The sequence below is a fragment of the Rhinopithecus roxellana genome, chromosome 12, assembly GCF_007565055.1.
Source record: "Rhinopithecus roxellana isolate Shanxi Qingling chromosome 12, ASM756505v1, whole genome shotgun sequence".
Classification (NCBI taxonomy): domain Eukaryota; kingdom Metazoa; phylum Chordata; class Mammalia; order Primates; family Cercopithecidae; genus Rhinopithecus; species Rhinopithecus roxellana.
Genome location: NC_044560.1, coordinates 33,059,621 through 33,131,709, shown reverse-complemented (window position 1 = coordinate 33,131,709; position 72,089 = coordinate 33,059,621). Strand labels below are relative to the sequence as shown.

The following is a 72,089-nucleotide window of genomic DNA, read 5'->3' as shown; positions in this document are numbered from 1 at the left end:
AAAATAAGTTTTAGTCTTATACCTGGATTGTTTACTCAAAGTGCAGCAAGAGTGTCGATTCAAGGCCTCTATGAATGCATATATGTTGTGTATATATATATGTATACATATAAGAATATATACATATTCTATCATGTAGAATGGCACTAAAGTATATTAATGGCAGCAAATCTGTACAAGTCTGCAGCAGCCTCAATTCTTGTTTCTTCAGAAGAAAGAATTCAACTAAGGGTCATAAGGCAGAAGAAGAGACTGGGGCCAGTTTTACAACAAGAGGGAAAGTTTATTTAAAAGCTTTAGAGCAGAAATTAAAGAAAGTAAAGTACACTTAAAACAGGACCAAACAGGTGATGAGATTTCAGGTGTGTGGTTTGACCTGGGACTTAGCTTTTTGCATGATGGAATAATTCTGGGGTCTGCATCTCTTCTCCCCCGATTCTTCCCTTCAAGTGGGCTGTCTGCATGTGCAGTGGCCCACCAGCACTTAAGAAGGGAGCCTGTGTAGTGTGTTTCCTGGAATACAGTTGGAAAACAGAGACCGAAATAAAAGCTATGTATGTCAATAAAATTGGTCTCCTAATAAAATCCTGTTACAAATTTTTTATCTCCTTGAACACACCCAAACTCCTTCTCTCTCTTTCTCTCTGCTTTGAGATGTAAATTGACTACCTTCTTTCTCTAAAACTCAGCAAGGTCTTCCTCAGATATATTTTAACTTTTTCTATTTAGAAAACCACAATTTAAATGCAACTGTTTTTTTTTAAAGTGAGTTTTATGGGTTTCATGCATAAAGTTTTAAACTCAAAAATCTAAAGTATTTCTGTCATCCCTCTATCTTTATGTGCACATGTATATGTTCTATGTTGTATCACATATATGTATATGTCCATACCTGTGTTTATATATTGTTTATACATGGTATCAAATAAATATAAAAATAAATGCATACTAATCAATTAAGTAAATAATCCCAAATGCTTTTCAACCCATGTGATTTTAGTAATCTTCAATAACAGAAGAACACCTCAAATGAGCATGCATACCTATCAGCAGCCTCCTTATAAAAGTTATCAGCCATGAATTTTATATCCAGCAAAACTAAAGTTCATAAATAAAGGAAAGATAACAGACTTTTTCAGACAAACAAATGCTGCGACAATTTGCCACTACCAAGCCAGTACTGCAAGAATGGCTCAATGAGCCCCAAATCTTGAAACAAATCCTGGAAACACATCAACACAGAACCTCTGTAAGAATGAATCTCACAGAACCTATAAAACAAAATACAATAAATAAATGAATAAAACCAAGGTATCCAGGCAAAAAATAGCAGGATGAAAGGAACAGTACCTCACATCTCAATAATTGAATGTAAGTGGTCAAAATGCTCCACTTAAAAGATACAGAATTGCAGAATTGATAATAATGCACCAAGAAAGTGTCTGCTGCCCTAAAGAGACTCCTCTAACCATAAAGGGTCATATAAACTTAAGGTAAAAGGATAGAAGAAGATACCGCATGGAAATGGCCACAAAAGTGAGCAGGAGTAACTATTCTTATATCAGAAAAAACTAACTTTAAAGCAACAGCAGTTAAAAAAGACAAAGAAGGACATCATATAATAATAACAGAACTTGTCCAACAGGAAAATATCACAATCCTAAATATATATGTACCTAACACTGGAATTCCCAAATTTATATAACTATTACTACTAGACCTAAGAAATGAGATAGACAGTAACACAATAATAGTGAAGCACTTCAGTACTCCACTGACAGCACTAGACAGGTCATCAAGACAGAAAGTCAAGAAACAAACAATGGATTTAAACTATGCCCTAGAGCGAAGAGATTTAAGACATATTTACAGAATATTCGACCCAACATCCCAGAATATACATTCTATTTATCAGCACATGGAACTTTCTTCAAGATAGGCCATATGATAGGCCACAAAACAAGTCTCAATAAATTTAAGAAAACTGAAATTCTATGAAGTACTCTCTCAGACAACAGTAGAATAAAACTGGAAATCAACTCCAAAAGGAACCTTCAAAACCATGCAAACACATGGAAATTAAATAACTTGCTCCTAAATGATCGTTGGGCCAAATATGAAACCAATATGGAAATTTGGAAATTCTTTGAACTGAACAATAGTGACGCATCCTATCAAAACATCTGGAAATCTGCAGAGTGTGCTAAAAGTTCATAGCTTTAAATGCCTATATCAAAAAGACTGAAAGAGCACAAATAGACAATCTAAGGTTACATTTCTAGAAATTCAAGAAACAAGAACACACCAAACCCAAACCCAGCAGAAGAAAGAAAATAACCAGGATCAGAGCAGAACTAAATGAAGTTGAAACAAAATAATACAAAATATAAATAAAATGAAAGCTAGTTTTTTGGAAGAATATATAAAATTGATAGATCATTGGCAAGATTAACCAAGAAAATAAGAGAGAAGAGTCAAATAAGCTCATTTAGAAATGAAATGGGAGCTATTACCACCAACGCCACAGAAACACAAAAGATCATTCAAAGGTACTATGAACACATTCATGTGCATAAACTAGAAAACCTAGAGGGGATGAATAAATTCCTGGAAATGTAAAACCCTCCTAGATTAAATCAGAAAGAATTCAAAACCCTGAACAGACCAACCAAAAGCAGCAAGATTGAAAAGATAATTTAAAAATTAACAACAAAACAAATTCCAGAACCAGACAGTTTCACAGTTGAATTCTACTAGATATTCAAAGAAGAGTTGGTACCAATTCATTTGACACTATTCCACATGCTAGAAAAAGATGGACTTCTTCCTAAATCATTCTATGAAGCCAGTATCACCCTAATATCAAAACCAGAAAAAAACATAACAAATAAAACTACAGACCAGTATCCCTGATGCACACAGATGCAGAAATTCTTAACAAAATACTAGCTAACTGAATCCAACAGCATATCAAAAACATAATCCACCGTGATCAAGTAGGTTTCATAATAGGGATGCAGGAATGGTTCTACATACACAAGACAATAATGTGGTACAGCACATAAACAGAATTTAAAAATCACATGATCCTCTCAATAGACACTGAAAAGGTACTTGACAACATCCAGCATCGTTTTATGATTAAAACGCTCAGCAAAATTGGCACACAAACCCACAGCCAACATAATACTGAATGAGAAAAACTTGAAAGCATTCACTCTCAGCAGGGGAACAAGACAAGAATGGCCGCTCACTCTCACCACTTTTATTCAACAGAGTACTGAAAGTCCTAGCTAAATCAATCAAAAAAGGGAGATAATAAAGGGCATCCAAATTGATAAAGAGGAAGTAAAACTGATGCTGTTTGCTGATGATATAATTGTATACCTAGACGACCCTAAAGATTCCTCCAGAAAGCAGCTAAAACTGATAAATGAATTCAGCAAAGCTTCAGTATACAAAATTAATGTGCACAAATCAATAGCTCTGCTACACAACAACAGTGACCAAGCAGAGAGTCAAATCAAGAACTGAACCCCTTTTACGACAGCAGTTGTAAAGAAATCATAACTAGGAATATATCTAAACAAGGAGGTGAAAGACCTCAAGAAAAACTACAAAACACTGCTGAAAGAAATCATAGATGATGCAAAAAATGAAAATGGACCCCATCCTCATGGATGAATAGAATCATTATTGTGAAAATGACCACACTGACAAAAGCAATCTACAGATTCAATGCAATTCCCATTAAAATGCCACCATCATTCTTCACAGAACTAGAAAGAACAATTCTAAACTTCATATGGAACCAAACAAGAGCCAACATACTCAAAGCAAGACTAAGCAAAAAGAACAAATCTGGTCGTGTCGCATCACCTGACTTCCAACAATACTCTAAGTCCAAAGTCACCAAAACAGCTTGGTGCTGGTATAAAAATAGGCACATAGACCAATGGAACAGAATACAGATCCCAGAAATAAACCTAAATACTTATAGCCAACTTATCTTTGACAAAGAAAACCAAAACATAAAATAGGTAAAGGACACCTTATTCAACAAATGGTGCTGAAAGAATTGGCAAGCCAAAGTAGGAGAATAAAACTGGATCTTCATCTCTCACCTTATACAAAAATCAACTCAAGATGAATCAAGGACTTAAAACTAAGACCTGAAACTATTAACATTCTAGAAGATGACATTGGAAAAATCCTTCTGGACATTGGCTTAGGCGAAAAATTAATGACCAAGAACCCAAAAGCAAATGCAACAAAAGCAAAAATAAATAGGTGAGAATTAAACTAAAGAGCTTCTGCACAGCAAAGCAACAGTCAGCGGACTAAACATATAACCCACAGAGTGAAAGAAAGTCTTCACAATCTATACATCTGAAAGATAACTAATATCCAGAATCTACAAGAAACTCAAATTAGCAAACAAACAACCCCATGAAAAAGTGGGCTAAGTATGTGAATAAAGAATTCTCAAAAGAAGATACACAAATGGTTATCAAACATATGAAAAAATGCTCAGTTTCACTAATGATCAGGGAAATGCAAATGAAAACCACAATGTGATACCACCTTACTCCTGCGAGAATGTTCATAATCAAACAATGAAAAAATAACAGTTGCTGGCCAGGCACAATGGCTGACACCTGTAATCCCAACACTTTGGGAGTCCAAGATGGGCAGATCACTTAAGGTCAGGGGTTTCACACCAGTATGCACAGCATGGTGAAACCCTGTCTCTACTGAAAATACAAGAAAATTACCCAGGTGAGGTGGTGCATGCCTGTAATCCCAGCTACTCCAGAGGCTGAGGCAGAAGAATGGCTTGAACCTGGGAGGCAGAAGTTACAGTGAGCCAAGATCATGCCACTGCACTCCAACCCGGGTGAAAGAGCAAGACTCCATCCATCTCAAAAATAAATAAATAAAAGTAATAGATGTCGATGTGGAAGCGGTGAAAAGGGAACACGTCTACACTGCTGGTGGGAACGTAAACTATAAATGAGTGGGCAAAGAAATTGTCGTATATACATGATTGAATACTACTCAGCCATAAAAGGAATGAATTAATGGCATTCGCAGCAACCTGGAAGAAACTGGAGACTATTATTCTAAGTGAAGTAACTCAGGAATGGAAAACCAAACACTGTATGTTCTCACTCATAAGTGGGTGCTAAGCTATGAGGATGCAAAGGCATAAGAATTATACCATAGACTCAGGGAAAAGGGTGGGAAGGGGGTGAATGATAAAAGACTACAAACTGAGTTGAGTGTATACTGCTCTGGTGATGGGTGCACCAAAATCTCACAAATCACCACTAGAGAACTTATGTAATTAAATACCAAATCCTGAAAAACCTGTGGAAAAATAGATTTAAAAATAAAATAAAATGACAAAAAATTTAAAAACAGGGTTCCTGAAAAATTCTAAAATTAAAAAAAAAAGAAAAAGAAAAAGAAGAAGAAGAAAAAAAAAGGCCCTGAAGGTCACATACCAGAAAACTCTATAATGTTGCCTCTTAGTGCATATGTTTGAGCCCACTGGCTGAACTTCTGAGAACTTATCGGGAAGCTGCTGATCACCTGTTTCCACTCTTTTCTATCTATTGTGAGACTGTATCTCCCTGGCACTACCTGCAGCCAATTATTACTTTAGAGAGACAGTTAACAAGCAACTGACTTGACCATCACCTGGTGATGATCACTTGCCATTTCTAGTATGGGGGTGGTGGAAGGATCTCTCCTGCCCTGCTCATGTCTGACCAGCTACCTACTGTAACACTTTCAGATGTTTTTTTTGTTTGTTTAAGAGAGTCTCACTCTGTCACCTAGGCTGGAGTGCAGTGGCACGATCTCAGCTCACTGCAACCTCGGTCTCCCAGGTTCACACCATTCTCCTGCCTCAGCTTCCTGAGTAGCTGGGAGTACAGGCGCATGCCACCATGCCTGGCTAATTTTTTGTATTTTTAGTAGAGTCGGGGTTTCACTGTGTTAGCTAGGATGGTCTCGATCTCCTGACCTCGTGATCCGCCCGCCTCAGCCTCCCAAAGTGCTGGGATTACAGGCGTGAGCCACAGCATCCGGTCAACTGTGTATTCTTTATGACACAGGCATATAAACTTAAACATGCTGGCTCTCTTGGGGCTGCCAGTAATATATCATCCATAAAATCAATAATCTTGCTATTACAAAATTCTTTTCCACTGGGGAGCAAGGCTGATCTACATGTTACTGATACATGGTAGGACTATTCAGCATTCCCTGAGGAAGCACTTTCCAATAAAATCGGCAAGCTGACCTTTCATTATTAATAGCTGATAATGTAAATGCAAAATTTTCTCTGTTCTATTCTGTGAAAGAAGTAGTATAAAAACAATCTTTTAAGTCAATCACAATTATAGGCCAATCTTGACGAATTGCCACACGGGAAGGGGTCCCGTAGGCTATAGATTAGCATTAATAGCACATAAGTCATGCAAAAGTTTCCATTTGCCAGACTTTTGGGAATGAGGAAATGGGTGAATTCCAAGGGTTGTTAGATGGTTCTGTATGACCGGCTTTTAATTCTTCCACAACTAATTCATGGGCTCTTTGTAATTTCTCTCCCTTCAGAGGTCCCTGTTCTACCCAATTAAAATTTTGAGAGAGCCACATCAGGGGTAGTAGAGGAAAAACAGTGGCCATAATTATAATTTACATTTAACTTAAATTTTAACAGAGAATTATAATTTGAGCTGTTCCTTGTATACAAGGAACACATGAAATTTTGCCGTGGGCCGCCCTTGGAGCTGGAGGGCAGCGAAACAGGTCCTGTACAGTGGTCGCACTGCGCTTGCATAGGCGCCACTTTCTGTCTGTGCTGCTTTTTGTCTGCCCCGCTCCCTCCTGCCACGGCTGGGCGGAGGTTGCCATCCTGGGCGGACCCTGTCAGCCTGGACACTACAAGCTTTTTTCTCCCTGAGCCTTTCCTTACACCTGCTGCCTGCTGGGCTAGACTGATTCCACTTCTAATGCCTTTTCTTACCTCTTTATAAACATACACCTGATTGCCTTATTGATTTTGCATCATCGGGCAGGCTAAAAGCTACCCTTCTAATGCTGCTTGCTTAAGACAGGGTCCCATAGCTGTAGTGTATGCCTTCTTTTCTCTTATTTATTGGAGCAGGGGACTCAGGCAAAACCTCCCTTTCCTCTTTGTTATTTTGGCCCCGTGATAGTGGGGTAGAGGGACTCAGAGGTGGTAAAGTAGGTGATGGTTCTTTCTCCTTCCCTTTTTTAGGCTCTTCTGTGTATAATGGGACCAGAGTCGCCCTCATTAAAGCCCATAGCATTAAAGATTATACAGAGACCCGCTGCTCTTGCTCATGAGGTCAGGAGATCGAGACCATCCTGGCTAACATGGTGAAACCCCGTCTCTACCAAAAATACAAAAAAATTGGCCAGATGTGGTGGCGGTGGCCTGTAGTCCCAGCTACGCAGGAGGCTGAGGCAGGAGAACGGCGTGAACCGAGCAGACAGAGCTTGCAGTGAGCCAAGATTGTGCCACTGCACTCCAGCCTGGGTGATAGAGCAAGACTCTGTCTCACAAAAAAAAGAAAGAAAAAAGAAAAGAAAAGGAAAAACAACCACCACAACAAAAAGATTTCTTCCCACTTGCTCCCAAAGCTCTATGTCTCTCTTACCTTCTTCCAGGAACCATGGGTTAAGTGATACAATTTGCATTAGGTCCCTTAATTGAGCCTACAAAACCGAGGCTCCAGTGGCTTTAAGCAGCTGTTTGAAAACTTTTAGATACTGCTTCTGTTGTACTGATAACTGTTGTCCCGTGATAAAACCCTACCCTGAACAATTCCCTCAAACTTTGAAATCCCAAGCAGACACCGATGACCTACTGACTTACTGACTTATCGACTTACTGACTTACCAACCGCACAGTCTTCACCTTTGTTTTTGAGGGTTCTGTCGCAATTACTGCAGCTATACCTCAGACCTGCGAACCAACATGCAAGGTCCTCATACCGGGCACCAACTGTCTGGCTCCGACCGGCAGACCCTGACCCAGCAATGGAGGAACAAATACACTCAGACACAAATATCCAGTGAAAGAGTAGGCTAGGTGGCCAAGTCACTCACCAATACCAAGAAGGGTCTGGTAAAGAGTTAATAGCCTTGGCCCTGATCAGCCAGGGAAGTTCACATTTATTTAGTACAGATTAAATGACAAAGATCTTGAGTAAACAACACTAGAAAGTAATTGACATTGCCGACCTAAGATTAAATGTTGGTTTTAGGACCGCCTGAGTAAACAAGCTATTTAGATAAACTCCTCTACACTCCTGTGTACCCAAGCCCTAAGCTTTTAAGATTCTTATACACCAGTAACAGACAAGCAGAGAGCCAAATCAGGAATGAACTTCCATTCACAATTGCTTCAAAGAGAATAAAATACCTAGGAATCCAGCTTACAAGGGATGTAAATGACCTCTTGAAGGAGAACTACAAACCACTGCTCAGTGAAATAAAAGAGGACACAAACAAATGGAAGAACATACCATCCTCATGGATAGGAAGAATCAATATCGTGAAAATGGCCATACTGCCCAAGGTTATTTATAGATTCAATGCCATCCCCATCAAGCTACCAATGAGTTTCTTCACAGAATTGGAAAAAACTGCTTTAAAGTTCATATGGAACCAAAAAAGAGCCCGCATTGCCAAGACAATCCTAAGTCAAAAGGACAAAGCTGGAGGCATCATGCTACCTGACTTCAAACTATACTGCAAGGCTACAGTAACCAAAACAGCATGGTACTGCTACCAAAACAGAGCTATAGACCAATGGAACAGAACAGAGTCCTCAGAAATAATACCGCACATCTACAGCCATCTGATCTTTGACAAACCTGAGAGAAACAAGAAATGGGGAAAGGATTCCCTATTTAATAAATGGTGCTGGGAAAATTGGCTAGCCATAAGTAGAAAGCTGAAACTGGATCCTTTCCTTACCCCTTATACGAAGATTAATTCAAGATGGATTAGAGACTTTAATGTTACACCTAATACCATAAAAACCCTAGAAGAAAATCTAGGTGGTACCATTCAGGACATAGGCATGGGCAAGGACTTCATGTCTATAACACCAAAAGCAATGGCAGCAAAAGCCAAAATTGACAAATGGGATCTAATTAAACTAAAGAGCTTTTGCACAGCAAAAGAAACTACCATCAGAGTGAACAGGCAACCTACAGAATGGGAGAAAATTTTTGCAACCTACTCATCTGACAAACGGCTAATATCCAGAATCTACAAAGAACTCAAACAAATATACAAGAAAAAAACAAACAACCCCATCAAAAAGTGGGCAAAGGATATGAACAGACATTTCTCAAAAGAAGACATTCATACAGCCAACAGACACATGAAAAAATGCTCATCATCACTCGCCATCAGAGAAATGCAAATCAAAACCACAATGAGATACCATCTCACACCAGTTAGAATGGCAATCATTAAGAAGTCAGGAAACAACAGGTGTTGGAGAGGATGTGGAGAAATAGGAACACTTTTACACTGTTGGTGGGATTGTAAACTAGTTCAACCATTATGGAAAACAGTATGGCAATTCCTCAAGGATCTAGAACTAGATGTACCATATGACCCAGCCATCCCACTACTGGGTATATACCCAAAGGATTATAAATTATTCTACTACAAAGACACATGCACACGTATGTTTATTGCGGCACTATTCACAATAGCAAAGACTTGGAATCAACTCAAATGTCCATCTGTGACAGACTGGATTAAGAAAATGTGGCACATATACACCATGGAATACTATGCAGCCATAAAAAAGGATGAGTTTGCGTCCTTTTTAGGGACATGGATGCAGCTGGAAACTATCATTCTTAGCAAACTATCACAAGAAGAGAAAACCAAACACCGCATGTTCTCACTCATAGGTGGGAACTGAACAATGAGATCACTTGGACTCGGGAAGGGCGACATCACACACTGGGGCCTATCATGGGGAGGGGGGAGGAGGGAGGGATTGCCTTGGGGAGTTATACATGATATAAATGATGAATTGATGGGTGCTGACGAGTTGATGGGTGCAGCACACCAACATGGCATAAGTATACATATGTAACAAACCTGCACGTTATGCACATGTACCCTAGAACTTAAAGTATAAAAAAAAAAAAAAAAAAAAAGATAATTCAGCTGCCTTCAGCCAAACCTTTTACTGAAGCTATGAAAACCCCCTGACTTCCTAGAAGGTTTGTGACTATTTCCTATAACTATCTTTACAATTTTTCTTCTAAAATATTTCCCACCACCTTGACTGAAGTCCCACAGTTGAGAAGACAAGGAAGGGCATTATAAAAGCAAGAAAGAACTAAAACAAGTTTGGCCATAAGAAAGTAAAATGTTGGTCAGGTCTTTCAACACAGATCAAAAAAAAAAAAAAAGGAGATTGGGGCCATGTTATGAGGACACAGAACGGCAGCCTACATAATGGGAACTTCATCCTACAGATAAGAGAAGTCACTGGAAAGCTTTGAGAAGGTCACAAACATGACAAACAGCATTTCCAGGAAGATTACTCTGACCAGCCTTAGGCAAGAGAAGTTGGGAAATGATCTTCAACTTTGGAAACTTAATAGAAATATCTAAAAGATCTATATTTCTTTTCCTTTCTTCTCATGTTTAATTTTGAAATAATTTCAGACTTTCTAAAATGTTCCAAAGATAGGCAAAGTCCTCATATGCTTTTCATTCAACTTCCCCAAATATTAACATTATACATATGCACCTAACAATCAAAATCAATAAATGATTATTAACACTGTAAAATGAATGCCTGTACAGACCTTATCCAAATCCCCTCGATGTTCTGACTAATGTCCTTTTTCTGGACCAGGATCCAATCTAGTATTACACATTGCTCTTCATTGTACTGTTCTCTCAGTCTTCTTTAATCTGGGAAAGTTAGGATTTACCTTTAAGAGCTTCACATTTTTGAAGCATATTCGTTACTTATTTTGTAGCATGACCCTCAGTTTGGACATTTCTAATATTTTCTCATGACTAAACTCAGGTTATACACTTTGTACAAGAATACCACAGGGATGATTCTGCACCTTCTCCATCAATTATATTAGAATGCCCTAAGATGTCGTTATCTCTGATTACTGGGGATGTTAACTTTGATAACTGGGTTAAAGTTCCTCCACTGCAAAATGACCCCTTTCCTTGAAAGCATTTTTAAGCAACCAATCCCTGGGCTACACCACACATCAGACAAATCAGATAGGCTTGAGGGATGGTACAGGGATTGGTAGGCTTTAAATGACCTACAAGTGACTCTAATCAGTATCTGGAGTTGAAAACCTATGCCTTAGACAGTGAAGATTAGAATCCTGAAAATCAGCTAGGAGACCATTCCTAAGGTTTCTCTTTAAAAAAAAAAAAATCTAATTCTAAACAAAAGCAAATACATCTGGATTTTGGCATGGACATATGGTAGAGAAATAGAGGAAAAATAGAAATCACCTGATGGGGAAAGAGATGAGTGAGTAGACTGCAGTCCAATTTCAAAAAAAAAGGCAGAATCAGGTGTGGTGACACTTGCTTGTAATTCCAGCATTTTGGGAGTGAAAGTGGGCAGATAACTTGAGCCCAGATGTTTGAGACCAGCCTGCAGTTTCAGCAGCCTGGGTGAAACCCCATCTCTACAGCAACAAACACAAAAAATTAGCTAGGCATGGTGGCACGTGCCTGTGATTCCAGCTACTCAGGAGGCTGAGACAGGAGGATCGCTTGAGCTCACAAGGTTGAGGCTGCAGTCAATTATGATCTCACCACTGCACTTCGAGCTCCGTATGAGAGTGAGACACTCTCTCTTTAAATTAAAAAAAAGAAAAACAGTAAAAATAATGTACTAAGATCAGATCTACTACAAAAACTGCATCTTATTCTGTGATGTTTAAATGTTATAATTAAAATAGAACAACGAGGTGTTTCCATATGAATAGCTGAAAGATTCTGTACTCTTTATGCAACTGCATCATATTTGATTGTGTAGATATAAGGTAACCTGTTGAATTAGCATTGTGCTGGTGAAAGTCTAGGTTGTTCCCAACATTTTGCTGTTAAACAAACAATACAGTGAATAACCCTGATTGGGTGTCATTTTTTTTTTTTTTTTTTTTTTTTTTTTTTTTTTTATTATACTTTAAGTTCTAGGGTACATGTGCATAACGTGCAGGTTTGTTACATATGTAAACTTATGCCATGTTGGTGTGCTGCACCCATCAACTCGTCAGCACCCATCAATTCATCATTTATATCATGTATAACTCCCCAATGCAATCCCTCCCTCCTCCCCCCTCCCCCCTCCCCATGATAGACCCCAGTGTGTGATGTTCCCCTTCCCGAGTCCAAGTGATCTCATTGTTCAGTTCCCACCTATGAGTGAGAACATGCGGTGTTTGGTTTTCTCTTCTTGTGATAGTTTGCTAAGAATGATGGTTTCCAGCTGCATCCATGTCCCTACAAAGGACGCAAACTCATCCTTTTTTATGGCTGCATAGTATTCCATGGTGTATATGTGCCACATTTTCTTAATCCAGTCTGTCACAGATGGACATTTGGGTTGATTCCAAGTCTTTGCTATTGTGAATAGTGCCGCAATAAACATACGTGTACATGTGTCTTTGTAGTAGACTAATTTATAATCCTTTGGGTATATACCCAGTAGTGGGATGGCTGGGTCATATGGTACATCTAGTTCTAGATCCTTGAGGAATTGCCATACTGTTTTCCATAATGGTTGAACTAGTTTACAATCCCACCAACAGTGTAAAAGTGTTCCTATTTCTCCACATCCTCTCCAACACCTGTTGTTTCCTGACTTCTTAATGATTGCCATTCTAACTGGTGTGAGATGGTATCTCATTGTGGTTTTGATTTGCATTTCTCTGATGGCCAGTGATGATGAGCATTTTTTCATGTGTCTGTTGGCTGTATGAATATCTTCTTTTGAGAAATGTCTGTTCATATCCTTTCCCCACTTTTTGATGGGGTTGTTTGTTTTTTTCTCATATATTTGTTTGAGTTCTTTGTAGATTCTGGATATTAGCCCTTTGTCAGATGAGTAGGTTGCAAAAATTTTCTCCCATTCTGTAGGTTGCCTGTTCACTCTGATGGTAGTTTCTTTTGCTGTGCAAAAGCTCTTTAGTTTAATTAGATCCCATTTGTCAATTTTGGCTTTTGCTGCCGTTGCTTTTGGTGTTTTAGACATGAAGTCCTTGCCCATGCCTATGTCCTGAATGGTACTACCTAGATTTTCTTCTAGGGTTTTTATGGTATTAGGTCTAACATTTAAGTCTCTAATCCATCTTGAATTAATCTTCGTATAAGGGGTAAGGAAAGGATCCAGTTTCAGCTTTCTACTTATGGCTAGCCAATTTTCCCAGCACCATTTATTAAATAGGGAATCCTTTCCCCATTTCTTGTTTCTCTCAGGTTTGTCAAAGATCAGATGGCTGTAGATGTGCGGTATTATTTCTGAGGACTCTGTTCTGTTCCATTGGTCTATATCTCTGTTTTGGTACCAGTACCATGCTGTTTTGGTTACTGTAGCCTTGTAGTATAGTTTGAAGTCAGGTAGCGTGACGCCTCCAGCTTTGTCCTTTTGACTTAGGATTGTCTTGGCAATGCGGGCTCTTTTTTGGTTCCATATGAACTTTAAAGCAGTTTTTTCCAATTCTGTGAAGAAAGTCATTGGTAGCTTGATGGGGATGGCATTGAATCTATAAATAACCTTGGGCAGTATGGCCATTTTCACGATATTGATTCTTCCTATCCATGAGCATGGTATGTTCTTCCATTTGTTTGTGTCCTCTTTGATTTCACTGAGCAGTGGTTTGTAGTTCTCCTTGAAGAGGTCCTTTACATCCCTTGTAAGCTGGATTCCTAGGTATTTTATTCTCTTTGAAGCAATTGTGAATGGAAGTTCATTCCTGATTTGGCTCTCTGCTTGTCTGTTGCTGGTGTATAAGAATGCTTGTGATTTTTGCACATTAATTTTGTATCCTGAGACTTTGCTGAAGTTGCTTATCAGCTTAAGGAGATTTTGGGCTGAGACGATGGGGTTTTCTAAATATACAATCATGTCATCTGCAAACAGGGACAATTTGACTTCTTCTTTTCCTAACTGGATACCCTTGATTTCTTTCTCTTGCCTGATTGCCCTAGCCAGAACTTCCAACACTATGTTGAATAGGAGTGGTGAGAGAGGGCATCCCTGTCTTGTGCCACTTTTCAAAGGGAATTTTTCCAGTTTTTGCCCATTCAGTATGATATTAGCTGTGGGTTTGTCATAAATAGCTCTTATTATTTTGAGGTACGTTCCATCAATACCGAATTTATTGAGCGTTTTTAGCATGAAGGGCTGTTGAATTTTGTCAAAAGCCTTTTCTGCATCTATTGAGACAATCATGTGGTTCTTGTCTTTGGTTCTGTTTATATGCTGGATTACGTTTATTGATTTGCGAATGTTGAACCAGCCTTGCATCCCAGGGATGAAGCCCACTTGATCATGGTGGATAAGCTTTTTGATGTGCTGCTGAATCCGGTTTGCCAGTATTTTATTGAGGATTTTTGCATCAATGTTCATCAGGGATATTGGTCTAAAATTCTCTTTTTTTGTTGTGTCTCTGCCAGGCTTTGGTATCAGGATGATGTTGGCCTCATAAAATGAGTTAGGGAGGATTCCCTCTTTTTCTATTGATTGGAATAGTTTCAGAAGGAATGGTACCAGCTCCTCCTTGTACCTCTGGTAGAATTCAGCTGTGAATCCATCTGGTCCTGGACTTTTTTTGGTGGGTAGGCTATTAATTGTTGCCTCAATTTCAGAGCCTGCTATTGGTCTATTCAGGGATTCAACTTCTTCCTGGTTTAGCCTTGGGAGAGTGTAAGTGTCCAGGAAATTATCCATTTCTTCTAGATTTTCTAGTTGATTTGCGTAGAGGCGTTTATAGTATTCTCTGATGGTAGTTTGTATTTCTGTGGGGTCAGTGGTGATATCCCCTTTATCATTTTTTATTGCATCTATTTGATTCCTCTCTCTTTTTTTCTTTATTAGCCTTGCTAGCGGTCTGTCAATTTTGTTGATCTTTTCAAAAAACCAACTCCTGGATTCATTGATTTTTTGGAGGGTTTTTTGTGTCTCTATCTCCTTCAGTTCTGCTCTGATCTTAGTTATTTCTTGCCTTCTGCTAGCTTTTGAATGTGATTGCTCTTGCCTCTCTAGTTCTTTTAATTGTGATGTTAGAGTGTCAATTTTAGATCTTTCCTGCTTTCTCTTGTGGGCATTTAGTGCTATAAATTTCCCTCTACACACTGCTTTAAATGTGTCCCAGAGATTCTGGTATGTTGTATCTTTGTTCTCATTGGTTTCAAAGAACATCTTTATTTCCGCTTTCATTTCGTTATGTACCCAGTAGTCATTCAGGAGCAGGTTGTTCAGTTTCCATGTAGTTGAGCGGTTTTGATTGAGTTTCTTAGTCCTGAGTTCTAGTTTGATTGCACTGTGGTCTGAGAGACAGTTTGTTATAATTTCTGTTCTTTTACATTTGCTGAGGAGTACTTTACTTCCAATTATGTGGTCAATTTTGGAATAAGTGCGATGTGGTGCTGAGAAGAATGTATATTCTGTTGATTTGGGGTGGAGAGTTCTATAGATGTCTATTAGGTCCGCTTGGTGCAGAGATGAGTTCAATTCCTGGATATCCTTGTTAACTTTCTGTCTCGTTGATCTGTCTAATGTTGACAGCGGAGTGTTGAAGTCTCCCATTATTATTGTATGGGAGTCTAAGTCTCTTTGTAAGTCTCTAAGGACTTGCTTTATGAATCTGGGTGCTCCTGTATTGGGTGCATATATATTTAGGAGAGTTAGCTCTTCCTGTTGAATTGATCCCTTTACCATTATGTAATGGCCTTCTTTGTCTCTTTTGATCTTTGATGGTTTAAAGTCTGTTTTATCAGAGACTAGGATTGCAACCCCTGCTTTTTTTTGTTCTCCATTTGCTTGGTAGATCTTCCTCCATCCCTTTATTTTGAGCCTATGTATGTCTCTGCATGTGAGATGGGTCTCCTGAATACAGCAGACTGATGGGTCTTGACTCTTTATCCAGTTTGCCAGTCTGTGTCTTTTAATTGGAGCATTTAGTCCATTAACATTTAAGGTTAATATTGTTATGTGTGAACTTGATCCTGCCATTATGATATTAACTGGTTATTTTGCTCGTTAGTTGATGCAGTTTCTTCCTAGCCTCGATGGTCTTTACATTTTGCCAAGTTTTTGCGATGGCTGGTACCGGTTGTTCCTTTCCATGTTTAGGGCTTCCTTCAGGGTCTCTTGTAAGGCAGGCCTGGTGGTGACAAAATCTCTAAGCATTTGCTTATCTGTAAAGGATTTTATTTCTCCTTCACTTATGAAACTTAGTTTGGCTGGATATGAAATTCTGGGTTGAAAATTCTTTTCTTTAAGAACGTTGAATATTGGCCCCCACTCTCTTCTGGCTTGTAGAGTTTCTGCCGAGAGATCTGCTGTTAGTCTGATGGGCTTCCCTTTGTGGGTGACCCGACCTTTCTCTCTGGCTGCCCTTAAGATTTTTTCCTTCATTTCAACTTTGGTGAATCTGGCAATTATGTGTCTTGGAGTTGCTCTTCTGGAGGAGTATCTTTGTGGCGTTCTCTGTATTTCCTGAATTTGAATGTTGGCCTGCCCTACTAGGTTGGGGAAGTTCTCCTGGATGATATCCTGAAGAGTGTTTTCCAACTTGGTTCCATTTTCCCCCTCACTTTCAGGCACCCCAATCAGACGTAGATTTGGTCTTTTTACGTAATCCCATACTTCTTGCAAGCTTTGCTCATTTCTTTTTCTTCTTTTTTCTTTTGGTTTCTCTTCTCGCTTCATTTCATTCATTTGATCTTCAATCGCTGATACTCTTTCTTCCAGTTGATCGAGTCGGTTACTGAAGCTTGTGCATTTGTCACGTATTTCTCGTGTCATGGTTTTCATCTCTGTCATTTCGTTTATGATCTTCTCTTCATTAATGAGTCTAGCTGTCAATTCTTCCACTCTTTTTTCAAGATTTTTAGTTTCTTTGCGCTGGGTACGTAATTCCTCCTTTAGCTCTGATAAGTTTGATGGACTGAAGCCTTCTTCTCTCCTCTCGTCCAAGTCATTCTCTGACCAGCTTTGATCCGTTGCTGGTGATGGGCTGCGCTCCTTTGCAGGGGGAGATGCGCTCTTATTTTTTGAATTTCCAGCTTTTCTGCCCTGCTTCTTCCCCATCTTTGTGGTTTTATCTGTCTCTGGTCTTTGATGGTGGTGACGAACTGATGGGGTTTTGGTATAGGTGTCCTTCCTGTTTGATAGTTTTCCTTCTGACAGTCAGAAGGACTCTCTGTTGGTCTGTTGGAGATTGCTTGAGGTCCACTCCAGACGCTGTTTGCCTGGGTATCAGCAGCAGAGGTTGCCGAAGATAGAATATTGCTGAACAGCGAGTGTACCTGTCTGATTCTTCCTTTGGAAGTGTCCTCTCAGGGGTGTACTCCACCCTGTGAGGTGTGGGGTGTCAGACTGCCCCTAGTGGGGGATTTCTCCCAGCTAGGCTACTCAGGGGTCAGGGACACACCTGAGCAGGCAGTCTGTCCGTTCTCAGATCTCAACCTCCGCGTTGGGAGATCCGCGGCTCTCCCCAAAGCTGTCAGACAGAGTCGTTCGCGTCTGCACCGGCTCCCGCTACTTCCCCTGTTGGTCTTCAGCTGTGCGCTGTCCCCAGAGGTGGAGACTACAGAGACAGGCAGGCTTCCTTGAGCTGCTGTGAGCTCCACCCAGTTCGAGCTTCCCAGCGGCTTTGTTTACCTACTTAAGCCTCAGCAATGGCGGGCGCCCCTCCCCCAGCCTCGCTGCTGCCTTGCGGATAGATCGCGGCAGACTGCTGTGTTAGCAGTGAGGGAGGCTTCGTGGGCGTGGGACCCTCCCGGCCAGGTGTGGGATATATTCTCCTGGAATGCCTGTATGCTTACAGCGCAGTATTGGGGTGGGAGTTACCCGATTTTCCAGGTGTTGTGTGTCTCAGTTCCCCTGGCTAGGAAAACGGATCCCCTTCCCCCTTGCGCTTCCAGGTGAGGCGATGCCTCGCCCTGCTTCAGCTCTCGCTGGTCAGGCTGCAGCAGCTGACCAGCACCGATTGTCCGGCACTCCCTAGTGAGATGACCCCAGTACCTCAGTTGAAAATGCAGAAATCACCGGTCTTCTGTGTCGCTCGCGCTGGGAGTTGGAGACTGGAGTTGTTCCTATTCGGCCATCTTGCTCCGCCCCCGGGTGTCATTTTTTATGACTGGGACTGTGATAAATTTATCCCAGTAAAGTTTGGGCGGCAAAAATATATATATTTTAAATTTTGACATGCATTAAGAAATTTTGCTCTACAAGGTTTGTACATACTTTTATGTTCTAAGAAAAGTAGAGGAGAGTAATATCACCTCAGTTGCTCTCACACAAATGTCCTGAGTGACAGGACCTTTAGGGACACAGGCACACTGCCATATCCCTGGTGCCCAAATAGCACAGAGACATCTGGATCCTGGGAAGCTCCAGGAAAGTTGAGGATGCCCTCTAGAGGACACCCTGCTAAGGATCAGAAAGGGGCCAAGGAAGTCGAGAGATTACAGCAGGTCTTAAATTAAGGGCAAGTTCAAGTGGAGGGTGTTAAGGTTCAAGGAGCAAGCTGAGATGAGAAAGTGGTAGAGACTGATGGAAGGAGAAGGTAAAAAGCTCCAGGGAAGCTAGGGGAGGCACATCAGGGCCCTCCACACCTCCTCAGCATTGAACTTTGTAGTGGTCATGCTGGTGGGGCTCTGTGAGCTCTAGAATGTTCAGCACTATCTGGGGACTCTAGCTGCTCAAGGCCAGCAGGACTCCCTCTCCCAGTTCTGACAAAGAGCGATGTTTCCAGACTTTGCCAAATGCTTTTCTGAATGAAAAATTTGCCCCTGGCAGAAGCAATAATCTACACTAATCTACAAAAGCAAATAACCACCAAAACCCATCACCTCTTGGTAAAAGAATTACAAGTGTGAGATGGGTAAAATGGAGGTCTTTAATATCTATTGAAAGGACATTTACTTAATCAGCAATTTGATGTCCCAGAAGGCATGTTTAGAGGTGATGCCACATGGCTGCCTGTACCTCACATCAGAAAGGGTGTGGGTTTTCCAAGGGGCTGTAATGATGAACTGGAAAGGTCTGTAACTGCAAAAGGGAAAGACAGCCACTGGGCTACATTAAAAAGTGGGATGTAGGGAATTCTGTAGATATTGGGAGAAAAAAATACACAAAGTAAACCCAAACACCATTCTGATTCTCTCACCATCTTAGGGCCATCTTGGTTATCTATGAATGGTAGCATAGGAATTTTTGTATATTTTCAAAATTGTATACTGTTGGATCATTTTCAAAATAGGACTAAATCCCAAATTGGACCAAGTAACTGGACACTGCTGGAGTCTCACTTTTGGCCAGGAGAGCTGACAACATCCTGCTCCTCCTGGCCTGGACACTGTCTGGTTTAGGGGCCTAAATGCTCTGTTATTATGGAGAAAGAAGACGTTTTGAATATTCTCACCATTCACCTATCCACCTCTCACACCCGTCGACCTCTCAAACCTCTTGCCCACTCCTGGATTTCTTTCTTAATTGACTGAGCTCTATTTCTGTCCCTCATCGATTCCAACATGTGGTGGGTCCAGGTGGTGGCTTCTACCCATGATTTTGTTTTAAAAAAAAGAAGAGACAGTCAAAATTACTTTCCCTGACACCTCCTTAAACTGACCTCCACCTACGCAGCCCCATGTTCATTACCAGCAGCATCTGGACACTTTTTCTGGTAGTCAGATGCTTATCATCTCTCATTAGGAAATGTGACTCCCTCCACCCTGCATAAAGATTTCCCAGTAGAAATGAACACAGAGATACTGCCTGTGTGTTTGCAAAGGAAATGGTTTCTAGAGGAACATATGAGAGCTGCAATTATAGAAAAGACCACATAAAATATATATTATGTGGATGATTCTCACCATTCCTTTAAGAGATACATTGAAAAACATCACATTAATAATTATTCTAGAAGAATAAAGCATGCATACTGTTTTCTTAAATAAATTTTAATAAAGTGTTTCCTCCCATGTGCCCAGGCTAGGCCTCTGAACAAAATTCTCCATTTTCAGTGGCAATGCCTGACAGGATGACATGGACTTAGGCCTGATATGCAGCCATTCCTGTCTACCCTGACCCTGCTGCAGAACAGTATCAGCCCAGGGCCCAAATCCCCTGCTGAAGAGCTGAGTGAGAAAGTTGAATATCTAAAGCCTCTTACCTTTTTCCAGTCCACTGCAATGGGTACCAGTGCAGTCCATTCGCCCCTGAGGACATCCACCTGCTGGTCTTTGGCTTCTAAGAGTCAGACCTCACTGGCTTCTCTGGGTCTCAGCTGCTTTCACTCTGCTGAGTGATGCACACAGCTAACCTGACAACATTGTGCCCCAAAGCAATGTTTTCTGTGTCCCTCATTATGGAGCTCACTGTCCCTCACCACATGGGCAAGTGCTTCCAGGGTCTCTCAATTCCTGAACACATATTTTAATACAGTACCTCAGCAAAGGAAGTGATGATAATTTACCAACTTTGATAAAATTCCTGAAAAGATCCCTAGACTGCAAAATTTCCATCGAAAGAAGACAGAAAAAGCTTTCTAATTGCAAAACATTGGCCTCCTTGCTTTTCAAAAAAGTATCCTTGAAAGAGCCAAAATAATTTTGCCAAAATAAATTGCAGAACTTAAACTTTCTTATTTGAAATCTCACAGAACATTACAACTATTAAAAACAGAGGCTGCTGGCATAGAATACAAATAGGGACCAACGGGATACAATTGAGAGTCCAGAAATAAACCCTCACCCTCGTAGTTCATTGCTCTTGCATAAGGGTGTCAAGATAACTTATGGAAGAACAATCGTCCTCGCAAATAACGGTGCAGAAACAACTAGATAACCACATGCAAAAGAATAAACTTAGAGAACTATGCTTCCAACCATATCAATTATCTAAAAATGGATCCGTGAGTTAATTATAAGATCTATAACCATAAAAACATCTTAGAAAAAGACATAGGGTAAAACTTAATGACCTCAAATGTGCAATGGATTCTCAGGTATGACCCAAATGCATGAGAAACAAAAAGGAAAAATAGATAAACTGGGCTGAAGATGCAAGACTTTTGTGCATCAAAGAATATTATCAAGAAAATAAAAAGACCAAACACAGAATGACACATAATAGTTGCAAATCACATAGACAATGGTTTCATGCCCAGAATATATAAAGAACTCCTACAACTCAATAACAAAAAGACAAACCACCCAATTTATATAAATGGGCCAAAGGACTCAAATAGACTTTTCTTCAAACAAGATATGCAAATCATCAAGAGGGGCCTGAAAAGATACTCAACATCATTAGTCATTAGGGAAATGCAAAGTCAAAGCCACAATGAGATCCCACACTACACCTACAAATATGGCTACCATTCTTTTCACATGTTAAATAACAAGTGAAAGCCTCATGTAGAATTTGGAATCCTCATGCACTGCTGGTGAGATTATAAAAAGGTACAGCCACTAGGAGAAACAGTTGTGCTGTTCCTCAAGAAGCTACTCATAGAATTCTCATATGGAATAGCATCCATTCCTAGCTATATACCCAAAGAATTGAATCCAGGGACTCAAACAGGTACTTACCTGGGATGTTGATCACAGCATTACTCACAAAAGATAAAATATGAAAACAATCCAAGTGTTCATCAACACATGAATAAACAAATGTGGTGACACATACAATGGAATGTTAATCTGCAATAAAGAAGAATGAAGCTCTGACATCCACTGGAACATGCAGGGACGTTGGAAACATTATGCTAAGTGACATATGCCAGAAACAAAATAACATATATCTATAATTCCATTTATATGAAACATCAAGAATAGGCAAATTCATAGAGATAGAGTAGACATGATCAAGGCCTAGGGTGGAAAATACAGAGTTATTATTGTTTCAAAGATACAAAGTTTCAGTTAAAAATGATAAAAATTTTCTCAGAAAAATAGTGGTGATGGTAACTGAACACTGTGTATATGGTTAATTCCACCTGATTGCACATTTTAAAGTGGTTAATATAGCACATTATTCACAGAACTGTGAAAAATTGATTCCCATTATTTAATTCACCCAGGCAAAGGTGTTTGTTATGGCAGCTGAAGCCCATGAATATATCATCTGAACCAGTGTTTTCAATGAAACATATCACTCTTTCAATCAAGTTAGCTGGAAGCTCCTGTCCACAGAAGAACCAGAGGTCCCAAAACAAGAGCTCCAGCAGGGGCTCAACCAGCACAGGTCCCATAGGGTGGCCTCGATGTCAGGCCCTGGATGGCATGTGAGGCTACAGTGATACAACCACAACATGAAAGTGTAAGTGACTTTACTACTTACAGACACTGGGGAGCACTCAGCACACCTGGAGACCACAGATACAGAGGTCAGCGAGCCCAGGCAGGGAGGAGAGAAGAGACCGGAAAGCCAATGGCTTTAGTAAGTCCATGTGTTATCTGACAGTTTTCCAGCAGGGAGCTTTAATGGACGTGTTTGAAGCAAGCAGCAAACACTGGGACCAGGAGATCATGCTGTGACTGACGTGGTCACTTTAAATGTGAGGGCAAATGTCAGAATTATCAGTTTAAAGAAAGCAGCTGGAGAGAGGGGAGTCCAGCACACCAAGCAAGAGAGATGCCTCTAAGATTTTATCTCTGGCCACCAACTGGACCCACTTGAACCAGATACAGTATTGAAAACTGCCATGGTGACCCAGGCCTGCCTCTGATGTGAGGCAAATAAACGTACACCTTAAAAATGAATGCCAAGGCACCATGACACTATGAGCACTCATGACATTAGTAGACACCAGCAGGGTGTGATGCTGTGCCCTGGAGTCAGAATCCTGGGTTCTGGTCTCTGGGAATGAGAAAATGAAAATGACCTGTCACTGCTCCCCTGGCATTGATCCTCCTGCCCTGCTGGACACCAACAATGGTCAGGAAGAAATGAGAAACCCTGAGCCCCAGCTCAGTCACTAAACCCCAGGGAGCAATAGAGAGACTGAAAACTGTCCTTTTGACCATGGAACTCACAGCCCCCACCGAGCAACCAGCACAGGCCTCTCCTCCCAAGAGGCATGTGAGATTCACCCTGCACTCCTCCAGGAAGGACAGTTTCCTCTGGGACACCCAGGTCCTGAATGTCCATCCTTGGAAACTGCAGCCAAGCTAGACACAATTAGAGAAAGGAAGGGTCCCTCTCACCAGACAACACACAGCTCACCCACAGCACAATGTGGTGTCCATGTGACAGGGAATGGGGGCAGCTCCAGCCTACTGCACTGAAGGGGAGAGCCAGAAGGGGATGAAAGAGGGCAAAGGGTATGAATGTGCACCTCAAACCAGAGCCATTGGGACAGCAGGAGGCTGAGACCCAGGACTGTGCTTGCCCAACCTACAGGGTATGTGTGTGACTGTGTGTGTCTGTGTCTCTTTTGTGTGTGTGTTTGTGTTTCAGGACATAGTGTGCATTGAGGTTTGGTGACAGAATCACTGCTGAAAAGAAGAGGCTTCCACACTTCCCAGGGACCTGACACACAGATAAAAGGAAAAAGAGAAGGAGGGACAAGGAGGCAGGACTGAGAGGGGAGGGGACAGAGAGGTGTCCTGGGCTCAGACTCCACCCATGAGCCTGAGAAGTGCTCCTGCACCAGGAAGAGGCTCAGCATAGAAGGAGGAAGGACAGCACAGCTGACAGCTATGCTAGGAAAGATTCTGGATTCCAGGCTCATTTCCACAGAGGAGAACACGAAGGCAGGACAGGCCATGGGGTCCCTCTCAGCCCCTCCCTGCACACTACACATCACCTGGAAGGATCTCCTGGTCACAGGTGAGGAGAGAACTTCCTGGGAGAGGACAGGAGGAGGAAACAGAATGATTGGATGGGTTTTCCTGGAGAGGATGGGGTTCTAAGAAATAAAAGAAGAAAGCACTTTGGGAGGCTGAGGTGGGTGGATCATGAGGTCAGGAGTTCAAGACCAGTCTGCTCAACACAATGAAGCCCCGTCTCTACTAAAAATACAAAAAATTAACCAGGTGTGGTGGTGTGCTCCTGTAATCCTAGCTACTCGGGAGGCTGAGGCAGGAGATTTCCATGAACCTGGGAGGCAGAGGTTGTAGTGAGCCAAAATCACGACACTTCACGACAGACGAGGCGACAGTGCGAGACTGTCTCAAAAAAAAAAAAAAAAAAAAAAGGAAAAGAAAAAACAAAAACAGAAAAGAAGGCTCTGTTGGAGCCTGGATAGGGGACAATACACCAGAGAGGGACAGGGGTCAAAACAGGAAAATCACATTGAACTGGAATTGGTAAGATGTAGGAAAATCTCAAGTGTTCTGTTTTCCTGGTTAATCAACACTTGACACCACATTTTGAAAAATGATAATAACGATTATCAGATGACATTTCAAATGAAAATATAAGCATTGCACGAAACACTGTCCTCAACCAAAAACCTCAACAATAGGCGAAAGAAAAAAAACACCCCAGGCATGGAGGGACCTGGGAACTTTTACATCTACAGGAGTCTGCAGGCTGTCCCAGGCACTGGGGTGCAACCAAGATCATAAAAGTCCCTGTCCTCAGGGAGCTCACGCTGTCATGGGGAGGAAGACAGACATGCAAAGAGATCTAGAATGTGAGGTCAGGTGTTGACAAGAGCTCCAGAGGGAGCAGAGCACGGAAAGGTCAGAAAGGGAAGACCCAGGGTCTCTGAAGGAAGTGTCAGGAAAGAAGTCTAAGGATGTCCTGATGTGAGCAGGACCTGAGGGTAGTGTGGAGGGAGGTGTGAAGATCCCTGGGGAAGAGGATTCCAAACAGAAAAATGACAAGGTCAGAAGGGTTGAAGGAATGGGGGTCATGCTGCTGACCTTGACCCAGTAGGACAGTAGGAAACACACACATACACCCCTATGTATGTGTGTGTATGTGTATGTGTGTGTGTCCTACTGTCCTACTGGGGTGTGTATGTGTTTGTATGTGTGTGTGTGTATCTTCAAGACTGATGATTGAAGGGATAGTCTCAGGACCCAGTGCCCCATTTTTCACCCCCATACATACGTCGCAATATTGACTGATGCTCTCTCCACCTCCTAGCATCACTTTTAATCTTCTGGAACACGCCCACCACTGCCCAAGTCACGATTGAAGCACAGCCAACCAAAGTATCTGAGGGGAAGGATGTTCTGCTACTTGTCCACAACTTGCCCCAGAATCTTATTGGCTACATCTGGTACAAAGGCCAAGTAATGGACTTCCACCATTACATTACATCATATGTAATAGACGCTGAAACAATTATAACTGGGCCTGCATACAGTGGACGAGAAACAGTATATTCCAATGCATCCCTGCTGATCCAAAATGTCACCCGGAAGGACACAGGATCCTACACCATACAAATCATAAAGCTAGGTGATAGGACTAAAGGAGCAACTGGACATTTCACCTTATACTGTGAGTGATTCCACATGATCCCTGGGTGTTGGGGGTTGGGGATCAGTTCTACTTTACACAAACAGGATTGTCAGGCCTAGACGGTGCCTGTGTCCCTCTCTGCCTTATGTCGCATGTTGGTGTTTTGGCATTTAGTGCAGGACGCACACAGAGGAGACAAACTACAACAGATCAGAATTCCTTTCCTGCCTCCAGACCCTGCAGACACTTGCTACACAGGAAGGACAGTCTGAAGGGAGGGTGCTCAGCAAGAGATGAATCTCAGCCAAGCATCTCATGTCCTCTTCATAAACTTGATCCTGAGAAAGACCCTGGAGAACTGAATAGGGCTTTGCCTAAGAGGCCCCTTGAGATACTCTCAGAGAAGCTCAGCCCTAGAGGCCTCAACCCCAGACCCCTGTCCCGAAATCCTTACTCCAGATAAAGCTGAGGAGGCTGTACCAAGGTTGGGTTGTGGCAGGGCTTACTGGGACCAAGGATTTACCAGCTGTCTGAGGACTGTGTCTCCTGGAGCTGCTCACCAGCCAGGGCTCAGCCCTCAGAGCCTCATCTGGGCAAGGACAGAGCTTTCTTCACCTGAGACTCAGAGTGGAGAGGACAGAAAGACAAGCTTTGTAGGCCATCAGCAAACTGCTTTGCAAGTCTAATGTCCCCAGAAGCAGAAACAGAAGAGAGAAAATGTACCTGGCAGCAGCTTGTCCACAGGGATCTGACCTAAAGGTGCTTTCTCATGGAAGTGAATAATAATAATTGCTATTTGTGTGAACACCTCCATTGCGCCAAGCATTAGGTCAGGTGACTGTGAATAATTTACAATTTATTCACAGATAGCATGAAAAGCCACCATCCATTGGCCATTTAGCTTATTTGACTGAGAGAAAACTGAGACACAGGAAGGCACAGTCTCTGAACCAGAGTCACACAAACACAAAAGACAGATCAGGGTCACATGAGGTCTGTCTGCAGCCACAGGCCCATCCTCTCCTCCACCAGAAGTGAGGGCTTATTGGGTTCCAAGGATCCCATACCCATTCATTGGCTCAAATCCTCTCTTCTTAGGCATCCAAACCTCAGAGGAGTGAGAGCAAATGGTCAGTTGATTAGTCTGTTCTCCAGAACTAAATCACCTGTCTCAACTGTCAGAGTCAGTGCAAAAAATGTCCAGGCCTCCCCCTCAGATCTTAACCCCTATCACTGAACCTGAAATCCTGTGTTTCCCAAAGTGTCCATATCACTGGTATGACAGGATAAAAGAGAGGACCTTGTTTTCTTTCCCCACTCACACCCTGCACCAGCACAGACCCAGTGAGAGACACACACTTAGGAGCTCTCACATAACAAATGAAGGAATTGAATGAAGAAATGAATGATCCAAAACCTCTTTAGAGACTGGATCTTGGATGCAGAATCCTAGGAAGTCTAGCCACATCTGTCCCTTGTCCATCAGAGGCTGACACCCATGTTTCAACCCCCACTACCTCTTGCCCCTAAAGCCAACCCACCTCATGTAACTCTGAAGCCCTTTGGCCACTGGAGGGTTTTCAGGGCTCCCTGATCCTGGCCTGTGGAACTGGGGACACCAGGTCCCTGGGGTCACTGAAGTCACTGTAGGCCCCACTGTTCACTGCCATGCTGTCTCTGCCTCTCTCTGCTTCTATCTGTCCCTCATCTTCCTCCCACTTCATTTTAACTGGCAAGCCCCGTCCTGCACAGCTTCTTCCTCCACCCCTAGGACTTCCACAGACACTCCCTCTAACTAGGCTAATTGTTCTGTTCCCTTCCTGCTAACACTGTGGCCTGGCCCACCTCCCAGGAAATAGGAAAGGCACAAAAATCACCTGGAGTTTCCACTCCTGCCAGGCTTCATCTTGAGCCAATGTCCCCAGGTCACTAAGAGAATGAGCTTCCACTGTATCCCCATCCAGGGCTCTTTCCCTTTGTGAGGCTGATCTGTGGACAAGACCATGGGACAGGGATAGGCAGCTCCTCCATCCACTCTTATAATTCCCAGACAAGTTCTTCTGGCCTCCTGCACAAACAAAACCAATTTATCCCGATGGTGATTTGCAGTAAAGAAAGATTTTAATGACTCCAAGTCTGCCAAACAGGAGGATGGAGGTTTATTATCACTTAAATCAGCCTCCCTAGTAGATCAGGGGTTAGAGATTTTCAAGGGTAGTTTCAGGGGCACAGGACTAAAAAATGGGTACTGCTGAATGTTTGGGGATGGAATCATGAGGGCTGAGGGAAATGATCTGTTTGTGCTTGAATCCACCTCTAGGTTGGAACCACGTGACTGGCTGAGCCATTAGTCATGGGTATGGATGAGGTCAGTTGGTTGCCAGAATGCAAAGAATGAGAAACATCTCAAAAGACCAATCTCAGGTTCTACAATAGTGATGTTACCTATAGGAGCAATTAGATACAAATTTTGTAAACTCTGGCCAAATGACATTTGAGAAGTAAGGGATTTTAGAAACTGTGCCTACATTTTAGCAGAATTCAGTTTCCTCCTATAATCTTACTCTTATGGTCTTTCACCAGTTTTACAAAGGCAATCCCTGGGCAAAATAACAGTATTAGTGTTATGGAGGAACTATTATCATTCTTGCTTCAAAGTTAATCCATAAACTACATTCCACCCATGGTTAGCCTGGCCTATGTCCAGGAATAAGTGAGGACAGCCAGCCTGAGACTAGATGCCAGATGGAGTCAGCCATGCTAGTTTGCTGTCACTGTTGCAATCTTTGCACTGACACACCAGGGTGTCAGAGGCTGGACAAGCCTGCAGTCTTCAAAGCCCATGGGCTGATTTCATCCATTTCACTCGCGACTCCATCCTCAACCTACTATGGAGCTCACATTCTCCAGTCACTTCCTAGAGACTTCTGGATTCCTGTCAGCCATATAACAGGCTTGAAATTTGTCAGTTGGTTCTAACAGTAAGTAAACAGTGGAACAAACTCAAAAGTCAACAACTCGTTAAAATCCCTCAGAAATGGCTGGCACAGTGGCTAACACCTGTAATCCCAGCACTGTGGGAAGCTGAGGCGGGCGTATCACGAGGTCAGGAGATCGAGACCATCCTGCCAAACATAGTGAATCGCAATCTCTACTAAAAATACAAACAAATTAGCCGGGCTTGGTGGCGGGTGCCTGTAGTCCTAGCTACTGAAGAGGCTGAGGCAGGAGAATGGCGTGAACCCGGGAGGCGGAGCTTGCAGTGAGCCAAGATTTTGCCCCTGCACTCCAGACTGGGCAACACAGCGAGACTCCTTCTCAGAAAAAAAAAAAAAAAGAAAGAAAAACCTGCTGTTAGAGAAATGAAAAATGTTTTTGATGCCTACTGGTAGAATGCACACAGCTGAGAAAAGAATCCCTAACTTGAGGATGTGTCAATAGAAACTTCCAAAACTGAAAAAGGAAAGTTCAAAAAGAGTGGGGGAAAAAATGGAACAATATATCCAACTTCATATTTAACATTTTGTATTGACAAGAGCAATTTTTAAATTTTGTAGTTGTGGTACAACCTCCAAGGCTGTAACTTACACATAATGGGAATACCGGTGGTTTCGGGGGCCTGTTGGAGGTGGCCAGGGGGTGCTATCAGATGGTTTTACAGCCTGTGCCACATACAATTGTTTCCTCCTGATGATGCCATTTTCATAAGTTGGGGTTCTTCATGTGGGGGACACATGAGCCGTTGGCGTCTCACTTAGACTCTTCCTAATTCACACAAACTGAAACTCTAGTTGTATTTCCTGAGGTTAAGAGAAAATGAAGAAAGCATTTCACATACCTGTTTTGAGCTCCTCCCCATTTTTTCCTAACTCTGCACAGAAATTAGAAACAGGGAGTTCTTACTATGTTTACTAACATAACACATATCACTTCTTTTAATTCGGCATCATTCCTCCCTTTATGTAATTGACACACTGATGAGTTCTGTCCCTTTAACGGCACTCTCTCCATTTAAGGACTTGCTAATTTCAAGTCACCTTTGGCATCTTTCTTTGAGCATAATGTGATCCTGCTGGAATTCATCCCACACCTAAGCCTTAATTTGGTATCAAGAGAAATACTACTAATAGCAATTGATCTTAGATGTTTGGACCATCAGTAAAAATTTCCACTCATGACAACATTTTAATGTCTCCTTCAAATCTTTTTTTGTTTTGTTACTAGAGTTAGAACATAACATGAGGTCTAAACTCCCGACAACTTTTTATGGGAAAATTAGAGTATTACAAATTGAGCATCCCAAATCCAGAAATCCCAAATCTGAAATGCTCCAGAATCCAACACTTCTGACCACTGATGTGATGCTAAAAAAGTACTCACTGGAGCATTTTGGATTTTACATTTTTCAGATTTGGGATGCTAACCCAGTACATCTACCGTAAATATTCCAAAATAAATAAAAAAGTTAGAATCCAAAAACCTTGGGTTTAAGCTTTCTGCATAAGGAACACTTTATCTGTATGAACTATAGGCATGAAGCTGTACAGGAGATCTCTAGAACCTCCTCATCCTGCATAAATGAAACAGCACAGCCATGGAACAATGCCTTATTCCCCTGACCACAGCTCCTGGAAACTACTATTCGACTCTATGATTCACTCTGGAATCCACTGAGATGAGGTACATAGAGTAGTCAAACTCATAGAATCAGAGAGTAGAATGTCTAATGAGAGAAAGTATCTGCAAGACTTCTTCCCACATATTGCTCTAATAGCCACCAAACACATATGGTCCATGAGGGCCAGACTTCTGTCATCACTTCATGTTCGCCCTTTCCACCAGTCATTTCTGCATTTGCAAACATCCACATATATTTCTAGGAAGATACACATGGTCCTCACCTGCCCTCTACAGGGGGAAGGCAACATCATGGATGCAAAACAGGGAACATGGTCTTCGTCCAAAGCTATCAGCTCTTGCCTGTCCCCTTCACTCTTTGTAGGTGATTCCTTGGACTCTGCTCTATCTTTAGTGGTCACTGGCTCAAGTCACTTACTGTGAGACAGCTGGGAAAACTGCCCCACCTTGTGGCTCCACTGCCTGATGACTGAACTGACCTCCAGGCTTGACTCTGGTCTCCCCTGTGTTATCTCTGCTGATGTACCCAGTCCCACGCCAGGCTTCCCTGTACGCAAAGGGTTTAAAGACAATGGGAAGTTTCATCATCTATCTCTAAGATGCCCTTGGAAAGGGAAGCTGCAGAGAAAACATACCTTGGGGGCAAAGTAAGACTGAAACTAAGAAGATTCCAGCAATGCATACTCCAGGTGAGGACCGCAAGGTGGGCCAGGCAGGCAGTTGGAGAGGAAGGGACTCAGAGAGGCACCAGGGGCTGTGACTGCTGGTCCCATGTTTTTCCATGATCCAGTGCTGCTGCTCAATTCACACTTGAGAAAGTCTGTGCTTCTTCCACATACAGAAGGCAGCCTCACATTCTCTGAGCCCTCAGATTGCTATGCATCTGTCTTGTAACACACACATCTGCCATGGCCTTTTAAGGACTTGAGTGGGCTGAGAGGTGGGAAAGACCATCTCTGATTGAAAAATGCCTTTGGAGGAATCAAAGGTGCCACACAGGGCAATCTTCTCTCTGTTATTTGCACAGTGGATATTCCCAAGCCCTCCATCTCCAGCAGCAACTTCAACCCCAGGGAGGCCGTGGAGACTGTGATCTTATCTTGTGATCCTGACACTGAAGATGTAAGCTACCTGTGGTGGATAAATGGTCAGAACCTCCCTATCAGTCACAAGTTGCAGCTGTCTGAAAACAACAGGACCCTGGTTCTATTTGGTGTCACAAAGGATACTGCAGGACCCTATGAATGTGAAATGAAGAACCCAGTGAGTTCCAGCCGCAGTGACCCAGTCACCCTGAATCTCCTCTGTGAGTATCTTCTGTTCCTCTGTGAGCCAGGCTGCCATCCCAAATACACATGGCCAGAGGCCAGGCCTCTCAGTCCCTCTCAGGTCCAAGAACAGAGACCTTTAAACCTGGACATCAAAGCTGGCCATGATGATGAAGAGTAGGCTTAGGCTTGATCAACAATTGGAGAGAAGAGGCTGCTCCTGTCATGGGAGACTCAGGGTCCACAGCTTATGATGGGAGAAAAAGGTGAATGTCTCAGGCTCCAGATCAGTGAACACAGCAGGGATTTGGCTGGGACTTCAGTGTTGTGACTTAGCTCACAGGGTCACTGTGGCCCTTCCACAGACCAGGATTTTCCCTTCCCTCTCACAACATCACCTGTGACTTTATTCTCTTTGCTCCAGATGGCCTGAATGTCCCCACCATTTCCTCTTCATACACCTATTACCATCCAGGGGAAGTCCCCAAGCTTTCCTGCCTCCCAGACTCTCACCCACTGGCAGAGCATTCTTGGCTGACTGATGGGAAGTTCCAGCAATCAGCATAAGTGTTCCTTATCCCTCAAATCATTAAAACATATAGAATGGTCTATGTCTGTTTCATCCATAACTCAGCTACTGGTGGAACAAATCTCATAATTAAGAGGCTCATAGTTCCTGGTAAGTGGATCCATGGAGCATTGGCCATATGTTTTCCAGTGAAGTCTATCTGGCTCTCAAGGAAGAGCCACCTGCTCTCTGCAGAGGGAGAAGGAAATAAAAAACCCAGGACAGGGAATATATTTCTGCTCCAAAACCACCAGCTTTTGCCTGTCCCCTCACCCTTTCTAGATCATTGCTTGCACTCTGCTCTATTTTTGGAGGTCACCAGCTCAAGTAAATCATCATGAAACACCTGCAAAAAACTGCCCCACCTTGTACCTCCACTGCCTGAGGACTGAACTGACCTCCAGGCTTGACTCTGGTCTCCTGTGTCTTATTTCTGCTGAAACATACAGTCCCAGGCCAGGCTGTTCAGTATCTTAGGGTTTCAGGACAAAGGGAAATGCCATTATTACTCATCTCTAGAATGTCCTTGGAAATGGAAGCTGCAGAGAAATCACATGTAGGGGGGCAAAGTAGGATGGAATTTGGAAGAGGCCCAGCAGTTGCACATTCCAGGTAAGGAACCCAATGTGAGCCAGTCAGCCAGCTGATTAGAAAGGGACTGGGAGGTGTACCAAGGCCGGTGACTCCCACTAACGTGTCTGTCCATGACCCAACACTGCTGATCAATTCACAGTTGAGAAAGTCTGTGTTTCCCTAAGACAGAGCAGGTGGCCTCATAGTCTTTGAGCCCTTAGATCATCATGCATCTGTCTTGTGACCCACGCACCAGTTATTGACTTTCAAGGACTCAGGTGGGCTGAGAGGTGGGAGATGCCAACTCTGATTGAAGGATGCCTGTGGGGGAATCAAAGGTGTCACACAGGACAATCTTCTCTCTGTTATCCACCCAGCTGAGCTGCCCAAGCCCTACATCACCAGCAATAACTTCAACCCCATGGAGAATAGGAATGATGTATTCTTAACCTGTGTACCTAAGACTCAGGGCTACACCTACATGAGGAGGGTAAATGGTCAGAGCCTCCCGGTCAGTCCCAGGCTAAAGCAACCTGGTAAAAACAGGATCCTCATTCTAGCCAATGTCACAAGAAATGACACAGGACCCTATGAATGTGAAATATGGGATCGAGTTGGTAGCATCTGCAGTGACCCAGTCACCCTGGATGTCCTTTTTATCTTTGGTTCCTCTGTGGACCAGGCCACCAGCAAAAATCCAAATGACCAGAGGCCAGACATCTCAGTCTCTCTCAGGTCCAAGTACAGACACTTTTATTTCTGGACACCAGGGCTGGCCATGACTCCCTGCCCTGGGAAAACTTGGCTAGGCACAGCCTTAAGCAAGAATACAAAGGGAGGGGCTGCTCTCGTCATGGGAGACTTGGGGTCTACAGCCTGTGATGGGAGAAACACGTGAATACCTCAGGCCTTGGCTCAGTGAAGACAGAAGGGGTTTGGCTGGGCCTTGAGGGTGTGTCTTGGCTCAGAGGGACACTGTGTCCCTTTGAGAGACCAGACGCATCCCCTTCCCTTGGACGACATCACCTGTGGCTTTATTCTCTTTACTCCAGATGGTCCAGACTTCCCCAGCATTTCCCCTTCATTCACCGATTACCGTTCAGGAGATAACCTCTACTTGTCATGCTTCGCGAACTCTAACCCACCGGCAGAGTATTCTTGGACAATTAATGGGAAGTTTCTGCAATCAGGACAAAAGCTCTTTATCCCCAAAATTACTACAAAGCATAACGGGATCTATGGTTGCTCTGCTCGTAATTCAGCCACTGGCAGGGAATGTTCCACATTCAAGATGATCGTAGTCTCTGGTAAGTGGATCCCTGCATCATTGGCAATAGGGTTTTCGGTGGAGTCTATCTGGTTTTCAGAGAAGAGTCAGGAAATCATTTTTATTCCCAGCCTGTGTCCCATGGGCAGAAGCAAATCCTAAATTCTCCTCCTGAACCCTCCCAATTTGTCTCTACAAACTCTATTCTCCTTGTTTCTCTGTTTTCTCATGGCTGACCTTGTGTCCAGTCTGAGAAGGGTAGGGAGGGGGCTTTGTCAGTCCTGAGCCCTGTGTGGTGGAAGAGGCTTCATACAGTGACAAGAAGGAGAGTCCTCAAGATCAAGTTGCTTCTCACTGTCTCCAACACACCCCTTTCTGCCACGTCTTTGTTTTCTTTTACTTACTCTATGTGCTACAAAGAACATCTGAGGCTTTGAAACAAGCTCCCAAATGAGAGGAGGAAGCCCCTTGGATGAGAGAGGAGCAGCTCAGATTGCTGCCTCCTCTGCTCCAGGCTTCTCCAGTGACTGGCCCTGCCTGACTCCACTGGGGTGGGTCCCACTGGGGTGGGACCAGCATGTGTGGAGAAAGACCCCTGATGGTCTGTTCTGAAATCAGCTAAATTGAGCTACCAGTTGAAATGAAGCCCCTTGGATGAGAGAGGAACAGCTCAGACTGCTGCCTGCTCTGCTCTGGGCTTCTCCAGTGACTGGCCCTTCCTGACTCCACTGGTATGGGACCAGCATGTGTGGAGAAAGAGCCCTGGTGGCCTCTCCTGAATTCAGCTAAATTGAACTGCCAGTTGAAGTGAAGGCTAGGTTTCAGGGAAATTAGAAGAGAGGGAGCCTCCAGGCAGACTCCTGAGCTGTGCCGTGGCTCTGAAGTCACCGGCTGTATGAGACTGTTGACACAGCACGTGGGACACAGCACAGAGGACAATGAGTGATGCACACTTGTAGAAACAGGGAGATTCACCTCTGGGGCTCTGCATGGCAGGAAAGGGGCAATGCCAGAAAGTGTGTATAGAGTGTAAGACTACCAGGACACTTATATATATCTATTATAAGACTTATCATTAACTATTTCTAAGTGTGTAATTTAGTGTTGTGTAACCATCACACTATCCATTTCCAGAACTTTTTCCTTTTACCATATTAAACCTCTGTACCCAATAAACAGTAACTCTCACTCCTCCACCTAAGCCTTAGCACCCACCATTCTACTTTCTGTCTCTATGTAACTAGCTATTCTATCTTTTATAAATGGAATTATATAACAAGTATCCTTTTGTGTCTGGCTTATTTCAGTTAGCATAATGTCTTCAAGGTTCATCCATTTTGCACGATGTATTGGAATTTTATTCCTTGTTAAGGTTGAATAACATATTGATGTATAGATATATCTCATTTGCCTACCCACTTATCTTTCAATGGACTTTCCATAGTTTCCATTATTTGGCTATTGTGAGTAATGCTTCTCTGAACATCAATGTGCAAACATTTGTTCAAATTTCTTTTAATTCCATAGGGAGTATGTCCAGAAGTGGAATTGCTGGATCAAATGGTAATTTATTGTTTAATTTTTTGAGAAACAGCCACACCACTTTTTACAGTGGCTATAACATTTCCCATTCCCATCGGCAATGCATTAGAGCTCCAATTTTTCCATCTATTTGAAAACACTTGTTTTATGTTGCTGTCATTATTGTTGTTTATCAAAGTCATCCTAAAGTGTGTGAGGTGGTGGCACTTTGTGGTTTTGATTTGCATATCTCTAAGTATTCGTGACGCTGAGGAACTTTGCGTGGACTTATTGGATATTTGCATATCTTCCCTGGAGAAAACTCTATTTTAATCTGTTGTTCATTTTTTAATTGGGTTTTTGGATGTTTGCTGTTGTTGACTTCTGGTTTTTCATGTATTCTAGAAGTTAATTATGTATCACACATATAATTGACAAATATTTTTCTCATTTCATGGGTTGCCTTTTTACTTTCTTGATAATGTTCTTCGATATATGAAAGGTTTTGATTTTTATGAAGTCCAATTTATCCGTTTTATTTGTTGCCTATTCTTTTGTTGTTACAACCAAGGAATCATTGTGAAATCCAATACCATAAAGGTTTTCTTCTGTCTTTTCTTCTAGGAGTTGTATAGTTTTTGCTCTTACATTTAGATCGTTGATCTATTGTGGGTTAATTTTTGTATATGGTGTTAGGTAAAGGTTCTGCTCATTCTTGCCCTTGGATATCCAGCTTTCCCAATGTCATTGGGTGAGAATACTGTCCTTTCCCCATTGAACGATCCTGGCACACTCAATGAAAATCATTTGGTCATATATGCAAGTATTTCTTTCTCGGCTCTCTGTTCAATTTCATTAATTTCTATGTCCTCCTTTATGCCAGTACCACACTGCCTTGGTTACTGGGGCTTTGTAGTAAATGCTGAAATCAGGAAGAGTGAGTCCTCCAGCTTCATTCTTCCTCTTCAAAGTTTTTTGTCTATTTAGAGTCATGAGATTCAATATAAATTTTAGGACAGATTTTTCTTTTTCTGCAAAAATGTCACTGAGATTCTGATAGGAAGTGTATTGAATCTGGAGCTCACTTTGGGTAACATTGTCCTCCTAACAATATTGAGTCTTCTAATTCATGAAAACAAAATGTCTTTCAATTTATTGATGTCATCATTAAGCAATATTTTATGGATTTCAGGTATAATCATTTTACCTCTTTGGTTAAACTTATTCCTAAAATATTTTATTCTTTTTGATATTAATACAAATTAAAATTTTTTCTTAATTTCCCTTCATATTGTTCATGGTTAGTGTATTGAAATACAACTGATGTTTGAATGTTGATTTTGTATTGTGCAACATTACTGAATTCATTTATTAATTCTACTAGGTTTGTTCCATCTTTAGGATTTTCTACATATAAGTTCAAGTTATCTGCGAACAGAAATAATTTTACTCCTTTCTTCCAATTTGAATGTCTTTTTTAAAATTCTTGCCTAATTTTTCTGACTAGATTTTTCAATACTACATTCAATAGAAGTGTCAAAAGCAACATCCTTGTTTTGTTCCTGCTCATACAGGGAAAGCTTTCAGTCTTTCTCCATTGAGTATGATGTTAGCATTGGGTTTCTCACATATTGCCTTTATGTTGAGGTGGTTTCCTTCCATTCTTAGTTAGAATGTTGTTACTGTGAAAAAACATTGAATTTCATCAAATGCTTTTATTGATTCAATCTTATTACTGATTATAGTTCTATTCATATCTTTGTGTTTTTCTAGGAATTTGTCTATTTCATCTAGGTTATCCAATTTATTGGCATACAATTATATCCAGTAATTTCATAATCATTTTATTAGAATTGGTAGTAATCACTTCATTTTCATTTTCTTTTCTTTCTCTTTCTTTCTTTTTCTTTCTTTCTTTCTTTCTTTTTTTCTTTTTCTTTCTTTTTCTTTCTTTAAGAGAAAAAGATAGGCTCTCACTCTGTAGGCTAGACCAGGCTGAAATGCAGTGGTGTGATTATGGCTTACCGCAGCCTCAATCTCCTGGGCTCAAGCAATTCTCCTTCTTCGGCCTCCCAAGATACTAGGAATACAGATGCATGCCAATATGCCCAGCTAATTGGTTTTTATTTCTTTTTTGTAGAGACTGGGTCTCCCCAGGTTACCTATGCTGGTCCAAACACCTGGCCTCAAGAAATCCTCTCATTGTGACCTCCCAAAGTGCTAGGATTAAAATATGACACATCATATTCAGACTCCATTTTCATTTCTGATTTTAGTAATTTTAATCTTCTCTCTTTTTTCTTAGTCAGTCTATTTAATGGTCGTCAATTTTGTTGATTTTAACTTGAAGAATCAACTTTTGGTTTCATTAATTTCCTGTATTGTTTTTCCATTCTCCATTTTATTTTTATCCACTCTAATCCGTATTGTTTCCTTCATTCACTGTGATTGGGTTTAGTTTGTTCTTCTTTCAAATCCTGAAGTATGAGAGAGCTTGCTTCATGCCACTTTTTTAAAGGTTTCATGCAGTCAATGAAACAAGATGCCACACACAGGCGAACCAATATCAGCTGCTATATTACTACCATCATCATTAGCCTTGAGGTCAAGCAGTCCCAGAATCAAATCTCAGATCCACTTATTACTAGCCATACGACACCAGGAAATCTTTTACACTACTCTAAGCTTCTGTTTTTTCATCAGCAAATGGAAATAATTACTACTTGACAGGGTCACTGTGTGAATTAAATGAAGTACAGCTAAAGCATTTAGCAAAGGGCCTGGCACATAGGACATGCCCCTCAACAGTACCTGTTTCCATATATATATAGAAAAAAAGGTAACACATGAAACTCTAGGACATGGTTACTGACTACTTGTGGAAGAGAAAGGAAAAAAGCTAAGGGCAAAGAATCAAACCTGGTATGTTAGTTTTTACCAACTGAGATGAATCCAGGGTGGGATTAGACAGATAAGATAATTTATCAGGGAAGACACCTGTGAGGGAATGTGGGGCAGGCATGAAGGTAGTGTGGGAGAACTCACAGACCACTATGCAAAGCTGACTTCTGTGAAAAAGAAAGAGAAAGAAGTTTTAGGTATCAATACAGTTCTAAGAGAGTTTTTGCATGGCTGATGGGGAGTCTTCCAACCAGTTTCCCATTAAAGTTAAACAGAGCCTCAGAGAACTAGGCTTGCTTTCACACCCTTGCTGGGAGCCTGTGGGAAGGAAGCTTTCTGTGCAAAGGACTTGGTGAATTTGAAATGCACTGACTTGGGCCTTCTGTCAATCATGTCCCTGCCATGAAGACCTAGCAGGGTTTCATTCATGGCTGCCACCACAGAGACACTGAGAAAAACATGCAACCATGAAAAGGTGGAAAAATGGAAAGTTCTAATGACATAGAAAATAGCAATCAATCTTTCTCCCATCTGAAAGCTTTCTGAAATAGCGAGTGCTGTTGAGAATTGACAGAGGACTGATCACCAACTTAGAAACATGGCGAGAGCAGAAAAAATCTGTAAGAATATTACCATTTCCCATCAACTTTCCAAAAGAAATAATGTATTTCTTGAAGAAACAATTATAGAGTACCTCATGTTACATGCCTGTTCCTGAGGCTTCCCCCAGTAAAATAACATCACCTCCATTTCTTCTTTTCTTTCTTTCCATGACAGCTCCTTTAGGAAGAGGATATGTATCCTGGGTTATTCCGATATAGCAACCGTGATGTCATTTCTGTATTTCAGGAAGACTGGCAGGTATGATGGCCTTTTCTCTTGTCCTGTTTCCTGCAGGGCTGACTGCCATGCTTGGGAGAGGGAAAAGAATTATTTGCCTGTATCTGGGGCTGGATCTTCTTCTTCCTCCACCAAACTCCTGCTTCTCAGCACTAATTCCTGCAGTTCTCTTTCTCCCTGACCTTTATGCTCCCTGTACCCCACTGTCTTTTAGATATAATTATCTCCAGTCTCTGCTTGTTTCTCAGATTCAAACAAGAAACACAATTTCACATTGTGAAACCCTCTTCATTATTTTTCACATTTCTCAATAGTGTAATTCTCTCCATTCCCATAAAGACCAACCACTTCTCAAAGTGTTGCTTGACTTCTTGTTTCCAGACTTTGAAACCTTCCTTGCATATTACTGCCTCATAACCTTTCTAAAATCTAGTTAATTCACTTAATCAAGAATCTCCAGGGGTGTACTCTAGCCTCTTTGTAAGTTCACATTTCGTCTATTTACTAATCCTTCTCACTTCCTTTACCTCTACTTCCTAGTATAATTCCTCCATCCTAATTAGAACTGTCTTCCTATGCATCCCTGCCTCTTCACCCATATAGACATAAAATTCTTAGTTCCAATGCTAAGCTTGAAAACAGTGTGAACTCCCCTCCACCATCTGCACTACAGACTTAACCTCACCCTTCATCACAAGCAATCTCTGACCTCATGCAGAACAAAGACTTTAGGATTAGCCTGTGAACCTGAGACTCAGAACACAACATATGTGTGCTTGAGACCTTTTCCTGATGACCAATTTATGTATTCAAAAAGGATACAGAAATGAAGATTGCAAGATCCCTACCCCAGGGGACATAAAGCCTAAGATAGGAAATGAGACCTGAAAATAATCATGATACCAAAATAGAAAAAAGTGAAGGCCACAAGAAATCAGATAAATCTGATGGGAAATATAGCTACACACTGGAATCACTGGAAAACATTTTTAAAAGTGGATGCCCAAGCCCCACCCATGAGTTCCACTTTAAAGGTCTGGAGAAGGACCCAGGCACTGGTAATTTTTAAGTCTTCCCTGACACTACCAACATGTAACAAGGATGAAGAACTCTTGTTGTAATAGGTAGAACTTAAAACTAAATCAATGATTTTCAGCTAGAAGTACTGGAATGACCTAAAGACCTTTTTCAACATACATAAGACTATACTTTTTTGGCCCTAATTATTAAGGGGTTACATCAAGAACTCAGTAATCCAGTTGGGAAACAGAAGCTGAATGGAAAAGCCACCTTATTTTATATGTTAAAATATATATACAAAGCATTTTCAAATGAGTGATAAGTGACACTAAACCTTCTCTAAATAATATTTATGGGAATGTTAATAATATGAGTATTCTAGGCTGGGTGCAGTGGCTCAGGCCTGCAATCCCAGCACTTTGGGAGACCGAGGTGGGCAGATCATGAGGTCAGGAGATCCAGACTATCCTGGCTAACGTGGAGAAACCTCGATTCTACTAAAAATACAAAAACAGAATTAGCCAGATGTAGTGGCAGGCGCCTGTAGTACAGGTACTCCGGAGGCTGAGGCAGGAGAATGGCATCAACCTGGGAGGCGGAGCTTGCAGTGAGCAGAGATCGTGCCACAGCACTCCAGCCTGGGCGACAGGGCGAGACTCCATCTCAAAAAAATAAAAATAAAAATGAAAAAGTTAAAAAAAATTAGTATTCTGAACACTATATGAAATTTCTGGAAATCGATTATGTTATCAGTCATAGTGTCATACGCCACAGAAGTAACTAGATTTCTATGTGAGCTGTGTCTTTACCATAATCAACCTAATAAAAACCTCATTAGATTTTTAACCATAGTCATTTTAAATCTTTGTCATTCCCAGACAGTTGCTTTGATTCTTCCTTGAAGTACTTATAATCAGCTACGGTCCAAAATTGCTTTTTCTTTGAGGAGATATATGGAAAAGACTCTGACAACAACTCTTGAATACAAATTTTGATAACTTCAAGATCATACCACTGGACTCTCTAAGACCTTTCAAAATTTTAATGAACATGCTGATACCTTCATGAAATTCAAGACAAAGAAGAAGACAAGAAACTCAGCTTTATTGAACTAAACAATCAAAATGATAATGCTTTCATAATTTTTTTATTTGAGAATGTGCTGATTCTTTGAATGTTTTAATCTCCAGATTTGTGAACTTTCTCTTTTAAGCTTTTTATACTTTACAGCAATTTGGTAAAGTATACTTTTGTAAACAAAAATGGAAACATTTGCTTTTGTTCCGAATCTGAGTGCCCCAGAATTGGGAAACTATTCATGAGTATTTATATGCTTACAGTAATAAAGTTATTTGCACAAGTTCAGTAAGAATCTACTCTCTTTATAAGAAGACACATTTGAAAACATTGGTTATGTTACCAAGGCTTTGACTGGGATGTTCTATTTGACAATATACATAGAAGAAACCCATAGGGAATGCAGGCAAAGTCTGAAGTTGGCCTTGGTTTGGCTTCCTAGTCTCAAGAGGTTTTTGAAAGTTTAATCTGAGAGTCTTATAAAACTTCTAGCAAAGCAAAGTTTAAAAAGAGCCTCTATGGTCCCTTGCTACTCTTGCTGCACTTAGGTAAAAAATCTAGACAAGTTTGGTGAGATTCAACCTATTTTGCAAACTAAATCCTACTGGAATTATCTTTGGTAAAAATAGAGGCTCCTATGTAGAAAAAAATTATGTTAAAAAGAAAAACTGTAGTACACCTGTTACCAGATTGAACCGCTGTTCATTATCTTTGAGTATTTATAATCCACTGGTAGACTGGACTGGACCCTGAATTCTTTTACTTTTTAAAATGCAATTTTCTCCCCTGAAATAATTAAGAACAAGAACAGCTCTGTTGCTGAAGCTATATAAGCTTGGACAGTGGGTGCAGGACAGTGGGTGCAGCCCAACAAGTGAGAGCGGAAGCAGGGTATGGCATCTCCTCACCTGGGAAGTGCAAGGGGGAAGGGAATTCTCTTTCCTAGCCAAGGGAAACCGTGACAAACAGCACCTGGAAAATCAGGTAACTCTTTACGACGCTTTACCAAGGGTCTTAGCAAATGACACAACAGGAGATGATATCCCGGGCCATGCTTGGAGGATCGCTGACCCATGGAGCCTCCCTCATTGCTAGCACAGCAGTCTGAGATCTAACTGCAAGGCAGCAGCAAGGCTAGGGGAGGGGCACCTGCCATTGCTGAGGTTTAAGTAGCTAAACAAAGTGGCCAGGAAGCTTGAACTGGGTAGAGCCCACTGCAGCTCAAGGAGGCCTGCCTGCCTCCGTAGACTGCACTTCTGGGGACAGGGCATAGCCAAACAAAAGGAAGCAGAAACCTCTGCCTATGTAAATGTCCCTGTCTGACAGCTTTGAAGAGAGTAGTCGTTCTCCCAGCACAGATTTTTGGATCTGAGAACAGACAGACTGCCTGCTCAAGTGGGTCCCTGGACCCTGAGTAGCCTAACTGGGAGACATCCCCACTAGGGGCAGACTGACACCCCACAGCTCACAGGGCCGGGTACACGTCTGAGATGAAGCTTCCAGAGGAACTATCAGACAGCAACATTGGCTGTTCAGCAATATTCAGTCTTCTGCAGCTTCTGCTGCTGATACCCAGGCAAAGAGGGTCTGGAGTGGACTTCAAGCAAACTCTAACAGACCTCCAGCTGAGGGTCCTGACCGTTAGAAGGATAATTAACAAACAGAAAGGACATCCACACCAAAATCCCATCTGTACGTCATCATCATCAAAGATCAAAGGCAGATAAAACCACAAAGATTGGGAAAAGCAGTGCAGAAAAGCTGAAAATTCTAAAAATCAGAGTACCCTCCCCCTCCAAAGGAACATAACTCCTTGAGAGCAATGGAATAAAGCTGGACAAAGAATAACTTTGACAAGTTGAGAGAAGAAGGCTTCAGACAATCAAACTTCTCAGAACTAAAGGAGGAAGTACGAACCCAGCGCAAAGAAATTAAAAACCTTGAAAAAAGATTTGACAAATGGCTAACTAGAATAACCAATATAGAGAAGTCCTTAAATGACCTGATAGAAATGAAAACCATGAGATGAGACCTACAAGACAAATTCACAAGCTTCAGTAACCAACTCGATCAACTGGAAGAAAGGGTATCAGTGATTGAAGATCAAATGAATGAAATGAAGCAAGAAGAGAAGTTCAGAGAAAAAAGAGTAAAAGGAAATGAAAAAAGCCTCCGGGAAATTTGGGACTATGTGGCAAGTCCAAATTTATGTCTGATTGATGTACCTGAAAGTGACTAGGAGAATGGAACAACTTGGAAAACACTCTGCAGGATATTATCCAGGAGAACTTCCCCAATGTAGCAAGGCAGGCCAACATTCAAATTCAGGAAATACAGAGAATGCCACAAAGATACTCCTCAAGAAGAGCAACTCCAAGACACATAATTGTCAGATTCACCAAAGTTGAAATGAAGGAAAAAATGTTAAGGGCAGCCAGAGAGAAAGGTCAGGTTACCCACAAAGGGAAGCCATCAGACTAAGAGTAGATCTCTCGGCAGAAACTCTACAAGCCAGTAGAGAGTGGGGGCCAATATTCAACATTCTTAAAGGAAAGAATTTTCATCCCAGAATTTCATATCCAGGTAAACTAAGCTTCATAAGGGATGGAGAAATAAAATCCTTTACAGACAAGCAAATGCTGAGAGATTTTTTCACCAACAGGCCTGCCGTCCAAGAGCTCCTGAAGGAAGCACTAAACAGAAAGGAACAGGTACCACTCACTGCAAAAACATGACAAATTGTAAAGACCATCGATGCTAGGAAGAAACTGCATCAATTAACCAGGAAAACAACCAGCTAACATCATAATGAAAGGATCAAGTTCCCACATAACAATATCAACCTTAAATGTAAATGGATTAAATGCTCCAATTACAAGACAAAGACTGACAAATTGGATAAAGAGTCAACACCCATCAGCATGCTGTATTCAGGAGACCCAGCTCACATACAGAGACATACATAGGCTCAAAATAAAGGGATGGAGGAAGATCTACCAAGCAAATGGAAAACAAAAAAAAGCAAGAGTTACAATCCTAGTCTTTGATAAAACAGACTTTAAACCATCAAAGGTCAAAAGATACAAAAAAGGCCCTTACATAATGGTAAAGGGATCAATTCAACAGGAAGAGCTAACTATCCTAAATATATATGCACCCAATACAGGAGCACACAGATGCATAAAGCAAGTCCTTAGAGACGTACAAAGAGACTTATACTCCCACACATTAATAATGGGAGATTTTAATGCCCCACAGTCAGCACTAGACAGATCAACTAGACAGAAAGCTAACAAGGATATCCAGGAATTGAACTCAACTCTGCACCAAGCGGACCTAGTAGATATCAACAGAACTCTCTACTGCAAATCAACAGAATATACATTCTTCTCAGCACTACATCACACTTATTCCAAAATTGACCACAGAGTTGGAAGTAAAGCACGCCTCAGCAAAAGTAAAAGAACAGAAATGATAACAAACTGTCCCACAGACCACAGTGCAATCAAACTAGAACTCAGGATGAAGACACTCACTCAAAACCACAAAACTACATGGAAACCGAATGACCTGCTCCTGAATGACTACTGGGTACATAACGAAATGAAGACAGAAATAAAGATGTTCTTTGAAACCAATGAGAACAAAGACACAACATACCAGAATCTCTGGGACACATGTAAAGCAGTGTGTAGAGGAAAATTTAGAGCACTAAATGCCCACAAGAGAAGGTAGAAAAGCTCCAAAACTGACACTCTAATGTCACATCACAATTACAAGAACTAGAGAAACAAGAGCAAACACATCCAAAAGCTAGTAGAGTGCAAGTAATAACTAAGATCAGAGCAGAACTGAAGGAGATACAGACACAAAAAAACCCTTCAAAAAATCAATGAATCCAGGACCTGGTTTTTTGAAAAGATCAACAAAATTGATAAACCGCTAGCAAGACTAATTAGGAAGAAAAGAGAGAAGAATCAAATAGACACAATAAAAAAAGATAAATGGGATATCACCATTGACCCCACAGAAATACAAACCAACATCACAGAATACTATAAACACCATTATGAAAATAAACTAGAAAACCTGGAATAAATGGATAAATTCCTGGACACATACACTCTCCCAAGACTAAACCAGGAAGAAGTTGAATCCCTCAATAGACCAATAACAGGCTCTGAAATTGAAGCAATAATTAATAGCCTACCAACCAAAACAAATCCAGGAGCAGAAGGATTCACAGCCGAATTCTACCAGAGGTACAAGGAGGAGCTGGTAAAATTCAGTCTGAAACTATTCCAATCAATAGAAAAAGAGAGAATCCCCCCTAACTCATTTTATGAGGCCACCATCATTCTGATACCAAAGCCTGGCAGAGACACAATGAAAAAAAGAGAATTTTAGGCCAATATCCCTGACGAACATTGATGAAAAAATCTTCAATAAAATACTGGCAAACCGAATTCAACAGGACATCAAAAAGCTTATCCACCATGATCAAGTGGGCTTCATCCCTGGGATGCAAGGCTGGTTCAACATTCGCAAATCAATAAATATAATCCAGCATATAAACAGACCCAAAGACAAAAACCACATGATTATCTCAATAGATGCAGAAAAGGCCTTTGACAAAATTCAACAACCCTTCTTGCTAAAAACGCTCAATAAATTCAATATTGATTGAATGTATCACAAAATAACAAGAGCTATTTATGACAAACCCACAGCCAATATCATACTGAATGGGCAGAAACTGGAAGCATTCCCCTTGAAAACTGGAACAAGACAGGGATGCCCTCTCTCGCCAATCCTATTCAACATAGTGTTGGAAGTTCTGGTCAGGGCAATCAGGCAAGAGAAAGAAAAAAAGGGTATTCAATTAGGAGAAGAGGAAGTCAAATTGTCCCTGTTTGCAGATGACATGATTGTATATTTAGAAAACCCCATCGTCTCAGCCCAAAATCTACTGAAGCTGATAAGCATCTTCAGCAGAGTCTCAGGATACAAAATCAATGTGCAAAAATCACAAGGATTCTTATACACCAGTAACAGACAAACAGAGGGCGAAATCATGAATGAACTGTCATTTACAATTGCTTCAAAGAGAATAAAATACCTGGGAATGCAACTTATAAGGGATGTGAAGGACCTCTTCAAGGAGAATGACAAACCACTGTTCAATGAAATAAAAGCGGACACAAACAAATGGAAGAACATTCCATGCTCACGGATAAGAAGAATCAATATTGTGAAAATGGCTATACTTCCCAAGGTAATTTAGAGATTCAATGCGTTCCCCATTTAGCTACCAATGACTTTCTTCACACAATTGGAGAAAACTACTTAAAACTTCATATGGAACCACAAAAAAGCCCTCATTGCCAAGACTATCCTAAGCCAAAAGAACAAAGCTGGAGGCATCACGATACCTCACTCCAAACTATACTACAATGCTACAGTAACAAAAAAATTTTAAAGACAAAGGAAATTGAAAAAAAAAGAAAAGAAAAGAATTGGTGGAAGCCCCAAATTACAGTTATTGAGATTAATGTTAATGCTTTAAGTTTTGGTCATATTCTCACCTAAGTGAGAGTACAGACACTCCAAAATAGAGCCACACATGCTAAATGTTATATACTCCCACTGAAATTTTAAGGAAACAGATAGCTCTCAAAACAGATTATATTTTTCTGTAAAAAGATGATTCCAGTCTACCTGAGTGAGTATAATAAGGAAGTCCCCTCTGCTTTAACTTTTACCAAAAAAAAGTGACCTGAAGTACCCTGATGTTAACCAATCAATTTATTTCTAGGGCCTTGTTTATTGATTCGCATTTGACAAAACCCACTGTTTTGTCATTGTATTGCTGAGGAGGAGTTATCACTACATCTACAGAGGGAGAGCTACCCCAACTCATAAATCACAAGTAAAAGCCGATTACGTCTATAATTAAATTAGTTGTAATTTTGTCTTGTCACACATGTTCAAGGCAAGCAATGGCCAGTGGAGTCTCTCAGGCTGCATCATTCTCACCCTGACCCTCCTTCCTTTTTCTTTCACTTACAAGGACCTTTATGATGACACTGGGAGCCATCCAGATAATCCAAAATAAGTTTTCCATCTCAAGATACTCAACTTCATCATCATTGAACAGTGTTTTTGCTAAGAAAAGTAAATGCACATGTTCCAAGAGTTAGGATGTGGATTTTATTTATTTATTTTATTTTCTGCGACAGAGTTTCACTGATGTTGCCCCGGCTGGAGTGCAGCGGGGTGATCTCGGCTCACTGCAACCTCCACCTCCCAGGTACAAATGATTCTCCTTCCTCAGCCTCCCAAGTAGCTGGGATTACAGGTATCCACCACCACGCCCAGCTAATTTTTGCATTTTCAGTAGAAACAGGGTTTCACCATATTGATCAGGCTGCTCTCGAACTCCTGACATCATGATTTGCCCGTCTCAGCCTCTCAAAGTGCTGGGATTATACGCGTGAGCCACCGCACACAGCCCGGCTGTGGACACTTTTAAGAGGTCATTAATCTGCCTCATACAGGTCACTATCATTAACATTACCCACAACAAAAATATGTTTTGCCTTCTTTCCATGTCTCACTTTTCTGACTGCACAAACCACAGTGAAATATACTAGCTCTGCTATGAAGTGCCTGGATGACCCTAGGGCACTCCTTTGACCTCCCTCAGCCTCTTTCCTCATCTGCAGGGTAAGGCTGACTCTTACTGCATCAGAAAATGGCAGTGGAAGAGTAAATTAACATGTGTAAGACATTAGTCAGAGAGCCTGGTGCCTGAGGAGTCCTGGGTAAACATTCCTTTCAGTTCTTTCCTTTCACCGTCCCATTTTTCTTGCCCTCACTCATCTCCTCCTTCAACTCCTTTCTCTTCAATAGCTTTCTCAGTATAACTTGCCAGTTAAAGAAGCCACACTATGCATTCTCTCATGACTCTGATGGTATGTTCTTGTGATGGAGTCTGCTATCCACTCAAGGCAATGGGTATTATTATATGGAGAGGTCTGTTTCCAACAAGAAATCCTTCTTTTATTCTCACAAAACTTATACACGATTTCTCTTAACTTACACATACCAGTCTCAATTCTACCCTGTTATCTCATACATGCACTTCATTATTTTATTCTTCAGTCTTTCTCCTCACACCTTAAAAATTAGGATAGTACAAAAACAAAAATAATGGCCTGGGCCAGAAGAGGGTATTCCTTTAGCAAAATGAATGCTTCCCTTTTTCAAGATGAATGCTATCTGCAAGGCAGCTCTGAAGTCTATTTCTGGGTTTGGCTTACATCAAAGCCATTCAACTCTAGGACACATTCTTAGATTCCCAGGAGATAGTGATTGTTACGGAAGCCACACCCACTCTGAGTATTCCTACTGTTGGGTAAAGAAATGTTTACAGAATGTTGTGCATGACTTACTCTGCTTAAATTCTTCTACTCCAGGAAGTTAAGCTTCCCCACTAACCAGCTTCATCTCCAGCTGGCCTGCTTGGACCCTGACTGGAAAGTACCTCCCCACTCTGGATGGCCAGGGTTTCACCTTTGCCTATTCCCATAATTATAATATCTCACACACTGATGCAGCACTCACTATGCAACAGGCACATCCTAAGTGCTTTTCATGTAGCTACAGTCATGACAAAAAATTCCTAATTGCCAGCATCCTAATTTTTACAGATTAAAAAAAAAAAGAACTCCGGCAGAGAAGTATGTGCCCACTGTCACCTAACTCCATAATTTCACCTCATCCTCCACTTCATCTGGTAAGAGGACACTCTAAGATTTACAAGGTCTCCTGAATGACATCCACCTTCAAAAATGATTCTCGTCCCATTTCCTTTCAGGATTTGACAGCCAGCATTTTCTTTTCTGTCTCATCCTTCACTTAAGCACCTGTTCCCTAAACCTACACTCACAACTGCACAGCCCTGAATAAAAGCTAGCTTTTAGAAACTCAATCTTTTTTGGAAAAAAGAAAGGCCAGGATTCAAGTCTCACAAAACGTCATTTTTTATTCTATTGTCAACTATTTGCGTAGCCATTCTCTGGACATAAACAAGTGCACTAGAAACACAAAGTGTAATGAGAAGAAAGTAGGAGGAAGGTGAGTCTCTAGATAGACACACAGGGAAAAGATTCCAAATCCAGAAAAATTCATAAAATGCACCCAGGGAGTATAGCTTTGAGCAATGACAGCCCCACTTGCCACGTTCCACGGCTGTTGGCCTCTTACTTCCTTCTCAACCTGCCCTTCCTGGTCTTGCTTTCTTAGACTAACACAAACAATCTGGGAGCTGGGGTCAGGTGAGAGCACACAGCACTGAGTGGTAGGGTTGGGAAAGGCAGAAAAGGAAGAAGAGTGTTTGACTCATGGAGACATGACTCACCGAGGCACACATCACCTAGGCAGGCAATAGATTACTAAAGGGCTTTGCAGAACTCATGGTGGTTATCCAGAATGAAAGACTGAGGCAAGAGTCTTGACCAATTGAGTTTTATTGAGCCAGAGCTTGATGGAGCAACCTGGAAAAGCAAGAGTTTCAAAAAACTGCTGTGGCTTGTGGTCTCTCTGAAGAGGTTTCTGGAGGCTTAGTATGTATACACTTGATTAAAGGAGAGAAGGCAGGTAGGAAGAGATGGAGTGGGCAGAAAAACAATTGATCTAATGTTGTCTTTATTGTGTGCCTTAGAAAATAAATATTATCAGAATGAGACTTAAAATAGAGTTAAAATAGAGAATGAGAGTTTTAGGAGCTAGATTTTGATTGTTCACCTAAAGTTACAAATGGCACGTCTTTCTTTTGCAAAGAAATATACATCTTGAAAGGTTTTGAAGCCAAGAAAAAACAATTTGTTCAGGCAATCATCCAGAGATGCCTGAGATCTTTGACTTTCCTGTTTACCCCGCTCTTTTTCTCTTCTTTCTTTCTTTCTTTCTTTATTTTATTTATTTATTTATTTATTTATTTATTTATTTATTTATTTATTTATTGAGACAGAGTCTCGCTCTGTCGCCCGGGCTGGAGTGCAGTGGCCAGTTCTCAGCTCACTGCAAGCTCCACCTCCCGGGTTTACGCCATTCTCCTGCCTCAGCCTCCGAGTAGCTGGGACTACAGGCGCCCGCCACCACGCCCAGCTAGTTTTTTGTATTTTTTAGTAGAGACGGGGTTTCACCGTGTTAGCCAGGATGGTCTCGATCTCCTGACCTCGTGATCCGCCCGTCTCGGCCTCCCAAAATGCTGGGATTACAGGCTTGAGCCACTGCCCCCGGCCTCTTTTATTTATTTTTTTTAAGAGACACAATCTTGCTCTATCACGTAGACTACAGGGTACTCACTGAAGCCTTCAACTCCTGGGCTAAAACGGTCCTCCCACCTTAGCCTCCCAAGTTCCTGAGACTATAGGCATGCATCGCTACACCTGGCTAATTTGATTTATTTTCTATAGTAAGGACGTGGTCTCCCTTTGTTGCTTAGGCTGGTCTTAAACTCCTGGTTTCAAGTGATCCTCCTGCCTTGGACTCTCAAAGTGCTGGGATAGCAGGCCTGTGTCAGCACACCTGGCCCCACAATTCTTCAAAACCTCTCAGAGAATGCATTGTAGAAGACCCCTGTGGCTGTGTTTCATCTGGTCCTACATGACAAGGAAGGCTCATTCTTAAGAAGTCACATCCCATGGAAAAGGGGATGAAGACAAATCAGAAAAGGGCAAAGGGAAGTCACAGCAACAAAGGGACAGTATAATCCTGGAACCTTATTAAAGTCACACAAATGCTGCTTCAATTAGAGCAATTTGTTTGGCAAACATCACTCTAACCCTTTCAGTTGTATGTTGGTTCAACTGTAATGTCTGCAGCAGCCTATAGACTAGCTTTTCTAGAGTTTCTGAAGCATCTTTCAATTGCAATGGCAATCTGACACAACTCTCTGAATTGCAGTCTGAATCCAGTGTTCATGTGTACCTTCTGTGTAGTCTACTCATCAGCAGGCATAAAGGTTATTTATATATAAGTTACTATGATTTCTCCAGAAGTTTACATAAGTCTTCAACTTTCAGCTTGCAAGTTTTAACCTACCCATCTGACAAAAGGCTAATACCCAGAAACTGCAAGAAACTTAAGCAAATTTACAAGAAGAAAACAAACAACCCCATCAAACAGTGGACAAAGCACATCAACAGACACTTCTCAAAGGAAGACATTTATGTGACCAAAAAACGTGAAATAAAAACGCATTATCACTGGTCATTAGGGACAAGCAAATCAAAATCACAATGAGTTACCATCTTACGCCAGTTAGAATGGTGATCATTAAAAGGTCAGGAAACAACAGATGCTGGAGAGGATGTGGAGAAATAGGAATGCTTTTACACTGTTGGTGGGAGTGTAAATTAGTTCAACCATTGTGGAAGACAGTGTGGCGATTCCTCAGGGATCTAGAACAAGAAATATCATTTGACCCAGTAATCCCATTACTGGGTATATACCCAAATGATTATAGATCATTCTACTATAAAGACACATGCACAGATATGTTTATTGTAGCACTATTCACAATAGCAAAGACTTGGAACCAACGCAAATGCCTATAAATGACAGACTACATAAAGAAAATGTGGTCCATATACACCATGGAATTCAATGCAGCCATAATAAATGATGAGTACATGTCCTTTGCAGGGACATGGATGAAGCTGGAAACCACCATTCTCAGCAAACTAACACAGGAACAGGAAACAAAACACTGCATGTTCTCAGTCATAAGTGGGAGATGGATATGAGAACACATGGACACAGGGAGGGGAACATCATACACTGGGGCCTGTTGGGGGGTGGAAGGCTAGGGGAGGGATAACATTAGGAGAAATACCTAATGTAGATGATAGCTTAATTGGTGCAGCAAAACACCATGGCATCTGTATACCTATGTAACAAACCTGCAGGTTCTGCACAGATGTATCCCAGAACTTAAAAGTGTAATTTTAAAAAATGATAAAATATTGAAAAGCACAGTTTAAATTTATAATACACCAAAATGTAGGAAAAATGGAAGAAAATTCTGAAACCATTAGTTATGAAATTTCTGGCCAGGAAAAGATTTAGGATTCAGTCGAAATTATAGGTAAATAACAAAATTCAAAAATAGAATGAACACATATAAAATTTAATAATTGTTGTTTTGTTGTTTTCCTCTGAAAAATAATTTCCCCCTCCTGTTTCCCATTTTATGAAACAGAAATCATTTGGGACCAATTTATTTCCAAAATAAGTTTTAGTCTTATACCTGGATTGTTTACATAAAGTGCAGCAAGAATGTAGATTCAAGGCCTCTATGAATACATATATGTTTATACATATATATGAATCTATATATGACTATATATATTCTATCATGTAGAATGGCACTAAAGTATATTAATGGCAGCAAATCTGCACAAGTCTGCAGAAGCCTCAATTCTTGTTTCTTCAGAAGAAAGAATTCAACTAAGGGTCATAAGGCAGAAGAAGAGACTGAGGCAAGTTTTACAACAGGAGTGAAAGTTTTTTTTTTTTTTAGGCGGAGTCTTGCTCTGCCACCCAGGCTGGAGTGCAGTGGCCAGATCTCAGCTCACTGCAAGCTCCGCCTCCCAGATTCACGCCATTCTCCTGCCTCAGCCTCCCAAGTAGCTGGGACTACAGGCGCCCGCCATCTCGCCCGGCTAGTTTTTTGTGTTTTTTAGTAGAGACAGTGTTTCACCCTGTTAGCCAGGATGGTCTCGATCTGCGTCTCGGCCTCCGAAAGTGCTGGGATTACAGGCTTGAGCCACCGCGCCCAGCCAGGAGTGAAACTTTATTTAAAAGCTTTGGAGCAGAAATTAAAGAAAGTAAAGTACACTGAAAACAGAGTCAAACACGCGATGAGATTTCAAGTGTGTGGTTGACCTTTGAATTAGGCTTTTGTATGCTGGCATAATTCTGGGGTCTCCATCTCTTCTCCCCTGATTCTTCCCTTCAAGTGGACTGTCTGCATGTGCAGTGGCCCACCAGCACTTAAGAAGGGAGCCTGTGTAGTGTGTTTCCTGGAGTACAGTTGGAAAACAGAGACCAAAATAAAAGCTATGTATGTAAATAAAATTGGTCTCCTAATAAAGTCCTGTTATAAATTTCTGTCATTTTTGTGTTACCTTGGCATCTATTTTTATTTTTTTTTTTTTTTTTTTTTTTCTCTAAAAGAAAATATTTATTCGCGCATAGGGCACTGCAGTGGAAATACATATGCCATAGTAAACTATGTGCATATTCAAGGAGGTAAAGGAAGACAAAGGTTTTTAATGGAAAAATTAGGATTACATAATTGTTTTGTGATAATTATCCTTGCCTACAAGTATTTTTTTTTTTTTGTAGTCTAACCATAATTTTTTATTTACTTTATAAAAATATAAATATTTTATTTACTTTATATATCCTCATCCTTTCACCTACCTATGCTATTTTTTCTTCTTTTTTTTTTTTTTTTTTTTTTTTTTTTTATTATACTTTAAGTTCTAGGGTACATGTGCATAACGTGCAGGTTTGTTACATATGTATACTTATGCCATGTTGGTGTGCTGCACCCATCAACTCGTCAGCACCCATCAATTCATCATTTATATCATGTATAACTCCCCAATGCAATCCCTCCCTCCTCCCCCCTCCCCCCTCCCCATGATAGACCCCAGTGTGTGATGTTCCCCTTCCCGAGTCCAAGTGATCTCATTGTTCAGTTCCCACCTATGAGTGAGAACATGCGGTGTTTGGTTTTCTCTTCTTGTGATAGTTTGCTAAGAATGATGGTTTCCAGCTGCATCCATGTCCCTACAAAGGACGCAAACTCATCCTTTTTTATGGCTGCATAGTATTCCATGGTGTATATGTGCCACATTTTCTTAATCCAGTCTGTCACAGATGGACATTTGGGTTGATTCCAAGTCTTTGCTATTGTGAATAGTGCCGCAATAAACATACGTGTACATGTGTCTTTGTAGTAGACTAATTTATAATCCTTTGGGTATATACCCAGTAGTGGGATGGCTGGGTCATATGGTACATCTAGTTCTAGATCCTTGAGGAATTGCCATACTCTTTTCCATAATGGTTGAACTAGTTTACAATCCCACCAACAGTGTAAAAGTGTTCCTATTTCTCCACATCCTCTCCAACACCTGTTGTTTCCTGACTTCTTAATGATTGCCATTCTAACTGGTGTGAGATGGTATCTCATTGTGGTTTTGATTTGCATTTCTCTGATGGCCAGTGATGATGAGCATTTTTTCATGTGTCTGTTGGCTGTATGAATGTCTTCTTTTGAGAAATGTCTGTTCATATCCTTTCCCCACTTTTTGATGGGGTTGTTTGTTTTTTTCTCGTATATTTGTTTGAGTTCTTTGTAGATTCTGGATATTAGCCCTTTGTCAGATGAGTAGGTTGCAAAAATTTTCTCCCATTCTGTAGGTTGCCTGTTCACTCTGATGGTAGTTTCTTTTGCTGTGCAAAAGCTCTTTAGTTTAATTAGATCCCATTTGTCAATTATGGCTTTTGCTGCCGTTGCTTTTGGTGTTTTAGACATGAAGTCCTTGCCCATGCCTATGTCCTGAATGGTACTACCTAGATTTTCTTCTAGGGTTTTTATGGTATTAGGTCTAACATTTAAGTCTCTAATCCATCTTGAATTAATCTTCGTATAAGGGGTAAGGAAAGGATCCAGTTTCAGCTTTCTACTTATGGCTAGCCAATTTTCCCAGCACCATTTATTAAATAGGGAATCCTTTCCCCATTTCTTGTTTCTCTCAGGTTTGTCAAAGATCAGATGGCTGTAGATGTGCGGTATTATTTCTGAGGACTCTGTTCTGTTCCATTGGTCTATATCTCTGTTTTGGTACCAGTACCATGCTGTTTTGGTTACTGTAGCCTTGTAGTATAGTTTGAAGTCAGGTAGCGTGACGCCTCCAGCTTTGTCCTTTTGACTTAGGATTGTCTTGGCAATGCGGGCTCTTTTTTGGTTCCATATGAACTTTAAAGCAGTTTTTTCCAATTCTGTGAAGAAAGTCATTGGTAGCTTGATGGGGATGGCATTGAATCTATAAATAACCTTGGGCAGTATGGCCATTTTCACGATATTGATTCTTCCTATCCATGAGCATGGTATGTTCTTCCATTTGTTTGTGTCCTCTTTGATTTCACTGAGCAGTGGTTTGTAGTTCTCCTTGAAGAGGTCCTTTACATCCCTTGTAAGCTGGATTCCTAGGTATTTTATTCTCTTTGAAGCAATTGTGAATGGAAGTTCATTCCTGATTTGGCTCTCTGCTTGTCTGTTGCTGGTGTATAAGAATGCTTGTGATTTTTGCACATTAATTTTGTATCCTGAGACTTTGCTGAAGTTGCTTATCAGCTTAAGGAGATTTTGGGCTGAGACGATGGGGTTTTCTAAATATACAATCATGTCATCTGCAAACAGGGACAATTTGACTTCTTCTTTTCCTAACTGGATACCCTTGATTTCTTTCTCTTGCCTGATTGCCCTAGCCAGAACTTCCAACACTATGTTGAATAGGAGTGGTGAGAGAGGGCATCCCTGTCTTGTGCCACTTTTCAAAGGGAATTTTTCCAGTTTTTGCCCATTCAGTATGATATTAGCTGTGGGTTTGTCATAAATAGCTCTTATTATTTTGAGGTACGTTCCATCAATACCGAATTTATTGAGCGTTTTTAGCATGAAGGGCTGTTGAATTTTGTCAAAAGCCTTTTCTGCATCTATTGAGACAATCATGTGGTTCTTGTCTTTGGTTCTGTTTATATGCTGGATTACGTTTATTGATTTGCGAATGTTGAACCAGCCTTGCATCCCAGGGATGAAGCCCACTTGATCATGGTGGATAAGCTTTTTGATGTGCTGCTGAATCCGGTTTGCCAGTATTTTATTGAGGATTTTTGCATCAATGTTCATCAGGGATATTGGTCTAAAATTCTCTTTTTTTGTTGTGTCTCTGCCAGGCTTTGGTATCAGGATGATGTTGGCCTCATAAAATGAGTTAGGGAGGATTCCCTCTTTTTCTATTGATTGGAATAGTTTCAGAAGGAATGGTACCAGCTCCTCCTTGTACCTCTGGTAGAATTCAGCTGTGAATCCATCTGGTCCTGGACTTTTTTTGGTGGGTAGGCTATTAATTGTTGCCTCAATTTCAGAGCCTGCTATTGGTCTATTCAGGGATTCAACTTCTTCCTGGTTTAGCCTTGGGAGAGTGTAAGTGTCCAGGAAATTATCCATTTCTTCTAGATTTTCTAGTTGATTTGCGTAGAGGCGTTTATAGTATTCTCTGATGGTAGTTTGTATTTCTGTGGGGTCAGTGGTGATATCCCCTTTATCATTTTTTATTGCATCTATTTGATTCCTCTCTCTTTTTTTCTTTATTAGCCTTGCTAGCGGTCTGTCAATTTTGTTGATCTTTTCAAAAAACCAACTCCTGGATTCATTGATTTTTTGGAGGGTTTTTTGTGTCTCTATCTCCTTCAGTTCTGCTCTGATCTTAGTTATTTCTTGCCTTCTGCTAGCTTTTGAATGTGATTGCTCTTGCCTCTCTAGTTCTTTTAATTGTGATGTTAGAGTGTCAATTTTAGATCTTTCCTGCTTTCTCTTGTGGGCATTTAGTGCTATAAATTTCCCTCTACACACTGCTTTAAATGTGTCCCAGAGATTCTGGTATGTTGTATCTTTGTTCTCATTGGTTTCAAAGAACATCTTTATTTCCGCTTTCATTTCGTTATGTACCCAGTAGTCATTCAGGAGCAGGTTGTTCAGTTTCCATGTAGTTGAGCAGTTTTGATTGAGTTTCTTAGTCCTGAGTTCTAGTTTGATTGCACTGTGGTCTGAGAGACAGTTTGTTATAATTTCTGTTCTTTTACATTTGCTGAGGAGTGCTTTACTTCCAATTATGTGGTCAATTTTGGAATAAGTGCGATGTGGTGCTGAGAAGAATGTATATTCTGTTGATTTGGGGTGGAGAGTTCTATAGATGTCTATTAGGTCCGCTTGGTGCAGAGATGAGTTCAATTCCTGGATATCCTTGTTAACTTTCTGTCTCGTTGATCTGTCTAATGTTGACAGCGGAGTGTTGAAGTCCCCCATTATTATTGTATGGGAGTCTAAGTCTCTTTGTAAGTCTCTAAGGACTTGCTTTATGAATCTGGGTGCTCCTGTATTGGGTGCATATATATTTAGGAGAGTTAGCTCTTCCTGTTGAATTGATCCCTTTACCATTATGTAATGGCCTTCTTTGTCTCTTTTGATCTTTGATGGTTTAAAGTCTGTTTTATCAGAGACTAGGATTGCAACCCCTGCTTTTTTTTGTTCTCCATTTGCTTGGTAGATCTTCCTCCATCCCTTTATTTTGAGCCTATGTACGTCTCTGCATGTGAGATGGGTCTCCTGAATACAGCAGACTGATGGGTCTTGACTCTTTATCCAGTTTGCCAGTCTGTGTCTTTTAATTGGAGCATTTAGTCCATTAACATTTAAGGTTAATATTGTTATGTGTGAACTTGATCCTGCCATTATGATATTAACTGGTTATTTTGCTCGTTAGTTGATGCAGTTTCTTCCTAGCCTCGATGGTCTTTACATTTTGCCAAGTTTTTGCGATGGCTGGTACCGGTTGTTCCTTTCCATGTTTAGGGCTTCCTTCAGGGTCTCTTGTAAGGCAGGCCTGGTGGTGACAAAATCTCTAAGCATTTGCTTATCTGTAAAGGATTTTATTTCTCCTTCACTTATGAAACTTAGTTTGGCTGGATATGAAATTCTGGGTTGAAAATTCTTTTCTTTAAGAACGTTGAATATTGGCCCCCACTCTCTTCTGGCTTGTAGAGTTTCTGCCGAGAGATCTGCTGTTAGTCTGATGGGCTTCCCTTTGTGGGTGACCCGACCTTTCTCTCTGGCTGCCCTTAAGATTTTTTCCTTCATTTCAACTTTGGTGAATCTGGCAATTATGTGTCTTGGAGTTGCTCTTCTGGAGGAGTATCTTTGTGGCGTTCTCTGTATTTCCTGAATTTGAATGTTGGCCTGCCCTACTAGGTTGGGGAAGTTCTCCTGGATGATATCCTGAAGAGTGTTTTCCAACTTGGTTCCATTTTCCCCCTCACTTTCAGGCACCCCAATCAGACGTAGATTTGGTCTTTTTACGTAATCCCATACTTCTTGCAGGCTTTGCTCATTTCTTTTTCTTCTTTTTTCTTTTGGTTTCTCTTCTCGCTTCATTTCATTCATTTGATCTTCAATCGCTGATACTCTTTCTTCCAGTTGATCGAGTCGGTTACTGAAGCTTGTGCATTTGTCACGTATTTCTCGTGTCATGGTTTTCATCTCTGTCATTTCGTTTATGATCTTCTCTGCATTAATGAGTCTAGCTGTCAATTCTTCCACTCTTTTTTCAAGATTTTTAGTTTCTTTGCGCTGGGTACGTAATTCCTCCTTTAGCTCTGATAAGTTTGATGGACTGAAGCCTTCTTCTCTCCTCTCGTCCAAGTCATTCTCTGACCAGCTTTGATCCGTTGCTGGTGATGGGCTGCGCTCCTTTGCAGGGGGAGATGCGCTCTTATTTTTTGAATTTCCAGCTTTTCTGCCCTGCTTCTTCCCCATCTTTGGGGTTTTATCTGTCTCTGGTCTTTGATGGTGGTGACGAACTGATGGGGTTTTGGTATAGGTGTCCTTCCTGTTTGATAGTTTTCCTTCTGACAGTCAGAAGGACTCTCTGTTGGTCTGTTGGAGATTGCTTGAGGTCCACTCCAGACCCTGTTTGCCTGGGTATCAGCAGCAGAGGTTGCCGAAGATAGAATATTGCTGAACAGCGAGTGTACCTGTCTGATTCTTCCTTTGGAAGTGTCCTCTCAGGGGTGTACTCCACCCTGTGAGGTGTGGGGTGTCAGACTGCCCCTAGTGGGGGATTTCTCCCAGCTAGGCTACTCAGGGGTCAGGGACACACCTGAGCAGGCAGTCTGTCCGTTCTCAGATCTCAACCTCCGCGTTGGGAGATCCGCGGCTCTCCCCAAAGCTGTCAGACAGAGTCGTTCGCGTCTGCACCGGCTCCCGCTACTTCCCCTGTTGGTCTTCAGCTGTGCGCTGTCCCCAGAGGTGGAGACTACAGAGACAGGCAGGCTTCCTTGAGCTGCTGTGAGCTCCACCCAGTTCGAGCTTCCCAGCGGCTTTGTTTACCTACTTAAGCCTCAGCAATGGCGGGCGCCCCTCCCCCAGCCTCGCTGCTGCCTTGCGGATAGATCGCGGCAGACTGCTGTGTTAGCAGTGAGGGAGGCTTCGTGGGCGTGGGACCCTCCCGGCCAGGTGTGGGATATATTCTCCTGGAATGCCTGTATGCTTACAGCGCAGTATTGGGGTGGGAGTTACCCGATTTTCCAGGTGTTGTGTGTCTCAGTTCCCCTGGCTAGGAAAACGGATCCCCTTCCCCCTTGCGCTTCCAGGTGAGGCGATGCCTCGCCCTGCTTCAGCTCTCGCTGGTCAGGCTGCAGCAGCTGACCAGCACCGATTGTCCGGCACTCCCTAGTGAGATGACCCCAGTACCTCAGTTGAAAATGCAGAAATCACCGGTCTTCTGTGTCGCTCGCCCTGGGAGTTGGAGACTGGAGTTGTTCCTATTCGGCCATCTTGCTCCGCCCTCTTGGCATCTATTTTTAATCTTCCTTGAACACACCCAAATTCTCTCTCTCTCTCTCTCTCACTGTCTCTCTGCATTGAGATGTAAATTTACTACCTACTTTCTCTATAATTCAGCAAGTGCTTCCTCAGATAAATGTTAACTTTTTCTATTTACAAAAGCACAATTTAAATACACCTTTTTTTAAAAATAATGAGTTTTATGGGTTCCACGCATAAAGTTTTAAAATAAAAAATCTAAAGTATTTCTGTCTCCCTCTATCTTTATGTGCACATGTATATGTTGTATGTTGTATCACATATATGTATATGTCCATATCTATGTTTATATAGTGTTTATACATGGTATCAGATTAATATAAAAATAAATGAGTACTCAATTAAGTAAATAATCCCAAATGCTTTTTAACACATGTGATTTTAGTAATCTTCAATAACAGAAGAACACCTCAAATGAGCATGCATACCTATCTGCAGCCTACTTAAAAAAAATTATCAGCCAAGAATTTTATATCCAGCAAAATTAAAGTCCATAAATAAAGGAAAGATAACAGTCTTTTTCAGACAAACAAATGCTGAGAGAATTTGCCACTACCAAGCCAGCACTACAATAACTGCTCAAAGGAGTTCTGAATATTGAAACAAATCCTGGAAACACATCAACACAGAACCTCTTTAAGCATGAATCTCACAGAACCTATAAAACAATAATACAATAAATAAATGAATAAAACCAAGGTATCCAGGCAACAAATAGCAGGATGAATGGAACAGTATCTCACATCTCAATACTAACATTGAATGTAAGTGGTCTAAATGCTCCACTTAAAAGATACAGAATTGCAGAATTGATAATAATGCACCAAGCAAGTATCTGCTGCCCTCAAGAGAGTCCCCTAACCATAAAGGGTTATATAAACTTAAGGTAAAAGGGTAGAAGAAGACACCCCATGCAAATGGCCACAAAAGAGAGCAGGAGTAACTATTCTTACATTAGAAAAAACTAACTTTAAAGCAACAGCAGTTAAAAAAAGACAAAGACGGACATTATATAATAATAAAAGGACTTGTCCAACAGAAAAATATCACAATCCTAAGTATATATGCACCTAACACTGGAACTCCCAAATTTATATAACTATTACTACTAGACCTAAGAAATGAGGTAGACAGTAACACAATAATAGTGAGGGACTTCAGTACTCCACTGACAGCACTAGACAGGTCATCAAGACAAAGTCAAGAAACAAACAATGGATTTAAACTATGCCCTAGATCAAAGAGACTTAAGACATATTTACAGAATATTCGACCCAACATCCCAGAATATACATTCTATTCATCAGCACATGGAACTTTCCTCAAGATAGGCCATATGATAGGCCACTAAACAAGTCTCAAAAAATGTAAGAAAATTGAAATTATATGAAATACTCTCTCAGACAACAGTAGAATAAAACTGGAAATCAACTCCAAAAGGAACCTTCAAAACCATGCAAACACATGGACATTAAATAACTTGCTCCTGAATGATCATTGGGTCAAATATGAAATCAAGAAAATTAACACTTCTTTGAACTGAACAATAGTGACGCATCCTATCAAAACATCTGGAATGCTGCAAAGAGTGTGCTAAAAGTTCATAGCCTTAAATGTCTACATCAAAAAGACTGAAAGAGCACAAATACACAATCTAAGGTTGCATTTCTAGAAATTCAAGAAACAAGAACACACCAAACCCAAACCCAGCAGAAGAAAGAAAATAACCAAGATCAAAGCAGAACTAAATGAAGTTGAAACAAAATAGTAGAAACTACAAACAAAATGTAAAGCTGGCTTTTGGAAAAACAAATAAAATTGATAGACCATTGGCAAGATTAAATAAGAAAAGAACAGAGAAGAGTCAAATGAGCTCAATTAGAAATGAAATGGGAGCTATTACCACCAACGCCACAGAAATACAAAGATCATTCAAAGGTACTATGAACACATTAATGTGCATAAACTAGAAAACCTAGAGGGGATGAATAAATTCCTGGAAATATAAAACCCTCCTAGATTAAATCAGAAAGAATTAGAAACGCTGAACAGGCCAACACAAAGCAGCAAGATTGAAAAGATAATTTAAAAATTAACAACAAAACAAAACAAATTCAAGGACAATTCCACATGCTAGAAAAAGATGGAATTCTCCCTAAATCATTCTATGAAGCCAGTATCACCCTAATACCAAAACCAGAAAAGGACATAACAAAGGGAACTATAGACCAAAATCCCTGATGCACACAGATGGAGAAATTCTTAACAAAATACTAGCTAATTGAATCCAACAACACATCAAAAACACAATCCACCATGATCAAGTAGGTTTCACATTAGGGATGCAGGAATGGTTCTACATACACAAGTCAATAAATGTGGTACACCACATAAACAAAATTTAAAAATCACATTATCCTCTCAATAGACACTGAAAAGGTACTTGACAACATCCAGCATTGTTTTATGATTAAAACACTCAGCAAAATTGGCACACAAACCCACAGCCAACATAATACTGAATGAGAAAAACTTGAAAGCATTCACTCTCAGCAGGGGAACAAGACAAGGATGGCCACTCTCACCACTTTTATTCAACAGAGTACTGAAAGTCCTAGCCAAATCAATCAAACAAGGGAAATAAATAAAGGGCATCAAAAGTGGTAAAGAGGAAGTAAAACTGTCGCTGTTTGCTGATGATATAATCGTATACCTAGAAGACCCTAAAGACTCCAAAAAGCTGCTAGAACTGATAAATGAATTCAGCGAAGTTTCAGGATACAAAATTAATGTGCACAAATCAGTAGCTCTGCTACACAACAACAGTGACCAAGTAGAGAATCAATTCAAGAACTGAACCCCTTTTACGACAGCAGTTACAAAGAAATAATAACTAGGAATATATCCAAACAAGGAGGTGAAATACCTCAAGAAAAACTACAAAACACTGCTGAAAGAAATCACAGATGATGCAAAAAATAAAAATGGACCCCATGCTCAAGGATGAATAGAATCATTATTGTGACAATGACCACACTGACAAAAGCAACCTACAAATTCAATGCAATTCCCATTAAAATGCCACCATCATTCTTCACAGAACTAGAAAAAACAATTCTAAAATTCATGTGGAACCAAACAAAAGCTAACATACCCAAAACAAGATGAAGCAAAAAGAACAAATCTGATGGTGTCACAACACCTGACTTCAAACAATACTCTAAGTCCATAGTCACCAAAACAGAATGGTGCTGGTATAAAAATAGGCACATAGACCAATGGAACAGAATACAGATCCCAGAAGTAAACCTAAATACTTACAGCCAACTTATCCTTACAAAGAAAACAAAAACATAAAATGGGTAAAGTACACCTTATCCAACAAATGGTGCTGAAATAATTGGCAAGCCAAAAGTAGAAGAATAAAATTGGATCCCCATCTCTCACCTTATACAAAAATCAACTCAAGATGAATCAAGGACTTAAATCTAAGACCTGAAATGATAAAAATTCTAGAAGATGACATTGGAAAAACCCTTCTAGACATTGGCTTAGGTGAAATATTCATGACCGAGAACCCAAAAACAAATGGAACAAAAGCAAAAATAAATAGGTGAGACTTCATTAAACTAAAGAGCTTCTGCACAGCAAAGCAACAGTCAGCAGACTAAATATATAACCCAGAGAGTGAAAGAAAATCTTCACAATCTACACATCTGAAAGATAACCAATATCCAGAATCTACAAGAAACTCAAACAAATTAGCAAACAAGCAAATAATCCCATTAAAAAATCAGCTAAGTATGTGAATAAACAATTCTCAAAAGAAGATACACAAATGGCCAACAAGCATAGGAAAAAATGTTCAATATCACTAATGATCAGGGAAATGCAAATCAAGACTACAATGTGGTACCATCTTACTCCTGCAAGAATGTTCATAATCAAAGAATGAAAAAATAATAATTGTTGGCCAGGCACAGTGGCTTACACCTGTAATCCCAACACTTTGGGAGCCCAAGATGGACAGATCACTTAAGATCAGGATTTTGACACCAGCATGTACAACATGGTGAAACCCTGTCTCTACTAAAAATACCAAAAAAATTACCCAGGTGAGGTGGCACATGCCTGTAATCCAGCTGCTCCGGAGGCTGAGGCAGAAGAATGGCTTGAACCTGGGAGGCAGAGGTTACAGTGAGCCAAGATCATGCCACTGCACTCCAACCTGGGTGAAAGAGCAAGACTCCATCCATCTCAAAAATAAATAAATAAAAATAATAGATGTTTGATGTGGAAGCAGTGAAAAGGGAACACATGTACACTGCTGGTGGGAATGTGAACTATAAACGAGTGGATAAAGACATTGTTGTAGGAACAGGAGCAAGATGGCTGAATAGGAACAGCTCCAGTCTCCAACTCCCAGCGCGAGCGACACAGAAGACCGGTGATTTCTGCATTTTCAACTGAGATACTGGGGTCATCTCACTAGGGAGTGCCGGACAATCGGTGCTGGTCAGCTGCTGCAGCCTGACCAGCGAGAGCTGAAGCAGGGTGAGGTATCACCTCACCTGGAAAGCGCAAGGGGGAAGGGAATCCCTTTTCCTAGCCAGGGGAACTGAGACACACAACACCTGGAAAATTGGGTAACTCCCACCCCAAGACCGCGCTTTAAGCAAACGGGCACACCAGAAGAATATATCCCTCACCTGGCCGGGAGGGTCCCACGACCACGGAGCCTCCCTCATTGTTAACACAGCAGTCTGCGGCGATCTAACCGCGAGGCAGCAGCGAGGCTGGGGGAGGGGCGCCCGCCATTGCTGAGGCTTAAGTAGGTAAACAAAGCCGCTGGGAAGCTCCAACTGGGTGGAGCTCACAACAGCTCAAGGGAACCTGCCTGTCTCCATAGACTCCACCTCTGGGGGCAGGGCTTACCTAAAAAAACAACAGGGGAAGCAGGAGAGGCCTGAGCAGACTCGAAGGACACTGTCTGACAGCTTTGAAGAGAGCAGTGGATCTCCCAACACGGAGGTTGAGATCTGAGATCGGACAGACTGCCTGCTCAAGTGGGTCCCTGACCCCTGAGTAGCCTAACTGGGAGACATCCCCCACTAGGGGCAGTCTGACATCCCACACCTCACAGGGTGGAGTACACCCCTGAGAGGAAGCTTCCAAAGGAAGAATCAGACAGGTACAATCGCTGTTCAGCAATATTCTATCTTCTGCAACCTCTGCTGCTGATACCCAGGCAAACAGGGTCTGGAGTGGACCTCAAGCAATCTCCAACAGACCTATAGCTGAGGGTCCTGACTGTCAGAAGGAAAATTATCAAACAGGAAGGACACCTACACCAAAACCCCATCAGTACGTCACCATCATCAAAGACCAGAGACAGATAAAACCACAAAGATGGGGAAAAAGCAGGGCAGAAAAGCTGGAAATTCAAAAAATAAGAGCGCATCTCCCCCTGCAAAGGAGCGCAGCCCATCGCCAGCAACGGATCAAAGCTGGTCAGAGAATGACTTTGACGAGATGAGAGAAGAAGGCTTCAGTCCATCAAACTTCTCAGAGCTAAAGGAGGAATTATGTACCCAGCGCAAAAAAAATCTTGAAAAAAGAGTGGAAGAATTGACAGCTAGACTAATTAATGCAGAGAAGGTCATAAACGAAATGACAGAGATGAAAACCATGACACGAGAAATACGTGACAAATGCACAAGCTTCAGTAACTGACGTGATCAACTGGAAGAAAGAGTATCAGCGATTGAAGATCAAATGAATGAAATGAAGCGAGAAGAGAAACCAAAAGAAAAAAGAAGAAAAAGAAATGAACAAAGCCTGCAAGAAGTATGGGATTATGTAAAAAGACCAAATCTACGTCTGATTGGGGTGCCTGAAAGTGAGGGGGAAAATGGAACCAAGTTGGAAAACACTCTTCAGGATATCATCCAGGAGGACTTCCCCAACCTAGTAGGGCAGGCCAACATTCAAATTCAGGAAATACAGAGAACGCCACAAAGATACTCCTCCAGAAGAGCAACTCCAAGACACATAATTGCCAGATTCACCAAAGTTGAAATGAAGGAAAAAATCTTAAGGGCAGCCAGAGAGAAAGGTCGGGTTACCCACAAAGGGAAGCCCATCAGACTAACAGCAGATCTCTCGGCAGAAACTCTACAAGCCAGAAGAGAGTGGGGGCCAATATTCAACATTCTTAAAGAAAAGAATTTTCAACCCAGAATTTCATATCCAGCCAAACTAAGTTTCATAAGTGAAGGAGAAATAAAATCCTTTACGAATAAGCAAATGCTTAGAGATTTTGTCACCACCAGGCCTGCCTTACAAGAGACTCTGAAGGAAGCCCTAAACATGGAAAGGAAGAACCGGTACCAGCCACTGCAAAAACATGCCAAAATGTAAAGACCATCGAGGCTAGGAAGAAACTGCATCAATTAATGAGCAAAATAACCAGTTAATATCATAATGGCAGGATCAAGTTCACACATAACAATATTAACCTTAAATGTAAATGGACTAAATGCTCCAATTAAAAGACACAGACTGGCAACTGGATAAAGAGTCAAGACCCATCAGTCTGCTGTATTCAGAGACCCATCTCACATGCAGAGACATACATAGGCTCAAAATAAAGGGATGGAGGAAGATCTACCAAGCAAATGGAGAACAAAAAAAAGCAGGGGTTGCAATCCTAGTCTCTGATAAAACAGACTTTAAACCATGAAAGATCAAAAGAGACAAAGAAGGCCATTACATAATGGTAAAGGGATCAATTCAACAGGAAGAGCTAACTCTCCTAAATATATATGCACCCAATACAGGAGCACCCAGATTCATAAAGCAAGTCCTTAGAGACTTACAAAGGGACTTAGACTCCCATACAATAATAATGGGAGACTTCAACACTCCACTGTCAACATTAGACAGATCAACGAGACAGAAAGTTAACAAGCATATCCAGGAATTGAACTCATCTCTGCACCAAGCGGACCTAATAGACATCTATAGAACTCTCCACCCCAAATCAACAGAATATACATTCTTCTCAGCACCACATCGCACTTATTCCAAAATTGACCACATAATTGGAAGTAAAGCACTCCTCAGCAAATGTACAAGAACAGAAATTATAACAAACTGTCTCTCAGACCACAGTGCAATCAAACAAGAACTCAGGACTAAGAAACACAATCAAAACTGCTCAACTACATGGAAACTGAACAACCTGCTTCTGAATGACTACTGGGTACATAACGAAATGAAAGCAGAAATAAAGATGTTCTTTGAAACCAATGAGAACAAAGATACAACATACCAGAATCTCTGGGACACATTTAAAGCAGTGTGTAGAGGGAAATTTATAGCACTAAATGCCCACAAGAGAAAGCAGGAAAGATCTAAAATTGACACTCTAACATCACAATTAAAAGAACTAGAAAGGCAAGAGCAAACACATTCTAAAGCTAGTAGAAGGCAAGAAATAACTAAGATCAGAGCAGAACTGAAGGAGATAGACACACAAAAAACCCTCCAAAAAAATCAATGAATCCAGGAGTTGGTTTTTTGAAAAGATCAACAAAATTGACAGACCGCTAGCAAGACTAATAGAGAAGAAAAGAGAGAGGAATCAAATAGATGCAATAAAAAATGATAAAGGGGATATCACCACCGACCCCACAGAAATACAAACTACCATCAGAGAATACTATAAACACCTCTACGCAAATCAACTAGAAAATCTAGAAGAAATGGATAATTTCCTGGACACTTACACTCTCCCAAGACTAAACCAGGAAGAAGTTGAATCCCTGAATAGACCAATAGCAGGCTCTGAAATTGAGGCAACAATTAATAGCCTACCCACCAAAAAAAGTCCAGGACCAGATGGATTCACAGCTGAATTCTACCAGAGGTACAAGGAGGAGCTGGTACCATTCCTTCTGAAACTATTCCAATCAATAGAAAAAGAGGGAGTCCTCCCTAACTCATTTTATGAGGCCAACATCATCCTGATACCAAAGCCTGGCAGAGACACAACAAAAAAAGAGAATTTTAGACCAATATCCCTGATGAACATCGATGCAAAAATCCTCAATGAAATACTGGCAAACCGGATTCAGCAGCACATCAAAAAGCTTATCCACCATGATCAAGTGGGCTTCATCCCTGGGTTGCAAGGCTGGTTCAACATTCGCAAATCAATAAACATAATCCAGCATATAAACAGAACCAAAGTCAAGAACCACATGATTATCTCAATAGATGCAGAAAAGGCTTTTGACAAAATTCAACATCCCTTCATGCTAAAAGCGCTCAATAAATTCGGTATTGATGGAACGTACCTCAAAATAATAAGAGCTATTTATGACAAACCCACAGCTAATATCATACTGAATGGGCAAAAACTGGAAAAATTCCCTTTGAAAACTGGCACAAGACAGGGATGCCTTCTCTCACCACTCCTATTCAACATAGTGTTGGAAGTTCTGGCTAGGGCAATCAGGCAAGAGAAAGAAATCAAGGGTATTCAGTTACGAAAAGAAGAAGTCAAATTGTCCCTGTTTGCAGATGACATGATTGTATATTTAGAAAACCCCATCGTCTCAGCCCACAATCTCCTTAAGCTGATAAGCAACTTCAGCAAAGTCTCAGGATACAAAATTAATGTGCAAAAATCACAAGCATTCTTATACACCAGTAACAGACAAGCAGAGAGCCAAATCAGGAATGAACTTCCATTCACAATTGCTTCAAAGAGAATAAAATACCTAGGAATCCAACTTACAAGGGATGTAAAGGACCTCTTCAAGGAGAACTACAAACCACTGCTCAGTGAAATCAAAGAGGACACAAACAAATGGAAGAACATACCACGGTCATGGATAGGAAGAATCAATATTGTGAAAATGGCCATACTGCCCAAGGTTACTTATAGATTCAATGCCATCCCCATCAAGCTACCAATGAGTTTCTTCACAGAATTGGAAAAAACTGCTTTAAAGTTCATATGGAACCAAAAAAGAGCCCGCATTGCCAAGACAATCCTAAGTCAAAAGGATAAAGCTGGAGGCGTCACGCTACCTGACTTCAAACTATACTGCAAGGCTACAGTAACCAAAACAGCATGGTACTGGCACCAAAACAGAGATATAGATCAATGGAACAGAACAGAGTCCTCAGAAATAATACCACACATCTACAGCCATCTGATCTTTGACAAACCTGAGAGAAACAAGAAATGGGGAAAGGATTCCCTATTTAATACATGGTGCTGGGAAAATTGGCTAGCCATAAGTAGAAAGCTGAAACTGGATCCTTTCCTTACTCCTTATACGAAGATTAATTCAAGATGGATTAGAGACTTAAATGTTAGACCTAATACCATAAAAACCCTAGAAGAAAATCTAGGTAGTACCGTTCAGGACATAGGCATGGGCAAGGACTTCATGTCTAAAACACCAAAAGCAATGGCAGCAAAAGCCAAAATTGACAAATGGGATGGAATTAAACTAAAGAGCTTCTGCACAGTAAGAGAAACTACCATCAGAGTGAACAGGCCACCTACAGAATGGGAGAACATTTTTGCAATCTACTCATCTGACAAAGGGCTCATATCCAGAATCTACAAAGAACTCAAACAAATATACAAGAAAAAAACAACCCCATCAAAAAGTGGGCAAAGGATATGAACAGACATTTCTCAAAAGAAGACATTCATACAGCCAACAGACACATGAAAAAATGCTCATCATCACTGGCCATCAGAGAAATGCAAATCAAAACCGCAATGAGATACCATCTCACACCAGTTAGAATGGCAATCATTAAAAAATCAGGAAACAACAGTTGTTGGAGAGGATGTGGAAAAACAGGAACATTTTTACACTGTTGGTGGGATTGTAAACTAGTTCAACCATTATGGAAAACAGTGTGGCAATTCCTCAAGGATCTAGAACTAAATGTACCATATGACCCAGCCATCCCACTACTGGGTATATACCCAAAGGATTATAAATTATTCTACTACAAAGACACATGCACACGTATGTTTATTGCGGCACTATTCACAATAGCAAAGACTTGGAATCAACCCAAATGTCCATCTGTGACAGACTGGATTAAGAAAATGTGGCACATATACACCATGGAATACTATGCAGCCATAAAAAAGGATGAGTTTGTGTCCTTTGTAGGGACATGGATGCAGCTGGAAACCATCATTCTTAGCAAACTATCACAAGAAGAGAAAACCAAACACCACATGTTCTCACTCATAGGTGGGAACTGAACAATGAGATCTCTTGGATTCGGGAAGGGGAACATCACACACTGGGGCCTATCATGGGGAGGGGGGAGGAGGGAGGGATTGCATTGGGGAGTTACACATGATATAAATGATGAATTGATGGGTGCTGACGAGTTGATGGGTGCAGCACACCAACATGGCACAAATATACATATGTAACAAACCTGCACGTTATGCACATGTACCCTAGAACTTAAAGTATAATAAAAAAAAAAGAAAGAAATTGTGGTATATTTATGATTGAATACTACTCAACCATAAAAGCAACGAATTAATGGCATTCGCAGCAACCTGGAAGAAACTGGAGACTATTATTCTAAGTGAAGTAACTCAGGAATGGACAACAAAACACTGAATGCTCTCATCATAAGTGAGAGTTAAGCTATGAGGATGCAAAGGCCTAAGAATAATAAAATAAACTTGGGGAAAAGGGTGGGAAGCGGGTGAGGGATAAAAGACTATAAATTGAGTTCAGTGTATACTGCTCGGGTGATGGGTGCACCAAAATCTCACAAATCACCACTAAAGAACTTATGTAATTAAATACCAAATCCCCAAAAACCTTCGTAAAGAAAAGATTTTAAAATAAAATAAAATAATAAAAAATTTAAAAACATAGTTCCTACAAAATGCTTCTAAAATGAAAAAAAAAAAAAAAAAAAAAAAAAAAAAGTCCCTGAAGGTCATAGACCAGAAACTCTATTATGTTGCCTCTTAATGCATATATTTCAGCTCAGTTGCTCAATATCTGACAACTTTTCTGGAAGCTGCTGATCACCTGTTGCAGGTGTATTCTATCTATTGTGAGCCTATATCTCCCTGGCACTACCTGCAACCAATTACTACTTTAGAGAGACAGTTAACAACCACCTGACTTGACCATCACCTGGTGATGTTCACTTGACATTTCTAGTGTGTGGAGGTGGAAGGATCTCTCCCGCCCTGCTCATGTCTGACCAGCTACCTACTCTTAACACTTTCAGATTTTTTTCTTTTTCTTTTTTTTCTTTTCTTTTTTCTTTCTTTCTTTCTTTCTTTTTTTTTTTTTTGTTGTTGAGACAGAGTCTTGCTCTGTCACCTATCCTGGAGTGCAGTGGTGTGATTTCAACTCACTGCAAACTCCACCTCCCAGGTTCACACCATTCTCCTGCCTCAGACTCCCGAGCAGATGGGACTATAGGCACCTGCCACCACGCCCGGCTAATTTTTAGTATGTTTAGTAGAGACGGGGTTTCACTGTGTTACCCAGGATGGTTTTGATCTCCTGACCTCGTGATCCACCCACCTCGGCCTCCCAAAGTGCTGGGATTACAGGCGTGAGCAACTGCGCCTGGCCACAGATTTCTTATTATCAGATTTTAGGTAGGACAAACACCTGATATTTCTGGTGTTTGGTTTTATTTTTTAACCAAAAGTGTCCTCCCAAATGAAATAAGCCTTAACCAAGATTTTGGCTTAGCCAAACATGTATGAGGCATCGCTAACGAGGTGAAGGAGCAACTCAAAAACTCAAAACTCACACAAATATCAAAACAAGTAAGGCTGGTTCCCTCATCCAAAATTAAATCCAGGATGCAGGAGTAGAAGCATAAAATTTTTAACTCTTCAATGACAAGGTAAAGTGGTT

General features: G+C 41.1%; 1 protein-coding gene across 1 annotated transcript; it reads left to right on the top strand.

Moving 5' to 3' along the window:
• The first annotated feature begins 24,066 nt into the window (after positions 1-24,066).
• Positions 24,067-37,760, top strand: LOC104675509 (putative pregnancy-specific beta-1-glycoprotein 7). The gene is made up of 6 exons (XM_030912988.1): positions 24,067-24,130; positions 25,397-25,756; positions 31,383-31,661; positions 33,142-33,429; positions 33,817-34,071; positions 37,693-37,760. The coding sequence occupies exons 1-6, from the start codon at positions 24,067-24,069 to the stop codon at positions 37,758-37,760; spliced, it is 1,314 nt and encodes a 437-aa protein (XP_030768848.1).
• The last annotated feature ends 34,329 nt before the right edge of the window (positions 37,761-72,089 follow it).

Coding starts and splice junctions, on each gene's coding strand:
- LOC104675509 (XM_030912988.1), top strand. CDS start 24,067: ATGGGGTCCCTCTCAGCCCCTCCCTGCACACTACACATCACCTGGAAG. Junction 24,131..25,396: donor GAAGGATCTCCTGGTCACAG/GTGAGGAGAGAA, acceptor TCCACCTCCTAG/CATCACTTTTAATCTTCTGG. Junction 25,757..31,382: donor TGGACATTTCACCTTATACT/GTGAGTGATTCC, acceptor TTATTTGCACAG/TGGATATTCCCAAGCCCTCC.